The sequence below is a fragment of the Oncorhynchus tshawytscha genome, linkage group LG09, assembly GCF_018296145.1.
Source record: "Oncorhynchus tshawytscha isolate Ot180627B linkage group LG09, Otsh_v2.0, whole genome shotgun sequence".
In the NCBI taxonomy this organism is placed as follows: Eukaryota; Metazoa; Chordata; class Actinopteri; order Salmoniformes; family Salmonidae; genus Oncorhynchus; species Oncorhynchus tshawytscha.
Window position 1 is genome coordinate 45,377,138 of NC_056437.1, and position 52,570 is coordinate 45,429,707.

Consider the following 52,570-nt stretch of genomic DNA (forward strand, 5'->3'; position numbering starts at 1 on the left):
ATTGATACACTTGTCAATAGGCAGGCAGTGTATCACATTGTAGAAGTTATTCAAGCTACAAAATGGCAGCTGCGTCCGAGCCACTGTATGGCAGACTTACCATGTATTTCTTTGGGGCTAAATTGCCTAACTATGGAAGAATGTGAAACTGTTAACACCTTCATCAGTGACTAAATTATCACTGAAGGATCATTCCCCGCGCATACTCTTTACATTAGTAATTTTACTTTTTACCGCAAAGACCTCTGGGCTGCTATTTTCTTTTTCGCGGTGAATTGTGGGCAATCATTGGTCCTCCGAGCTTTTCGAGTCTGCTGCTCCACCATTGGAAAAGATGGCTGCCTCGGCTCCATCGGCGGGATTCTCCGATTTGTGCCCAAGCTACGCCGTGATATGCTCTTTTCTAGAGCGTTATGGAGCTTTGCTGGATCTACCGGAGCTCACATTTCCGCAGTTGGAGAGATATCTCCAAGACACATCTTCAGGTACAGTTTGAAAAGCGCGAGCTACTGTGGGGGACGTGCGACTCCACACCATTGCATAGTGTTCTGTGTCGTTTGTCCCAGCTAGCTAGTTGTTATTGTGTGTTTTCCAAACGTTTTCTATGCATTTTTGCTGTCCCAAATTCATACGAAAGATCCCTGGTGAGTCAGATACTTTGTTTTTGCACTGTTTAACTCCGAACTTTTCAAAGACTGAAAGACTTCGGTGTAATTTTTGGATTTTAAAAGGATTGAATTTATTTTCCAGCCTTTATCTGCCATGGACCGAATTGCACGATATCACATCCTACAGAAACTGCTTTGAGCTTTTGCGCAAAGATTAATTGCTGTTAACATTTGAAAGTATGGGGCACACCTGTTCTTCGGGTTATGACGTATGTTGTGATAAGGGCAATTGTCCATTTGTATTTACCGTTAAGTAATATTTTTTGCTGTGGTTCGCTCGCGCTGTATTGCGCACGCGCACACCTGGTCTTCCTGCTCAATGGACTCCTTCAGTAATTAAGCTCCAATTAGCTTGTATAGTAGCCACAAAGTCCAAATTGTCAACAAATCTTAATGGTTTAGGTATAAAATAAATTATGATTTCGATGCATCAAATAAATAAAAACATTTGGGTCCGATGTAGAGATTTGGAGGTCCCAGGCAGAGCACCCCCCCCCCCAATTGTTTTCATTTATAAGGAAGAGTAATTTAACTGTAAAAATGTATTACCTTTTAATGTGCCATGAACATGAACCAGTCACTTTTTGAAGTTATTTGCTGAGAGAAAAAATGTTACTATAGTACATTAATCCCAAAATAATTCTAGCATCTGAACAGTGCACTGTTCAACTGCCAACTTTCCTTCAATTCACAATTGACTGAAACTATCTCATTGGAGAAAGCATCAAATCAAATTTATTTATATAGCCCTTCATACATCAACTGATATCTCAAAGTGCTGTACAGAAACCCAGCCTAAAACCCCAAACAGCAAGCAATGCAGGTGTAGGAGCACGGTGGCTAGGAAAAGCTCCCTAGAAAGGCCAAAACCTAGGAAGAAACCTAGAGAGGAACCAGGCTATGTGGGGTGGCCAGTCCTCTTCTGGCTGTGCCGGGTGGAGATTATAACAGAACATGGCCAAGATGTTCAAATGTTCATAAATGACCAGACAGGATGACCACATCAGTGAATCAACCCACTCAGGTGACGCACCCCTTCCAGGGACGGCATGAGAGAGCCCCAGTAAGCCAGTGACTCAGCCCCTGTAATAGGGTTAGAGGCAGAGAATCCCAGTGGGAAGAGGGGAACCGGCCAGGCAGAGACAGCAAGGGCGGTTCGTTGCTCCAGAGCCTCTCCGTTCACCTTCCCACTCCTGGGCCAGACTACACTCAATCATATGACCCACTGAAGAGATAAGTCTTCAGTAAGGACTTAAAGGTTGAGACCGAGTTTGCGTCTCTGACATGGGTAGGCAGACCGTTCCATAAAAATTGAGCTCTATAGGAGAAAGCCCTGCCTCCAGCTGTTTGCTTAGAAATTCTAGGGACAATTAGGAGGCCTGCGTCTTCTGACCGTAGCGTACGTGTAGGTATGTACGGCAGGACCAAATCAGAGAGATAGGTAGGAGCAAGCCCATGTAATGCTTTGTAGGTTAGCAGTAAAACCTTGAAATCAGCCCTTGCTTTGACAGGAAGCCAGTGTAGAGAGGCTAGCACTGGTATGATCAAATTTTTTGGTTCTAGTCAGGATTCTAGCAGCCGTATTTAGCCCCAACTGAAGTTTATTTAGTGCTTTATCCGGGTAGCCGGAAAGTAGAGCATTGCAGTAGTCTAACCTAGAAGTGACAAAAGCATGGATTAATTTTTCTGCATCATTTTTGGACAGAAAGTTTCTGATTTTTGCAATGTTACGTAGATGGAAAAAAGCTGTCCTTGAAATGGTCTTGATATGCTCTTCAAAAGAGAGATCAGGGTCCAGAGTAACGCCGAGGTCCTTCACAGTTTTATTTGAGACGACTGTACAACCATTAAGATTAATTGTCAGATTCAACAGAAGATCTCTTTGTTTCTTGGGACCTAGAACAAGCATCTCTGTTTTGTCCGAGTTTAAAAGTAGAAAGTTTGCAGCCATCCACTTCCTAATCTAATTACACTTTTATTTGCCAATATTTACTGATACTGGCCATATTCAACGGGTGTTGAGCGTTTGTAAATTTTTCAGTTATTCTGCGCTCTGGCACACTGACTGAAATCGGAGTAGACAGCCGGAACGAATTTACCAGCTACGTCTATCGACAGTTTTGCAGTGAAATTAATATTCTATTGAAATAGATACTTGCATAGGAGTTTTTTTTTTTTTTTTGACATGTAGCTAGCTAAACATTAATTAGCCAGCCAGCTAACAGTTAGCTAGCTAACAGTTTCACTTTAACTTGAAATGAAAATGAATTTGACTAAATTAGAAATGTGTGAAATCTGACAATGTAGCTAAATAGATTCTCTTAGCCATATACATGGATGGACACTTCTCCCTCTGTCACCGATACCATGTTTGCCCTTAGTTTGAAGATGTTGTCCGGGGCCTTCTGTGTGTTCTCTTTTCGACTCCGTCTGCATGTTTGCAATCAAACGCCAGAATATTCTCCAGCTTCCTAGCTATCATAATCTTATTCCACTGATTTCAAAACTCGGCCCTCCAGATGGCGGAGAACAACACTTATGCAGTTTTACTACTTGATATCTTTCAAAAAAGCCACGTTAGAAAGGATTACCTACACATACTTGGCCAGCTCATATTATAGAGAGAAACATGCTACATGGCAGATCAATCCGAACTCATCTCTCAGCATTGTTAGCCCACTCGTTAGCTCAACATATCATGGCTAGCGGGAAGGTTGATGTTTTTTTCCATGGCTAAATCAACTTGGCTCATAATTTTAACTATTTTATTCATATTTACAGATTGCATACAAGTTTGTTAATTAAGGCACATGTAATTTCACATTCGAGAATATATTTCTGCCCCAAATTGTTTGTTGATTTAAATTGTTTACGTTCAAATGGAGCTCCTGTGAAGTAGTGACGCGCCACATATGCCTAGTTTCCTGAAACGGTTCACTATTGTGCAATATTTGCACATAATTTTTTTTTTTTTTAAATGTTCATGCTCTGTCAAGGTGTTGGGGATTATGGCTAGACAGCAATTTTCAAATCTTGCCATAGATTTTCAAGCAGATTTAAGTCAAAACGTTAATTTAGCCACTCAGGAACATTCAATGTCTTCTTGGTAAGTAACTCCAGTGTAGACTTGGCTTCGTGTTGTAGGTTTATTGTCCTGCTGAAAGGTGAATTCATCTCCCAGTGTCTGGTGGAAAGCACACTGAAGCAGGTTTTCCTCCATAATTTTGCCTGTGCTTAGCTCCATCCCGTTTTTTTTTCCTGAAAAACTTTCCAGTCTTTGCCAATGTCAAGTATACCTATGCCATGCTGCAGCCACTACCATGCTTGAAAATCAGTGTTGTTGGAATTCACCCAAACATAATGCTTTGGATTTATGCCAAGAAGTGTGTTCTTTTGCTGTTTTTTTCCCCAGTATTACTTTACACATGCATGTTTTGGAATATTTTTATTATGTGTATTTTCTCTGTAATTTAGGTAATTATTGTGGAGTTACTACAATGTTGTTGATCCATCCTCAGTTGTCTCCCATCACAGCCATTGAATTCTGTAGTTGGCCTCAGAGTGACATCCCTAAGCAGTTTCCTTCCTGTCCTGCAGCTCAAGGACAACTACATCTTTGAAGTGTCTGGGTGTTTCAATACATCATCCATAGCATAATTATGAACTTGTCCATGCTTAAAGGTCTGATTTATTAACTATCTACCAATCACTGCCCGGCTTTGAGGCTTTTAAAAAGCACCTCGTCTTTTGTAGTTGAATCTGTGCTTAAAAAAATCAGTACTTGATGGACCTTACGTATGTATGTATGTATGTATGTATGTATGTATATGGGACAGAGGAAGGTGTAGTCATACAAAAATCATGTCAACCACCAATTATTTCAAACAGTGAATCTGTATAACCTATGTGATTTGTTACGCCAAATTCGACTTCTGAACTAACTTATGCTTGCCTAAACAAAAGGGGTGAATACTTATGCAACTACTTTTTATTAATCACATTTTATTAATGGAATTTTCTTTTCACTTTGACATTATGGAATATTTTGTGTAGATCGATGACTGTAAAATGAATATCCATTTAAATCCTATTTTGTAACGCAACAAAATGTGAAAAAAATTCAAGAGGGTGTAGACTTTCTATAGGCACCGGACATGGGCTACACATGTCCGTTGCCTCGGTGTCGGTGGCACTATTATCAGCAGCACCTGAAATGTGTTATTTTACAGTATAATTACCCGTATATATTTTACATGGAAGTGAACAGGGCATATCCATTTATTTTTCGTATGTTATCAGGTTACCTTCAGACGAGTCCCGTGACTCTTGTGGTGGTAGAGCAAAATGGAGAACATCGTGTTCGTGAGGTTCTCATCTTTCCATAGAGGGGTCATAATAGTGTGCTCTGACGCTACAGATGTTTTCGTGAGAAGACCCGTATTCTGGATGTCTCCTGGTCTGACAAACACTGCTCTAGCTCGGTCGCCTTCCACCTCAGATGTGGAAGGTCAACATTGCCAGATGTGATGGATTGAGACGGAGCCCATGCAAAAAAACTTCTCAAGCTTAAACCGATGGATTTAGATTTTTTTTTTAATTATGCTTCGAGTGGTACATGTGGGGGCCTCAAAAATATGTGGGGGCCTTAAAAATATACAGTGGGGCAAAAAAGTATTTAGTCAGCCACCAATTGTGCAAGTTCTCCCACTTAAAGATGAGAGGCCTGTAACTTACATCATAGGTACACTTCAACTATGACAGACAAAATTAGAAACAAAATCCAGAAAATCACATTGTAGGATTTTTAATGAATTTGCAAATTATGGTGGAAAATAAGAATCACCTACAAACAAGCAAGATTTCTGGCTCTCACAGACCTGTAACTTCTTTGAGGCTCCTCTGTCCTCCACTCATTACCTGTATTAATGGCACCTGTTTGAACTTGTTATCAGTATAAAAGACACCTGTCCACAACCTCAAACAGTCACACTCCAAACTCCACTATGGCCAAGACCAAAGAGCTGTCAAAGGACACCAGAAACAAAATTGTAGACCTGCACCAGGCTGGGAAGACTGAATCTGCAATAGGTAAGCAGCTTGGTTTGAAGAAATCAACTGTGGGAGCAATTATTAGGAAATGGAAGACATACAAGACCACTGATAATCTCCCTCAATCTGGGGCTCCACACAAGATCTCACCCCGTGGGGTCAAAATGATCACAAGAACGGTGAGCAAAAATCCCAGAACCACACGGGGGGACCTAGTGAATGACCTGCAGAGAGCTGGGACCAAAGTAATAAAGCCTACCATCAGTAACACACTACGCCGCCAGGGACTCAAATCCTGCAGTGCCAGATGTCCCCCTGCTTAAGCCAGTACATGTCCAGGCCCGTCTGAAGTTTGCTAGAGAGCATTTGGATGATCCAGAAGAAGATTGGGAGAATGTCAAATGAAACCAAAATATAACTTTTTGGTAAAAACTAAACTCGTCGTGTTTGGAGGACAAAGAACACCATAGCTACTGTGAAGCATGTGGGTGGAAACATCATGCTTTTGGGCTGTTTTTCTGCAAAGGGACCAGGACGACTGATCCGTGTAAAAGGAAAGAATGGGGCCATGTATCGTGCGATTTTGAGTGAAAACCTCCTTCCATCAGCAAGGGCATTGAAGATGAAACGTGGCTGGGTCTTTCAGCGTGACAATGATCCCAAACGCACCGCCCAGGCAATGAAGGAGTGGCTTCGTAAGAAGCATTCCAAAGTCCTGGAGTGGCCTAGCCAGTCTCCAGATCTCAACCCCATAGAAAATCTTTGGAGGGAGTTGAAAGTCCGTGTTGCCCAGCAACAGCCCCAAAACATCACTGCTCTAGAGGAGATCTGCATGGAGGACTGGACCAAAATACCAGCAACAGTGTGTGAGAACCTTGTGAAGACTTACAGAAAACGTTTGACCTCTGTCATTGCCAACAAAGGGTATATAATTATATAACAAAGTATTGAGAAACTTTTGTTATTGACCAAATACTTATTTTCCACCGTAATTTGCAAATAAAATCATTAAAAATCCTACAATGTGATTTTCTGGATTTATTTTCCTCATTTTGTCTGTCATAGTTGAAGTGTACCTATGATGAAAATTGCAGGCCTCATCTTTTTAAGTGGGGGAACTTGCACAATTGGTGGCTGACTAAATACTTTTTTTGCCCGACTGTATGTTGTTGTGACCACACCACGTCTCGTTTAGCCATAAGGCATACGCCCCCGCCCCTCTTCTTACCAGAAAGATGTTTGTTTCTGTTGGCGCTATGCGTGAAGAAACCAGCTGGCTGCACTGATTCCGTTAGCGTCTCTCGAGTGAACCATGTTTCCGTGAAGCAAAGAACATTAGTCTCTGATGTCCCTCTGGAATGCTACCCTTGCTCAGATTTCATCAACCTTGTTGTCAAGAGACTGGACATTGGTGAGAAGTATGCTAGGGAGTGGTGCGCGATGTGCCCGTCTCCGGAGCCTTACCAGAAGACAGCTTCGTTTCCCTCTTTTACGACGTCTTTGTTTTGGGTCGCAGGCTGGGATCCATTCCGTTGTTCTGGGGGAAAGTCAAATTCCTGGTCGTACTGATGGTGAATTGACGTTGCTCTTATATTCAGTAGTTCTTCCCGACTGTATGTAATGAAACCTAAGATTACCTGGGTACCAATGTAAGAAATAACACGTTTAAAAAAACTTTAAAAACGGCATAGTTTCCTAGGAACGTGAAGCGAGGCGGCCATCTCTGTCGGTACTTACAAAGCATGTAGAGGTCTAATTTTTATCATAGGTACACTTCAACTGTGAGAGACGGAATCTAAAACGAAAATCACATTGTATGAGGTAATTAATTTGCATTTTATTGCATGACATAAGTATTTGATCACCTACCAACCAGTAAGAATTCTGGCTCTCACAGACCTGTTAGTTTTTCTTTAATTAAGAAGCCCTCCTGTTCTCCACTCATTACTTGTATTAACTGCACCTGTTTGAACTTGTTACCTGTATAAAAGACACCTGTCCACACACTTAATCAAACAGACTCCAACCTCTCCACAATGGCCAAGACCAGAGAGCTGTGTAAGGACACTAGGTTTAAAATTGTAGACCTGCACAAGGCTGGGATGGGCTACAATAGGCAAGCAGCTTGGTGAGAAGGCAACAACTGTTGGCGCAATTATTCGAAAATGGAAGAAGTTCAAGATGACGGTCAATCACCCTCGGTCTGGGGCTCCATGCAAGATCTCACCTCGTGGGGCATCAATGATCATGAGGAAGGTGAGGGATCAGCCCAGAACTACACGGCAGGACCTGGTCAATAACCTGAAGAGAGCTGGGACCACAGTCTCAAAGAAAACCATTAGTAACACACTACGCCGTCATGGATTAAAATCCTGCAGTGCACGCAAGGTCCCCCTGCTCAAGCCGGCGCATGTCCAGGCCAGTTTGAAGTTTGCCAATGACCATCTGGATGATCCAGAGGAGGAATGGGAGAAGGTCATGTGGTCTGATCAGACCAAAAAGCTCGATTTTTGTCTCAACTCCACTCGCTGTGTTTGGAGGAAGAAGAAGGATAAGTACAACCCCAAGAACACCATCCCAACCGTGAAGCATGGAGGTGGAAACATCATTCTTTGGGAATGCTTTTCTGCAAAGGGGACAGGACGACTGCACCGTATTGAGGGGAGGATGGATGGGGCATGTATCGCGAGATCTTGGCCAACAACCTCCTTCCCTCAGTAAGAGCATTGAAGATGGGTCATGGCTGGGTCTTCCAGCATGACAATGACCCGAAACACACAGCCACGGAAACTAAGGAGTGGCTCCGTAAGAAGCATCTCAAGGTCCTGGAGTGGTCTAGCCAGTCTCCAGGCCTGAACCCAATAGAAAATATTTGGAGGGAGCTGAAAGTCCGTATTGGCCATCGACAGAAAGGTTTCTGTACCAAATATTAAGTTCTGCTTTTCTGATGTATCAAATACTTATGTCATGCAGTAAAATGCAAATTAATTACTTAAAAATCATGCAATGTGATTTTCTGGATTTTTGTTGTAGATTCTGTCTCTCACAGTTGAAGTGTACAGACCTCTACATGCTTTGTATCAAATACTTGTTCTCCCCACTGTAGACTTGGCATTGATAGGGGCTCCCCTTTAGCACCTCGGACTCAGTGCCCGCCTGCAGGGAGAAGCTTTGTAGCGGGGCAGGGGAAAAAGAGGGAGGAGTGTTTGGGCTAGTCACATTAGAAGGGGTGGGAGATAAGGAAATGTTGGACGGGCAAGGAGGCATGGCTGAAAACCTGCAACATCGGCAGTGCATCAAATACTTGTTCTCCCCACTGTGTGTATATATATCCCAATCTGATCTTCCTTCCTGTTTTTTCGTGTATTTTTTTCTCTCTACTTATTGGTTTGGTGTAGGTTTTAATTTTGTTAATCTTTTTTTGGGCAAGTATAGTGGGTGCTCTTGGGTGTCTTTTAGGTCCCAGTTGTTGTTGCTAGTCAATTTAGTGGACAACCCCATAAGTGTTTTTCAGAACCCTTCTTAGAACCCCACAAGTGTTTTTCAGAACCCCTCTTAGAACCCCACCTGTAATTTTTTTTACAAATTAATAAAAAATGAAAAGTGGAAATATCTTGACTCAAATGTTCAACCCCTTTGTGATGGCAAGCCTTAAGTTCAATAGTAAAAATGTGCTTTTGTCAAGTTGCATGGACTCACTCTGTGTGCAATAATAATGTTTAACATACAATTATCTGTAAGGTCCCTCAGTCGAGCAGTGAATTTCAAGCACAGATTCAACTATGAACACCAGGGAGGGTTTTTTCATCCTTCCTAACTCATTGGCCAGAGACTAAGGAAATCGCTCAGTGATTTCACCATGAGGCCAATGGTGACACAAAACAGAGATTAATGACAGTGATGGAGAGTGGGACAAGAGAGACATGAGGATGGATCAACATTGTAGTTACTCCAAATACTAACCTAGACTAAACAAAAAATAATTGCCATGTGAAGTGTTGGTCCCATGTTTCATGAGCTGAAATAAAATATCCCAGAAATGCTCAAATCTTTTCAGCATTTCTGCACAAATTGGTTTACATTTGTTAGTGAGCATTTCTCCTTTGCCAAGACAATCCATTCAACTGACAGTTGTAGCATATCAGGAAGCTGATTAAACCGCATGATCATTACAGGTGCACCTTGTGCTGGTGACAAAAGGCCATACTAAATGTACATTTTTGTCACAATGCCACAGATGTCTCAAGTTTTGAGGTAGCACGCAATTGGCGTGCTGACTGCAGGAATATCCACCAGAGCGGTTGCCAGAGAATTGAATGTTCATTTATCAACCAACGTCGTTTTAGAGAATTTGGCAGTACATCCAACCGGCCTCACAACCGCAGACCATGTGTAATGGCTCCAGCCCAGGACATCCACATCTGGCTTCTTCACCTGCGGGATCGTCTGAGACCAGCCACCCGGACAGTTGGTGAAACTGGGTTTGCACAACTGAAGAATTCTCAGGGAAGCTCATCTCTATGCTCGTCATCCCCACCAGGGTCTTGACCAGTGCAGTTCGGCTACATGACCAACTTCAGTGGGCAAATATTAATCTTCGATGGCCACTGGCTTGCTGGAGAAGTGTGCTCTTCACTGATTAATTCTGGTTTCAACTGTACCAGGCAGATGGCAGACAGTGGCGTCGTGTGGGTGAGCGGTTTGCTGATGTCAATATTGTAAACCCCACCATGCGGCACTCTGTTATGGTATGGGCAGGCATAAGCTATGGACAACTAATATTAATTGCGTTTTATTGATGGAAATTTGAATGCGCAAAGAAACAGTGCTGAGATCCTGAGGCCCATTGTCGTGCCATTCATTCACCTCAATCACCTAATGTTTCAGCATGATAATGCACAGCCCAATTTCGCACGGATCTGAACACAATTCCTGCAAGCTGAAAATGTCCCAGTTCTTCCATGGCCTGCATACTCACCAGACGTCTCACCAATTGAGCTTGTTTGGGATGCTCTGGATCAACATGTACGACAGCATGTTCCAGTTCCCGCCAATATCCAGCAACTTCGCACAGCCATTGAAGAGGAGTGGGACAACATTTCACAGGCCACAATCAACAGCCTGATCAACTCTGAGATGTCGCGCTGCATGTGGCAAATGGTGGTCACAGCAGATACTGACTGGTTTTCTGATCCACACCCCTACCTTTTTTTGGTATCTTTGACCAACCGATGCATATCTGTATTCCCAGTCGTGAAATTCATAATTCAGTCAATTGAAATGAATTAATTCAGACCTAATGTACTTATATGAACTGTAACTAAGTAAAATCTTAAATTGTTGCAGATTTATATTTTTGTTTTGTTTAAATGACAGAGTGAAAAGAAGGAAGCCTGTAGAGAATAAAAATGGTTATCCTTTTTTAGATAAAACAATACTAAATACACTGCTCAAAAAAATAAAGGGAACACTTAAACAACACAATGTATCTCCAAGTCAATCACACTTCTGTGAAATCAAACTGTCCACTTAGGAAACAACACTGATTGACAAATTGCACAAGCTGTTGTGCAAATGGAATAGACAATAGGTGGAAATTATAGGCAATTAGCAAGACACCCCCAATAAAGGACTGGTTCTGCAGGTGATAACAGTTCCTATGCTTCTCAGTTCCTATGCTTCCTGGCTGATGTTTTGGTCACTTTTGAATGCTGGCGGTGCTTTCACTCTAATGGTAGCATGAGACAGAGTCTACAACACACATAAGTGGCTCAGGTAGTGCAGCTCATCCAGGATGGCACATCAATGCGAGCTGTGGCAAGGTTTGCTGTGTCTGTCAGCATAGTGTCCAGAGCATGGGGGCGCTACCAGGAGACAGGCCAGTACATCAGGAGACGTGGAGGAGGCCGTAGGAGGGCAACAACCCAGCAGCAGGACCGCTACCAGCAGCAGGACCGCTACCGCCTTTGTGCAAGGAGGAGGAGGAGCACTGCCAGAGCCCTGCAAAATTACCTCCAGCAGGCCACAAATGTGCATGTGTCTGCTCAAACGGTCAGAAACAGACTCCATGAGGGTGGTATGAGGGCCCGACGTCCACAGGTGGGGGTTGTGCTTACAGCCCAACACCATGCAGTATGTTTGGCATTTGCCAGAGAACACCAAGATTGGCAAATTCGCCATTAGGTACCGAGATGTGATCCTCAGACCCCTTGTGAGACCATATGCTGGTGCGGTTGGCCCTGGGTTCCTCCTAATGCAAGACAATGCTAGACCTCATGTGGCTGGAGTGTGCCAGCAGTTCCTGCAAGAGGAAGGCATTGATTCTATGGACTGGCCCGCCCGTTCCCCAGACCTGAATCCAATTGAGCACATTTGGGACATCATGTCTCGCTCCATCCACCAACGCCACGTTGCACCACAGACTGTCCAGGAGTTGGCGGATGCTTTAGTCCAGGTCTGGGAGGAGATCCCTCAGGAGACCATCCGCCACCTCATCAGGAGCATGCCCAGGCGTTGTAGGGAGGTCATACAGGCACGTGGAGGCCACACACACTACTGAGCCTCATTTTGACTTGTTTTAAGGACATTACATCAAAGTTGGAACAGCCTGTAGTGTGGTTTTCCACTTTAATTTTGAGTGTGACTCCAAATCCAGACCTCCATGAGTTGATACATTTGATTCCCTTTTATTTTTTTGAGCAGTGTATGTTCAGGGCAGCAAATAATTTATTAAAACATACTGTTTTACTATGAAGGTCTACATTACAGGGATGCAAACTAGTCACCTTTTGGCAAAATTTCTCAGTTTTGAATCTAAAATAGGTGGCCTATGTGATTCGTGTAGATCCGATGAGAAAAGTTTGGTGGGGCGCTTGGATCACTACTGGCTGTATCCAAGGCTCAGACGATCGTTCATATAACAGAATGCAGCACGCGACTGAAGAGACAACCAATTTGCCGATTTCCGCATCACCGTGCGCTTTGGAAAGACAGCGTGTAAAGTCAGTTTTCCGGTTACAGCAGCTCGTCCCCTGAACAATAACAAAGAGTTAGGTGAGAAGCCTGCCCACGGAGACCGGGGCGAGAAGGTGATGGCGCATACTTCATGAGCTGTAACTGAAAAACAACTGGCATTTGGAAAGTTTGAGATGAGGGAGAAAGTGTGGTGGAACAAGCATTGTTAAGTATCTTGCTAGCTGGATCGAATTCTCCGTTTGTTAGCCAGAGAAATGTTGAACAACATTAGCCAACTTCACAGATCAAGTAATTGAGTTTATGGTGTGAAAATTAGCTGGCTAATGAAGGCAGACAGCTAACGTTACAACATCAGGTGAGGTAACATTAGTAACCTAACCAATTCGCTATAGTATTAACTGGTATATGACTCCTTGCCGTTCCTCAAGTTATAACGCCTTAGGTGCTTACTGGACCCTGGCAATCTGTGAAATGTTAACTAGCTAACAAATATATTCCAAATAATATCCATAATGTCCACAGAAACATATCAAAAGTTTTTTATAATCAATCCTCAGGTTTTTAAAATATATATTCAATAATCTATCAAACGGGTGTGTAGGTTTTTCAATAACACCGGGAGAAACAATGGCCGCTTTACTCTGTAGCGCAAAAAAAAAGCCCCCACCTATCCACTTACGCAATGTGATCTTTCACGCTCATTTTTCAAAATACAAGCCTGAAACTATGTCTGAAGACTGACACCTTAGGGAAGCCATAGAAAAAGGAATATGGTTGATATCCCTTTAAATGGAGGATAGGCATGCATAGGAACAGAGAGGTTTCGAAATAAGAGGCACTTCCTGATTGGATTTTCCTCAGGTTTTCGCCTGCAATATCAGTTCTGTTATACTCACAGACAATATTTTTACAGTTTTGGAAACTTGAGTGTTTTCTATCCTAATATGACAATTGTATGCATATTCTAGTTTCTGGGGCTGAGAAATAGGCAGTTTCAAATGGGTACGTTTTTTAGCCAAAAACAAAAATACTGCCCCCTACACGCAAAAGGTTAACCTGTTGCGTCGAGCCATCCCGGATCCGGGATCATGAATACAGCCTCAAGCTCATTACCATAACGCAACGTTAACTATTCATGAAAATCGCAAATGAAATGAAATTAATATGCTAGCTCTCAAGCTTAGCTTTTTGTTAACAACACTGTCATCTCAGATTTTCAAAATATGCTTCTCAACCATTGCAAAATAAGCATTTGTGTAACAGCTAGCGCTGTTAGCGTAGCATGCTAGCGTTTAGCGTTTAGCATTTAGCGTTAGCATTAGCAGGCAACATTTTTACAAAAACCAGAACATCATTAAAATAAAATCATTACCTTTGAAGAACTTCAGATGTTTTCAATGAGGAGACTCTCAGTTAGATAGCAAATGCTCCGTTTTTCCTGAAAGATGATTTGTTTAGGAGAAATTGCTCCGTTTGGTGCGTCACGTTTGGCTACCAAAAAAAAACGGAAATTCAGTCTTCAAAACGTCAAACTTTTTTCCAAATTAACTCCATAATATCGACTGAAACATGGCAAAAGTTGTTTAGGACCAATCCTCAAGGTGTTTTTCACATATCTCTTCATGATATATTGTTCGTTGAAAGCCTCCTCTCTCCTCTCAATCAGTGGATGACTGCGTGCAGCTTGTAGATTACGCACCAATTTACACAAAGGACACTGGGCGGACCCGTGGTAAATGTAGTCTCTTATGGCCAATCTTCCAATGATATGCCTACAAATACGTCACAATGCTGCAGACACCTTGGAGAAACGATAGGAAGGGCAGGCTCATTCCTGGCGCATTCACAGCCATATAAGGAGACAATAGAAAACAGAGCTTCGAAAATTCTGCCCATTTCCTGTTTAAACTATCATCTTGGTTTCGCCTGTAGCATGAGTTCTGTGGCACTCACAGATAATATCTTTGCAGTTTTGGAAACCTTAGTTTTCTTTCCAAAGCTGGCAATTATATGCATAGTCGAGCATCTTTTCGTGACAAAATATTGCGCTTAAAACGGGCACGTTTTTTTATCCATAAATTAAAAGAGCGCCCCCTATATCCAAGAAGTTAATAAGCAAGTGGATTCGGGGATAACGTGTAGCTGGACCTGGCTTAAGCTGGAATCAACTATAGAGTTGAAAGGAACACTACAAACCTTCCCTCTTTCTCACTTTTTCAATACAGTGGATAAAAATGGGTATGCCAGGTGTACTCTGCCTGAAAGAGATCAATTATGCCAACAAAGGGTATCATGCTCTGCTGGCATGTTGTAGAACAGATGTCCACAGGCAGAATGTGTAATGTAATAATGTGTAGCCCAAAGATATTGCTTTTTTTGTGTTGAACATGACAGTAACACTTTTGTGTGTGAGTGAGGTAATACTCTTTTTTTTTATACTCAGTTATTTCTGCACACATGTAGCCTTGTGCACTTGATCGACGTCTACTGTAGTGGCCACTATAATAGAGCAAATATAGAATGCCTGTTTTGTTTCATTCTATTTCTACTTTTTTCCCCAAGTGCAATATTTCTATAAAAAAGGCTGTCATGGTAACTGCAATATTAGTTTATTGTTTATTTTCTCAAGACTGGAGTGTCATTCGCAGTAAAGTCTAGGCAACAAATAACATTGGATTGCTTTCTTAACATTTTTTAGCAGTTTGTTAGGTTCACTTTAACCTCCCTTATTTATTTTTACACAGAATGATCATGTAGATCATAATATTTTGTTGTTTAATTAGGTAACCTGCATTTCTCCCTAGCAGAGATTTGTTTTGTAGGTTTCAGTGTAAAAAAATAAGTGTCACCAGTTTGCATCCCTGACATTAACCTTAACAACACTCTGTAGGTTAGCACCATGGTGTAGCTGGAGGACAGCTAGTTTCCGTCTGTCCTCTGGGTACATTTTAATCCAAAACCGAGTAGGCTCATGGTTCCTTCCCCCTTCAATAGACTTACACAGTAATTATGACAACTTCCAGAGGATGTCCTCCAACCTATCAGAGCTCTTGCAGCCTGAACTGTTGTCCACCCCATCAAAGGATCAGAGAATGCGCATAAGCTACAGCTAGATAGCACCGTAGTTCATCAAAACTGGTGAGTAGTTGACTCTGAGCGAGACAATAGTTTAACAGTTTTGAACAAATGAATTTATTGAAAAATGAAGAAGTGCGAGGGAGAGAGATCTAGCTAAATGTATCTTATTTAGCTAGCGAATGCAGCTAGCTAGTTTAGCCTACTCAAACACCTGGCTCAGAGAGGGATGCCATGTTAGCTAGCTGTCTATAGATGTCTAACACTGGAACTCTTTCAAGTTAAGATAACCTTTTTGTTTTATTCATTTATTGCCACCGGGCCTGCCGGTGTAACTGCTAAATGGCTTGCTTGTAGCGGGTTTACTAACATGTCAGGTCAAGTAGCTATGTTGACTATGATGTTCTCTAATATGGTGACGACAATGTAGGCTGTGTGCAGCAATTATGATATGAAGGTTTGGCTTGGAAAGTCTTGTTTTTATTTTGCCTGGTCACAGACAACTGATGTGTTGTGCACTGAAGTCCCCAAGCATAGGGAAAAGGTGAGAGCACATAGATGCAAGAAGGAATACAACGAGCATAGTGATCATGCTGTTTATATGTGGCTGCTATGTAAGTAAACAGTGTTTGCATGTGATCAGGGGTGTATTCATTCGTCCAATTCTTCTGTTGAAAGATATTTCTTCAACTGGTATAAACACACCTGAATTTGTCCAATAGAAACTATTGGACTAATCAGCTAGATGTATGCAAGGCAATTTTAAATGGGTGTTATATTGAGCTGGGTGAATGGAATATGAATGACAGTCATCCAATATGCTGTAATAGAAATAAGGCCATGCTCATAACTAAATTGTCCTCCCTCATCTTAAACAATACCGACTGCCACTGATTCCAAAACCTGCATTTTGTTTGCAAGAAGGCACAAAAGTTCAACTGCAAAAAATGTGGCAAAGAAGTGAACTTCATGTCCTGAATAGAATGTGTTAGGTTTGGGGCAAACACATCACTGGTACCACTCAATATTTTAAAGGATGGTGGTTGCTGCATCATGTTATGAATATTCTTGTCATCGGCAAGGACGACAGAGGTTTTTTTTATTTATTTTTTATTAAAAAAAATGAATAGAGCTAAGAATAGGCTAAATCCTTGATGGGAAAACCTGTTTCCGTTTGCTTTCCAACAGACGCTGGGAGACCTTTCAGCAGGACAATAACCTAAAACACAAGGCCAAATCTGCGCTGGAGTTGCTTACCAAGAAGACGGTGAATGTTCCTGAGTGGCCTAGTTACAGTTTTGACTTAAATCGTCTTGAAAATCTATGGCACAACTTGAAAATGGCTGTCTAGCAATGATCAACAACCAACTTGACAGAGCTTGAATAATTTAAAAAGAATAGTGCAAATATTGTACAATCCAGGTGTGAAAAGCTCTTAGACTTACCAGAAAGACTCACAGCTGTAATCACTGCCAAAGGTGATTCTAACACCTGGAGGTGTGCATACCTATGTAAATGAGATTTCTGTATTTCATTTTCAATACATTTTCTTAATCTAAAAACATGTTCTCTTTGCCGTTATGGGGTATTGTGTGTGTGGGGGGGATAATATACCACTGAAAAATGATCTGTTTCTCTGGTTACTATTTATAGGTATGTGTTTGGGTACAACAATGTTTTTCTTGTTTATTTTATATAAACTACTGAAAACATTTCTCCCAAATTCCAAATAAAAGTATTGTCATTTAGAGCATTTATTTGCAGAAAATGACAACTGGTCAAAATTAAAAAAATATGCATTATTGTCAGACCTTGAATAATGCGAAGAAAATAAGTTGATATTCATTTTTAAACAATACTAATGATTTAATGTAGGAAGAGTTCAGAAATAAATATTTGGTAGAATAACCCTGATTTTCAATGACTACTTTCATTGGGAGAAATGTTTTCAGTAGTTTATAGAAATAAACAAAAATGTTCATTTTACCCAAACGCATACAGTGGGGCAAAAAATAATTGTCAGCCACCAATTGTGCAAGTTCTCCCACTTAAAAAGATGAGAGGCCTATAATTTTCTTCATAGGTGTACACTTCAACTATGACAGACAAAATGAGAATAAAAATCCATAAAATCACATTGTAGGATTTTTAATGAATTTATTTACAAATTATGGTGGAAAATAAGTATTTGGTCACCTACAAACAAGCAAGATTTCTGGCTCTCACAGACCTGTAACATCTTCTTTAAGAGGCTCCTCTGTCCTCCACCCGTTACCTGTATTAATGGCACCTGTTTGAACTTGTTATCAGTATAAAAGACACCTGTCCACAACCTCAAACAGTCACACTCCAAACTCCACTATGGCCAAGACCAAAGAGCTGTCAAAGGACACCAGAAACAAAATTGTAGACCTGCACCAGGCTGGGAAGACTGAATCTGCAATAGGTAAGCAGCTTGGTTTGAGGAAATCCACTGTGGGAGCAATTATTAGGAAATGGAAGACATACAAGACCACTGATAATCTCCCTCGATCTGGGACACCACACAGGATCTCACCCCATGGGGTCAAAATGATCACAAGAACGGTGAGCAAAAATCCCAGAACACACCTAGTGAAAGACCTGCAGAGAGCTGGGACCAAAGTATCAAAGCCTACCATCAGTAACACACTACACCGCCAGGGACTCAAATCCTGCAGTGCCAGACGTTCATTGCACAAAGCCTATTATTTGGCAGGGAATACTATTTGTAGATTCTACAGAAATTGGTCAATTAAGGGCAGTTCAAGGGGAGAGTCTGACCATGGAATTATGTTGTAGCGAACTCTGGGTAGCCCCGACAGGTCTCACTATGTGTTGGTTTAAGATTGCTTCTTCACGTTTCTCTATATCAAGTCCCTCGTGTTTACCCACCTCTTCATTGGCCTTACTGGCGGCATCCCACTTCTGACGCAACTGTCAAGCCAACACCTTAACCATTATGCCAAGTAATCCAAACCTCTTGGCGTAACGGTCAGTGTGTTGGCTTAACAATCGCGTCAGATCCCGTTTGCCCCAGAAGGCTACATTAGTGCTCACCAGTATAATGTCAAACATCGATAAAATGAATGCACAAGTAAGCTAGTTACCACTGGTAAAGTTGTATGTTCCGTTTAGGGACCGGGGAGAGAACCTCATAACTTCCAACAGTGGGAAGTTTGGTCCTGTGCAAAATGTTCGTCTTGGAGGCATATTTTATGTGGTTGAAATACTGTCTGCTTGCGTACAGTGCATTCGGAAAGTATTCAGCCCCCTTCACTTTTTCCACAGTTACGTTACAAACTTATTCTAAAATTGATAAAATAGTTCCCCCCCATCAATCTACACACACATAATGAGAAAGAATAAACTGTTTTTAGACATTTTTGCAAATTTATTCAAAGTAAAAAACTGATCACATATAAGTATTGACTCTTTACTCAGTACTTTGTTGAAGCCCCTTTGGCAGCGATTACAGCCTCTGGTCTCTTTGGGTATGACGCTGCAAGCTTGGCACACCTGTATTTGGGGAGTTTCTCTTATTCTTCTCTGCAAATCCTCTCAAGCTCTGTCAGGTTGGATGGGGAGCGTCACTGCATAGCTATTTTCAGGTCTCTCCAGAGATGTACGATCTGGTTCAAGTCCGTGCTCTGGCTGGGCCACTCAAGGACATTCAGAGACTTATCCCAAAGCCACTCCTATATTGTCTTGGCTGTGTGCTTAGGGTCGTAGTCCTGTTGGAAGGTTAACCTTCGCCCCAGTCTGAGGTCCTGTGCACTCTGGAGCAGGTTTTCATCAAGCATCTCTCTGTACTTTGCTCCGTTCGTCTTTCCATCGATCCTGACTAGTCACTAAGTCTCTGCCGCTGAAGAAATCTTCACCGCATGTTGCTGCCAGCACCATGCTTCACCGTAGGAATGGTGCCAGGTTTCCTCCAGATGTGATGCTTTGCATTCAGGCCAAAGAGTTCAATCTTGGTTTCATCAGACCAGAGGATCTATTTTCTTATGGTATTTCGGTCCTTTAGGTGCCTTTTTAGCAAACTCTAAGCGGACTGTCATGTGCCTTTTACTAAGGAGTGGCTTCCGTCTGGCTACTCCAACATAAAGACCTGATTGGTGGAGTGCTGTAGAGATGGTTTTCCTTCTGGAACGTTCTCCCATCTCCACAGAAGAACTCTAGAGCTCTGTCAGAGTGACCATCGGGTTATTGGTCACCTCCCCCGATTGCTCAGTTTGGCCAGGTGGCCAGCTCTAAGAGGAGTCTTGGTGGTTCCAAACTTCTTCCATTTTAAGAATGGAGGCCACTGTGTTCTTGGGGACCTTCGATGCTGCAGACATTTTTGGTACCCTTCCCCAGATCTGTGCCTCAACACAATCCTGTCTCAATTCCTTCAACCTCATGGCTTCATTTTTTTTTCTCTGATATGCACTGTCAACTTTGACCTTTTTATATAGACGGGTGTGTGCCTTTCCAAGTCATGTCCAATCATTTGAATTTACCACAGGTGGACTCCATGTAGTTGAAACATCTCAAGGATGATCAATGGAAACAGGTTGCACCTCTGCTCAGTTTCGAGTCTCATAGCAAAGGGTCTGAATACTTATACCTTATTTACATATCTGTTGTCTTATTTGTAAACCTGTTTTTGCTTTGTCATTATGGGTATTGTGTGTAGATTGAGGGAAATAATTTTATAATATGCCTGTAAAGTAACGAAAAGGGGAAGAGATCTGAATACTTTCTGAATGCACCATACGTGTCAAAGATAATACATTACGCGTTCACATTTTCTCAAGAAATGCTTAAAGAAATGTAATATTTCTTAACTCCTGTTCCCGTGACAAAATTTACATTTTGTGTAATTTCACTGCAAGAATTGCATCATTCTGCAGGAGTTAATATTATATTAGCTACATGTGAAAGGTTACAGACCTACAGTCAGTGTCCGTATTTCAGTTCCTATTACATTTAACCCATATGAACTTAAATATTCTGTTTATTCGTGGATACAGGGATACTCATGAGCAGGATATCAAAGGTGTATGTAAACAGCTTATCCCAAATAAGACCTTAAGAGGGATATGAGCTACTACCCACAATACTGTGCCCATGTAAACTGCCCCTAATTTACCCATTTACCCAAGTCTGCTTGAGCAAAGTGAGGTTTATAATCACTGATATTCAAATGGTATTCTGTCAAATAATTAGTAGGGCTCCGCCTTCTACTATGACAACATTTATTAAGTTTGTTTTGGTGTTCAGCGGGTTTTTTTTCTTTTTTTTCGTCTGTTCGAGCTAAACAAAAATCTTGAGGGCTTGTTGAAGTTTGGTAGCCGAAGCCTACACCCCTTCGTCGGTGATTGATCAACATTAGGGATTCTTGAAATGTGGGTTGTCATTCTATGACAGACGACTAGTTTTTATTACTTTTTTTTCACTCGAGAAATACTGCACCAAACATCTAACTTCTTGCGTCGAGCAATCCCGTATCCGGGAGCGTAATCATGGCCTCAAGCTCATTACCATAACGCAACTTTAACTATTCATGAAAATCGCAAATGAAATGAAAGAAATATATTCACTCACAAGCTTAGCCTTTTGTTAACAACACGGTCATCTCAGATTTTCAAAATATGCTTTTCAACCATAGCTACACAAGCATTTGTGTAAGAGTATTGATAGCTAGCATAGCATTAAGCCTAGCATTCAGCAGGCAACATTTTCACAAAAACAAGAAAAGCATTCAAATAAAATCATTTACCTTTGAAGAACTTCGGATGTTTTCAATGAGGAGACTCTCAGTTAGATAGCAAATGTTCAGTTTTTCCAAAAATATTATTTGTGTAGGAGAAATCGCTCCGTTTTGTTCATCACGTTTGGCTAAGAAAAAAACCCGAAAATTCAGTCATTCCAACGCGAACTTTTTTCCAAATTAACTCCATAATATCGACAAACATGCCAAACGTTGTTTAGAATCAATCCTCAAGGTGTTTTTCACATATCTATTCGATGATAAATCATTCATGGCAGTTGGGTTTCTCCTCGGAAGCAAATGGAAAAATACATGCAGCTGGAGATTACGCAATAATTTTGACGGAGGACACCAAGCGAGCACCTGGTAAATGTAGTCTCTTATGGTCAATCTTCCAATGATATGCCTACAAATACGTCACAATGCTGCAGACACCTTGGGGAAACGACAAAGTGTAAGCTCATTCCTGGCGCATTCACAGCCTTATAAGGAGACATTGGAACACAGCGCCTTCAAAATCTGGGGCATTTCCTGTTTGAAATTTCATCTTGGTTTCGCCTGTAGCATCAGTTCTGTGGCACTCACAGATAATATCTTTGCAGTTTTGGAAACGTTAGTGTTTTCTTTCCAAAGCTGTCAATTATATGCATAGTCGAGCATCTTTTCGTGACAAAATATCTTGGTTAAAACAGGAACGTTTTTTTATCCAAAAATTAAAAGAGCGCCCCCTATATCGAAGTTAAGTAAAAATAGCCTTTGATCAAAACATCACCCATAGTATTTTTACATTATTAAAATGCATACTGCACCAAACATCTTCAAGTAAAAATAGCCTTTGAATGATCAAAACGTCACCCATAGTATTTTTACGTTATTAAAATGCTCTGAATTTTTTATTGTACCCTTCCTCTCTAACTATCAGAAAGCCTGAAAGAACAGGCTGAGCTTATGTTAATGAGCTCGCCTTGACTGAAAGCTCTTTGAAATGCCCTTGTGGTCGTTGCCAGGTAACAATGTAAACAATGGGCCACATGTCATTGATGACAAGGTAAACAATGGACCACATGTCATTCTTACCCTAAATAGTATGCCTCAACCCATTTTTTTTTTTTTTTTGCAAAATGCTCTCATGTTCAGCAGGGTGGATCATAGACTGTTGGATATCAGACAAACCGCAGCAATACACAATTGCATTATTGTTGTTTTGTAACTAATTACAGAATACAGTTAGTTCACTGATACACTTCACAATAATTAGTCTGTCACCTTAGACGCTTTGATATGAATGTACACAAAAACAGCATACAATAAGTGTACTGGACAATTTATTGGTGCTGCTGCATTAGCATTTTACAAATGGCCATATGTTCAGAATTGTGTGTATTGATCAGACCTTTATTTGATCATTTACAATTGACCAGCATAGCCAAAATATTGATCAACATGAACACTCATGAGAAATTTGACTTTTTTCTCTTACAGCCATAAGCCTAATATAGGCACCTGGCTGCCATGCAGTGTGCAGGACCTGTTGATTCTTACCATTTTTAACACTCATCTCCCATCTGAATGCTTGAAAAAAAAAAACGACACAGCAACAAAATGTGATTATCATATTACGTAAAAGTGAATTACTTAGTCTTTAGGAAATGCAACCAATTACAGAAATTGATCAAGCGAGGAAGGGGAACCATGTACCTTGCTTTAATTAAGTATGCTTCAGTCAGCCACTTGGCTTCAGTCACCCCCAAGGTTGAAGCGGGATACAAATCCAGCTGTGGCGTCCTTGTCAGGGTTCTCACACTGGGCAGACGAGTCCTGAGATGGACAGCCCGCACAGCTTCCCCACATACGACGATGGATCAAGGGTGACCTCATTGAAGAGGAGATCCAGGAGCCTGTCCACGTAGCCTGTAATGTTTTTGAAAAGGGAAATGTTTGTTAAATGGGTAGTATATTTAATTTCCTTTTATTTAATGTTCTGAGTTACTGTTGTAGTGGTCTACTCATTCGATAATGTATTTTTGAAGTACTCAATTTGAAATATGCAATATTTGGTTGTGCACTTTTTTTTTTTTTTTTTTTTTACTTCTCAATGTTTGTATTTGGAAATGTTGGTATGCTCAATTGATGCAGATTTGAAATGAATAACTATGTTGGGTCTTTCTGCACAGGCTTCACAGCATATCCCCCCTTTGCCTTTGGGAAAGCTGATTTTTGTACCACGGCATTCCTGTTGCGGTGGTTGCCTGAGAAGCTGTGCAGACAGATGTTGAATTCTCTAAAATGCCTATCATTACTGCTTGATGATAGTGGAAAGACAAAAGGTGATAGAAAGTGAAATGACTGTTGGCTTGCTAGCTAAGTCACACCACAGATGAAAGGTTACCGGGGCGGCAGGGTAGCCTAGTGGTTAGAGCGTTGGACTAGTAACCGGAAGGTTGCAAGTCAGTTAACCCCCCAAGCTGACAAGGTACAAATCTGTCGTTCTGCCCCTGAACAGGCCATCATTGAAAATAAGAATTTGTTCTCAACTGACTTGCCTAGTCAAATAAAGGTAAAAAATAAATGTTAAAAAATACCAGTATCTTTGGTCTTACACTAGTAGCTATCTTACGGTCTGTAAACAAAACCAAAGCAAGGTATATATGTGATGACGGTTTTTAGGCGGTACATATTTAAATTAGTAAAGATAAGATGCTACCAAAGCCGGAAGTAAATCCTTGATAATGCCTGCCTCCTATATCTAAGTTTTGGACACTGGGGGAGGGGACCGGTAACTTTATGATCAAACTTGATCTTTTATTTTTAAGAGCTGCAGTCACTTTTCATACTTGGGCACCTTACTTTGAACTGGATTCATCCAAATATTGTCAACCTTGAAGAAAATAACATGATTTTGATTGTTTGGGACCAAAACACTCATGCGCAACCAGACAATTGATTGATTGGAGACCGCTTGAGTCAATTAAATAACATTTTCTAGGATTTTCTACCTGCAGCAAACCTAGTGGATAATGCTGGATATACCGGTCACACAAAACATAAACACTAAAAACAACTGGCCTTACCTATACAATATCTGAATGTGATGTGTTGTTGAGAAATTGTGCCATTATCCCACCTCTCCCCTCAGTTCCAAAGCTCTTGGTGGACCTTCATGTGAAGTTGCTGAGGAAGATTGGCAAGTCTGTGTCCGCAGACAGATGGGAGAAGTACATTGTGAAGGTAAATAGAGCTCAACAAGGCTGGTCATTTTTCTGCACACTCCGATACAGTTAGGCTTAACTTTATAGATGATTAAGCTGTACCCCTGCACACTGACTCAGTACCAGTACCCCCCTGTATATAGCCTCGTATTATTATTTTATTGTTACTTTTTATTCTTTTTTACTTTAGTTTATTTGGTAAATATTTTCTTAACTCTTCTTGAACTGCACTGTTGGTTAAGGCTTGTAAGCTCTGCACTTGTTGTATTCGGTGCATGTGACAAAGTTTGATTTGATTCAACTATCAATCTATTTAATTTGAATAAAAATACAGGCAGCAGCATAACTCTGGGCATTCTGAAAGATGGTTCTGTATATTTTAGAGGTTAACCAATGGCTGATGAAATGTGTTTCCTTACAGGTGTGCCATGAGTTCAACAGTACCTGGGCATGGGAACTTGAAAATAAAGGATACAAAGACATGTCTGTGGAGTGTAAGACTGGAATCCTCAAAGTAAGTGGCCAGTCTTTGTGATTAGTAGGCCTAACCTCTAGGGATGCACTGTTTATTTTCTATCAAATCTCAATATTGACATGTCCGTTATATTGCAAGAGTTTGCCATATACAGTGCATTCGGAAAGTATTCAGACCCCTTGACCTTTTCCACATTTTGTTACATTACAGCCTTATTCTAAAATTGTTTTAATTTTTAGCTACACAAAATACCCCATAATGTCAAAGCGAAAACAGGTTTCTAGAATGTTTTTTTAAATGTATTAAATTTTTATTAAAAACATACATTTTCATAAGTATTCAGACCCTTTTCTACGAGACTTGAAATTGAGCTCAGGTGCATCCTTTTTACTTGATCATCCTTGACATGTTTCTACAACTTGATTGGAGTCCACCTGTGGTAAATTCAATTGAGTGGACATGATTTGGAAAGGCACACACCTGTCTGTATAAGGTCCCACAGTTTACAGTGCATGTCAGAGAAAAAAACAAGCTATGAGGTCGAAGGAATTGTCTGTAGAGCTCCGAGACAGGATTGTGTCAAGGCAAAGATCTGGGAAGGGTACCAAAAATGTCTGCAGCATTGAAGGTCCCCAAGAACACAGTAGCCTCCATCATTCTTAAATGGAAGAATTTTGGGAACACCAATACTCTTCCTATAGCTGGCCAAACTGGGTAACCGGGAGAGAAGGGCCTTGAAACTAGATTCTCTGGTCTGATGAAACCAAGATTGAGCTCTTTGGCCTGATTACCAAGCATCTGGAGGAAACCTGGCACCATCCCTACGGTTGAAGCGTGGTGGCAGCATCATGCTGTGGGGATGTTTTTCAGTGGCAGGGACTGGGAGACTAGTCAGGATTGTAGAAAGATGAATGGAGCAAAGTACAGAGATCCTTGATGAAAACCTGCTCTGCTCAGGACCTCGGACTGGGGTGAAGGTTCACCTTCCAACAAGACAACGACCCTAAGCACACAGCCAAGACATAGCAGAAGTGGCTTCTTGACAAGTCTGAATGTCTTTGAGTGACCCAGCCAGAGCCCGGACTTCAACCCGATTAAACATCTCTGGAGAGACCTGAAAATAGCTATGCTGCAACACTCTCCATCCAACCTGACAGAGCTTGAGAGGATCTGCAGAGAAGAATGTGAGAAACTCCCCAAATACAGGTATGTCAAGCTTGTAGTGTCATGCCCAAAACGACTCAAGGCTGTATTCGCTACCAAAAGTTCTTCAGACCTTTTACTCAGTACTTTGTTGAATACTTATGTAAATGTGGTATTTCTGTTTTTGTATTTATTTTTGCCAAATAAAAATAAATGTTTTTGCTTTGTCATTGTGGGGTATTGTGTGTAGATTGAGGTGAAAAAAACAATTAACGTAACGTAACAAAATGTGGAAAAGATCAAAGGCTTGAATACATTCCGAATGCACTGTAGCTACAATTAGGCTAGTTCTGCATGCAAACATTTCAACATATATTTCCAAACAAGATGCAGGTGGTAAAAAGGACCCCGCTTTTCACCTAAATAAATCTACATATTTTGTGTGATACAAAAGTTCTCTCTGAAAATAGTGGTTACCAGTGGTGTTGGTGGCAGCACAGATCTTGTTCAGTTCACTCAAGTGTGTTGTGTTGCTAGTCATATCACAATATTCCATTTTTAAAAATTGTCCATATCTTGCAGCCCTACTAACATCGGATTTTTCTTTTTGCCAAAGGAAACCTTTCTCATACTTTTTATTTCTCTGTCCAGCACTTATGTGAGTGCCAGTTTGATGACAATGTCAAGTTCAAGACTGCAATTAATGAGGAGGATCCTGATAAGATGCGGCTCCATCCCATTGGCAAGGACAAGGATGGCCTAATGTACTGGTTCCAACTTGACCAGGATAACAATGTGAGGGTCTATGTGGAGGAGCAGGACGACCTGGACGGGTCCTCCTGGAAGTGCATTGTCAGGTACTATGGAACTTTTTTGGGGGGGGGCTTTAGGGGATGAAAGAGGCATACTGTTGTACTGCAGAGCCTAAATGTCAAGTCTTTTATTCCATGTGGATTATAGATTACTTGGTTCATATGTAATTTTACCACAAGACTTCTGAGAATGTCTGTCTGCTAAACTGGAAAGATTGAATTGAATTATCCATCTCTATGTAGAGACAGAAACAGCTTGGCTGAGATCCTGGCACAGCTGAAGACTCAAATCGACCCAGCACTGTTGACAAAGAAAGAAGGAGAGGAGGAAGATGAGAACAAGAAAACTGGCGGAGAAGGTAAAGTTATGGACAGGGCTTGTTATGTCAATAATGTCATATGCCATCTGTTTTTTGCTGTTTACTCAGACATATTTATGATATTGCATGAGTGCAGTCATTTGCCTTGAATCTATTTTATCCTATTTTATCCATGTATTTCCCTGACAGATGCAGTTATAAATGCTGTACATGTATTTTCTATTTATAATACCTTCGTCCATTAGGGGAAATTAAAAAGACAGAGGATACCTCCGGGGATGAAGAGGACAAACTCTCCAAGGATACAGCTTCTTTAGTGTCCCCAAAAACAGAGAATACAGAAAGAAAATCCCCAAAAGAGGAATCAAAGCTGGACGATTCAGATGCCAAATCCCCATCGAATGGCCTCAAAGACAACCAAGTCGAGTCAGAGTCAACAAGACGATCCGAGAAGCCAATGGTGGATGACAAGGCCACCATTAACACCCAGGCCATCAAAGAAGAGCTGATGGAGGTGTCAGAATCCAAGGAGAGCACAGCCACAAGTGCTACAGAGCCTCTTGCGGAGAAACATTGTGTGACGCCACAGACAGAACAGACTGAGGAAGCCAAGAGGAAGAATGCAGAGGAACTCCAAAGGGTGATGAAGAATGACCAGCAGGCCAAAATCCCCTTGAAAAAGAGAGAGATGAAACTTAGTGAAGATTTTGATAATAGTAGTGGCGGTGGCAGTAGAATCATTGTGCGTAACCCATCTGTTGCTCCTGTCAAAGAAGCTCCTAAAGTTGAGGAGACAAGTAAAGAGGTCTCTGTTGCCCTGGTGGGGACGATGGAGACTAAAAGTGATCAAGTGAATGGTGATGCTCAGCCTGTCACAGAAAAAAGTGTCAATAAGGGAATGAGAGAATCTCCTAAAGAGATGGGAATACAGAGAGAATCTGCTGATAGCAAAGAACAGCAAACAAAAGCTGTTGCTAGGGAAGAATGTGAAGCAGCAGAAGCTATTGAAAAAGAGAAGACAAATCTGTCCCTGGACATGGACAAAAAGGAAGGGGAGATGGCAAGCAATGCTGAGGAGCCCATGGCCGATGAAACGAACCTACAGAAAACTGTTCCAGCCCCAAAGGCAGAGAAGGAAAGCACTGAAGCACTGAAAAAATCATCCCTAAAAGAGGCTAAATCTTCATCCCCTCTGACAAAGCCATTGACTTCATCTAAGGATGCAACAAGCACACTGGAAAAGTCCTCTGATCTTAAAGAGGAACAAAAAGTCAAGGTATCCAAGTGGGATGTGAAAGTGCGTCGTACAGAACACAAGACATCCACATCAATAGAAACAGATAACAACCCTTTATCTAGTAAGTCACAGAAACCAGATGAAACTAAAGGAACAGATTCATCCATTGCATTTCAAGAGGTAAATTTGGCTGCCTTTAAGGAAACAGTTGTCCCTAAAGACAGTTGTCCCCTTTCTGTAGTGAAAGAGATGGAAAAAACATCCATCATAAAAGCCACAGAAAAGTTGTTGAACCCTAAAAACCCAGAAACATCAGTCATCACTAAACAAACCGAGAGACCTGATCCCATTACAGATAAACTAGAAAGCTCAAAACGCCCTGAGTCGCCAGCAGTCATAAAAAATACAGAGAATCCATCTAACAAAGAGAGCGCAGAGAAATGTGATGGTTCTAACGATATCAAAACATCTTCTGTCATTAAAAAGACAGAGATTTCAGAAAAGAGTAAAGATGCCAAGAACCTGGCCAGCTCTAAAGAGACCAATACGTCCTCATTACTTAAAAAGGCAGACAAACCAGTTCCCAATAAAGAAGCAGAGAAACTGGAGAGCACTAAAGAGACTAATAAATCGTTGGTCATTAAAATGACAGTGAAACCAGAGGCATCTAAACATACAGAGAAATGTGATACCCCTAAACACATTATGTCAGCTCTCACCAAGGAGAAACCTGCTGTCAGTGCTGTAAGCACAAATACAAATGTTGCCCCTGAGGTGAAGAAAAAAAACGTCCTGGAGAAAACAGCCATCTGTAAAGATGAGACGAGAGCTGTTGCAGCAGTGACTGAGAGACAATCTGGCCCTAAAGACGTGGAGATGGCAGACATCTTTGAGAAATCAAACCAATCCCAACTGGAAGGACCCAAAAAGGTAGAGAAATTGGGTATCCCTAAAGACACGTTGAAATCGACAATGCCTAAATATGCAGAGAAATCTGCTAAACTGGCTACGCCTAAAGACGCGGAGAAATTGGCTACGCCTAAAGGCGCGGAGAAATTGGCTGCGCCTAAAGACGCGGAGAAATTGGCTGCGCCTAAAGACGCGGAGAAATTGGCTGCGCCTAAAGACGCAGAGAAATTGGCTGCGCCTAAAGACGCGGAGAAATTGGCTGCGCCTAAAGACGCGGAGAAATTGGCTGCGCCTAAAGACGCGGAGAAATTGGCTACGCCTAAAGACGCGGAGAAATTGCCTAAATCGGCTATGTCTGAAAATGCTGGGAAATCTGCTACCCCTACAGACGCTGAGAATTCAGCTAAATCAGCTACACCTATCCCTGAAGACACGGAGATATTGGCTACTCCTGAAGAAGCGGAGAAATCGGTTAACACTAAAGACACTGAGAAATCGGCTACCCTTAAAAACACAGAGACTGCTTCTAAAAAGATTGAAGATTTCACAATCTGTGAAGGACAGAAACCAGATGCCTCTAAAGAAACTGAGAAACTGGCAGACATAATGCCAGCTGCAGCAAAAGGAGAGAAACATGTCACCTTTGAGGATTCTAAGCAATTACCTTCTCTCAAAGAGTCTGTCCCAGTGGGGAGGAAACAGGAAGAGCCTATGGAAATAAGTTCGGAAAAGTCAACAGATGACAATGTAATTATTAGGGGACATGCCGATAAAGGCTGGACAAAGAACTCTGTTAAAAGTGGAGAGAATTCTGAGAGCGAGCCTATCAAAGACTCAAACCGCATGGACTGTAATGCACCATCAGAAAAACAGGCTACCAGCAAGAAGGCATCATCTCTCACTGATGCTGAAGGTGAGACAGACAAAAGCCAGGTCAAAGTAATCAAGGAAGATGCCACAACACAGGGATGCCCTAAAGAGGATGAGAAGGAAGATGATCAGGCTAAGAAAAACGACCAAAAGGAGGATGATGGTGCTGAGAAAGATAACTCAACTGCAGCAGAGAAACTGGGTGAGGCAAAAGCAAGTAAAGGTTCTGAGAATAAAGAGGATGAAAAAAAGGATGCAGGAACAACATCAGAGATTCAAGAGGAGGGGATTCGCCTGAAAATACGGGGAATTACTCATCGAAGGAGAGCTGAGCTCCAGAGAACGGAGAGGGACTCGGGGTCCGATACTGGTGAGACTGGGAGATCCCTGAGGAGGTCACCCAGGATTTGCAGGCCAACCGCTAAGGGGGTGGAGTTCCAGGACAGGAGGCTGGAGAAAAAAGAGACCACGCCCCCTGAGGAGGAAGAGGACGAGGAGGAGGAAACTGTTCAGAGGAAACCGAGAGAAAAGGTTGATCTAGATGGACAGTCCACATCTAAGGTAAGTTCTTTCAGTAACTGCAGATATTTCTACATTAATATTACAGGTGGATTGTGAATGCATGTTTTTGGATCAACAGTATCTTTTAAATCAGGGATCCACAGTGTCAGCCTTCAGTAACTTATGCATATGCTGTGCTACATTAGCCTCATGAAATCCAAAAATGAGGTGAGCTTTTCTTTTGTTTTCAGGGGCGACGGAGGAGAAAGACCCGGTGGTCCAACACTCGAACACGACGGCGCAAAAAGAATGGTTCTGGTGATGACAATGAAAGTGAATCAAGTGAAGAGGAGAGTGAGGAGGATGACAGTGATGAGAGCTTTAAGGTGGAGAAGGGCAAGAGGAGGTGGAGGAACCGGAACAGAGAAAGGCACAGCGACGACTCTGACACATCCTCGGATGATGACCTCCCTCCTAACGAAGACCCCTGCAAACACTGCGGCCTCCCCAACCATCCCGAGCTGGTGGGTCCTCATTGAAAAGCATTTAATTGAAATGGAATTGACCCCAACCCTGGTGGGCTGTAATCATGGTTATACTAGGCTGTATCACGGTCTCATAGGGCGGCGCACAATTGGCCCAAGCGCCGCCGGAGTTTGGCCGGTGTAGGCCATCATTGTAAATAATAATTTGTTCTGAACTGATATGTCTAGTTAAATAAAGGTTGAATATTTTTTTAATTTTTTTAAAATATACTATATTCATAATATTTATCTCCACTGACAGATAAGACTACCATATAATGTGTTCCAGCTAATCCCCCTCCGTGTTTCCTCCACAGATCTTGCTATGTGACTCGTGTGACAGTGGCTACCACACGGCCTGCCTCAGACCCCCTCTCATGATCATCCCAGATGGGGAGTGGTTCTGTTCACCCTGCCAACATGTAAGTAACATCCAGATGCTAAACAATCTGTACTCACACTACAGTTTGGATGCTAGCCACATCACTATGTTTTGAACTAATGGCTTAATTATGCACTCCCCTACATATTTATTTGGACAGTGAAGCTAATACTTTTAATTTGCCTCTACTCCAGCCTTTTGGATTTGAGATCAAATTTTTATGAGGTGACAGTACAGAATGTCACCTTTTATTTGAGGGTATTTTCATACATGCAGTCAGGTCCATAATTACTGGCACCCTTGATAAATATGAGCAAGAAAATACTGTATAAAATAAATAATACAAATACTGCGCTACAGTATATTGTATGCTCCCAAAAATTGGGAGAGATTATAAATGTATTTTTTACCAAGTAATAAATAAATAAAATCTCAAAGATGGCACCCCTGTTTTCAATACTCAAGCACTCCCCTTGCGAAGAAAACGACACAGCCTTTTTCTGAGATTGTCATGTCATTTTTATTGTAAATAAGAATAAAATATATTTCTGAACATTTCTACATTAATGTGGATGCTACCATGATTACGGATAATCATGAATGAATCGTGAATAATGATGAATGAGAAAGTTACAGATGCACAAAGATCATGGCCCCAAAACATGCTAACCTCTCACCAACTTTCTCACTCATCATTATTCACGATTCATTCGTGATTATCCGTAATCATGGTAGCATCCACATTAATGTAGATGTGTTCAGAAACATATTCTATTCTTATTTACAATAAAAGTGACTTGTAAATGACAAATCAAACCAAAACAAGCTGAAATTGCATCCATCAAGAGTCACTTGATGTCAACATTGCGTGTTAGGAATATGGGACCAAATACTCAAATTGAATAAATGTTATACACTATCAGTGAATTTGTCCAAATACTTAGGACATCTTCAAATTGGGGGATTAGATCAATAAAGTGCTTTAATTTCTAAATGGTAAAACAGATAGTGCCTAAAATTATTCACACCCCTTGACCTTTTCCAAATGTTCTTCTGTTATGCTTTAGTCAAATAATAAGTTACATGGACTCACTCTGTGTGCAATAATAGTGTTTAAAATGATTTGTTTATGACTAGCTCATATCTGTACCCCACACATACAATTATCTGTACGGTACCTCAGTTAAGCAGTGACTTTCAAACACAGATTCAGCAACAAACACCAGGGACGGTTTACAATGCCTTGCAAAGAAGGGCACCTATTGGTAGATGGTCAAAATAAAATAGAAAGCACACATTGAATATCCCTTTGAGCATGGTGAAGTTATGAATTACACTTTGGATGGCGTATCAATACACCAGGTCACTACAAAGATACAGGTGTCCTTCCTAACTCAGTTGCCAGAGAGGAAGGAAACCGCTCAGGGATTACTCCACAATTTTATCATGAGGCCAATGGTGACTTTTTAAAACAGTTGCAGAGTTTAATGGCTGTGATAGGATAACTGAGGATGGATCAACAACATTGCAGTTACTCCACAATACTTACATAATTGAGAGTGAAAAGAAGGACGCCTGAACAGAATAAAAAATATTTCAAAGAAAGTGTTTTGTTAGTAACAAGACAGACACTAAAGTAATACTGCTAAAAATGTGACCAAGCAATTATCTTTTTGTCCTGGATACAAAATGTTATGTTTGGGGCAAATCCAATACAACACACTGCTGAGTACCATATTTTCAAGCATAGTGGTGGCTGCATCATGGGTACGGGAGGACAGGGGACTTTTTCAGGATAAAAATGAAATGGAGATAAGCACAGGCAAAATCCTAGGGGAAACTCTGGTTCAGGCTGCTTTCCACCAGACACTGGAAGACATTCACCTTTCAGCAGGACAATAATCTAAAACACAAGGCCAAATCTACACTAGAGTTGTTTACCAAGAAGAATATTTAGGTTCCGGACTGGCTGAGTTACAGTTTTGACTTAAATCTACTTGAAAATATATACCAGACCTGAAAATGGTTGTCTAGCAATGATCAACAACCTGGAAGAATTTTGAAAAGAATTATGGGCAAATGTTGCACAATCCAGGAGTGAAAACGTCTTTGACTTAACCAGAAAGACTCACTGCTGTAATCGCTGTCAAAAGGTGCTTCTACAAACAGTTGACTCAGGGATGTGAATACTTATGTAAAATAGATTTCTGTATTTGATTTTCAATAAATGTGCAAAAAAAAATCTCAACATGTTTTCGCTCTGTCATTATTGGGGTATTGTGTGTGTAGATGGGTGAGGGGAAAAATAATAATTTAATCCCTTTTGAATTCAGGCTACAACACAACAAAATGTGGAATAAGTCGAGGGGTATGAATACTTTCTGAAGGCACTGTATGTATGAAAATAAACTCAAAATTAAAGGTGGCTTTCTGTACTGTCGCTTCTAAAACCCAAAATGCTGGAGTATAGAGCCAAATTAAAAGGTTTAGATTCACTGTCCAAATAAATATGTAGGGGAGTGTATGTGTGGTGTTCTGTCATTCTTACCCATGTCCTGGTGACCCCCTGCAGAAGCTACTCTGTGACAAGCTTGAGGAGCAGCTTGCTAATCTCGATGCTGCCCTGAAAAAGAGAGATCGCGCTGAGCGAAGGTGAGAACCTCTCAACCATGACCCTTGGTGTAAAACAGCAAATGACAACAGGAAGATAAATACATTTAGTTGGGTGGTTCTTATTAAAGAATATGAGGCTCAGTCCACAACGCATGCAATTCTACACTGAATTGCATTGGTTCGACAATAGAATAGGTACAATCACCCTGATCTGTGTATCGATCTCAAACATTTAATGGAGCTTACATTGCTTGACATTTCTTGTTGTACAATGGCAGTGGGCCCCTGATAATGGGAAAACTGTTTTTTGTTTGTTTATTCTATCATAAGTTGTTTTAAATAAAATTATTGTATTTTTTCCCTCCAGAAAAGAACGTTTGGTCTATGTTGGAATAAGTGTCGAAAACATCATCACTCCCTCTGTAAGTAGCATTTGGTTGTTATGGTTATATACCATCATGAAAGTCCATTGCAAAACATCCAGAATTCAGTGTGTGTTGGACGTCCTTGTAAAATGGTCTGTCACACTGTTCACTGCCCAGCCTAGACTGATTGCTTCCTATAGTGTACTGACACGTTGCCTATTCTCATTTCAGTTGGAGGTAGAGGAAGAAAAAGAGGAAGAAAAGGAGGAAGAAGTGAAGAAGGAGAAGAAAGAGAAGAAAGAGAAAAGCAAGAGCTGGGGTCGAAGGTCGACAAGGGCAAAGAAAAGCATAAGTTACAGGTATGATGTCTGTACTAAACTCAGGGTTATTAGAAGTCTGTGGTGTGTGTGTGTGTGTGTGTGGTTGGTCTTTATTGTTTCAGTATGGTGGCTGTTAAATCCCTGAATAATTTCGACATCTTGTTTGCAGGTTTGATGAATTTGATGAGGCTATCGAGGAGGCAATTGAAGAAGACATCAGAGAAGCTGATGGTGGAGGTACAGTTGGACATTATGGAATCTGGCAACAAAGTCACAGAATTATGAATTTAATTCAATGTCTATTAGTTTTGTTCTGAAATGACTTCTGGCTGCAGCATTTCACCTGTGCCCCCCCTGGTAATTGTGCATTGTTCAAGCTTTAAGAAGGGTTATGAAGAGTCAAGTCTGAGGCTGCATTTCATTTTAGATCTGTCAAGGAGTGTGAACGAGGGCAAAGGAGGGAACATCTACCCTGAATGAAACACAGCCTGACAGCCTTTAACTCATGTCGCCTGCAAACAATCTTTCATTCTTTAGTCTAAGACATTTTTAGGACCCCTTTAGGTATAGAAAAATACACTACTGTTCAAAAGTGTGGGGTCACTTGTTTTTGAAAAAAAAGCTATTTTTTTTGTCTTTAAAAATAAAAAAATTGATCTGAGTTACAGTCTAGACATTTAATGTTGTAAATAACTATTGTAGCTGAAAACTGCTGATTTGTAATGGAATATCTACATAGGCGTACAGAGGCCCATTATCAGCAACCATTACTCTGGATGGAATAGCTTTTTATTTTAACACATTTAACCCCTTTTATGGGGGGGTGGGGTAGGCACAAAACTACTTTCACACTTCCATTCTTTAAAAAAAACTGTACCGGATACGTTGACGTGCTGCGTGACACGTGTGGGAGTCGTAGAGCAAAACAAAGAACACCATCGTGTTCATGAGTCTCTCCTTTCCATAGAATAGTTTTGGGATGTCTCATGGTCTGACAAACACCTCTCTAGCTCTGCTACCTTTCACCCAGATGTGGAAGTACGATCTCTAGCTTAAACTGACAGATTTTGATGGGAATTCTTTTGTTATGTAACTTTGATTGATGCACCGGTTTGTCAATTGACTCTAGGAGGTTAATGTGTGCCTGTTGAATTGTCTAAATGTTGACGTATGCTGCCCTCTACAGGAGCTGGTCGGGGCAAGGACATGGCCAACATCACAGGCCATAGCAGAGGGAAGGACATGTCCACCATCCTGGCAGCAGGAGAGGTTGGTCAGGGCAAGGAGAATGGACGCCCGCCACGGCCCAACGCCGGCCAGCGCAGGAAGAAGCGCCGGCGTCTCAACGACCTGGACAGCGACAGCACTGTGGAGGAGGAGGAGAGCGAGGACGAGTTCCGTCTCAGTGACAGGTAGGGTCATCAGGTGGGTGGGAGGTAGGGGTGCATAAGTCAGGACAAGGACGACAGGGTTGTGTTCATAAGGCACCAAATGGAAGACGACAGACTGAAACACGGAGTGACTACGTTGACTTTTTAAAAATGTTTTCTGTTGGGTGCCATAATGAACACAACCCAAGGTACCACTTTATTGACAGCTATTACAGCCAGAAAGGTGTGACACAAAGGGGTGTTGAAATAATTGATCATTTTCTTCTCTCCCCCTGCACACTTTTATGCGTAGTACGGAGGAAGAGGAGTTTGTGGCGTCAGACAAGAGCGACGCAGAGAGTGAAGCGGCAGTCGACTCTAACGACGACAGTGACTTCGGCAGCACGCGACGCAGAACTGCCAGGACAAGGAGGCCGGCCAAATGTCAAAGGAGCACTCGGCCGCGAAGGCGCCGCAGAGCGAGAGGGTACTCAGATGATGAAGAGGAGGAGACGAGTGATGAAGATGAGGACGAAATGAGTACGTTGTTGTCGTCAATTCCTCTGTTGTTTGAAGGGACATCGCTCTCCAGAATTAGACTTTGTTAGATGTTTTCAGATCTCAAGTGGTCTTTTCCCGAGACAAGTTCCAGGCCATCTGTTTTGTGGATTCTGCTTTATGCCACAACCCAAAATAATTTGAAAAATGTCCTTTGAAAAGGTCCTTTGTGGCACTTATGTTTTACACTAATTTGTGGTTTAGGCCTTCGTTACAGTGGTTAGACAGCTGCTTGGGTGGGACATGGATCCATCTTGATATTATAAAAATCTTATGGTCTGAAAACATATGACATTAAGTGTTGATTTTGTAATTGTCCTTTTAAAGACCAATAGGTATGTGTTGGCGGCCCTGTGACGTGGCTCTCTGTGTTGACTGGATCTCTCTCTTTGCTGACCTTTTTAACAAGTCTCAGAGGGTTCCAGCGAGTTCAGCGACAGCGACCTGGATTGTAGCCAACGCCGATCCCGCCGTAGTCATACAAAGAGGCAGGTCAACTACTGCGAGTCGTCCGGCGACTCCGATGGCTCAAAGGCCGGCACCAACCGGGACAAAGTCAAACCGCGGAGGCGCCTCGCCAGCTCCGACAGCGAAGGTCAGCCAGACTTTTTTTTCTAGACACGCACTCTTTGCCTCACTGCCACTGCTATTAGCGTATGTTTTCTGTAGTGTGTCTGTAAGTCATATGAATTAGATTCTTAAGCAAGTCCTCACTGGCCATTACTTTAACTGATAAACAATATGGTTTTACCTAACGTCCACTGTTTCATGCCTTGCTCTTTCAGCAAGCTCCTCCAGAGGCTCGGACGACGGCAAGAGGGAGAGGACTAGGTTGAAGAGGAGGGCTGACTCGTCTGAGGAAGAGTCCCAGCAGCGCCGCAGACGCCTCTCGCTGAAACGGAGGCGAGCCTCCGAGGAGGACGATGACGATTCCGATGAATCATCGGAGGGAGAGCGTCCGGTCCGCAAGCGTGTGAACCGCATCGACTCGGACGACTCTGACAAGGAGGAGGAGAAGGAAGAAACAAAGGAAGAGGAGGAAGGGGGGGTGCTGGGGAAGGGAGCCAGCCCATTGGACTACAACCTGGTGGAACTGCACCCCCCTACCAACGGACAGAGTCCCATCAAGGCCCTGGAGGGCCTGGCTCACATTGGGCCCCAAAAACCTGGAGCCACAGCCGTCACCATAGCGCCCAACGGACTGGAGTTGGCGCCACAGGACGATGATGAAGATGACCTGCTGGGGGTCACAGACCTAGTGGACTTTGTCTGCAATAGTGATGTGTTGTAAAACAAAGTTGTATGTTTGTTCATTTCTGTAGTATTGTATTTTTTTTTATATTATGTTTTTTTTCTCCACTGAAGTCGTCCACCGTTTATTCCTGTCCTCTCCTCTTGTGTTTTTTTTGTTTGTTGTTTTTTTCAATTCATCCTCCTTGTCCCCTCCTCAGTGTGGCCCCATCCATCCATATGAACTGGATGCCTTACGGGGAGAAGTTAATTCTCTTCACTCTTCGCACCTCTCGCAGTTGGATTGTACAGTCATTGAGAGCACTAACTCTAAAGGTTGTTTTGTGGTACGTGAATTAGCTTTGTCTTATCCTCTGTACTCCGTCACCGATGGACATGCGGGTCAGATACTTGACTACAAATGAACCTACCTGTTTCTCCAGCCAACTTCCAGGGTTTCCTACTCAGGGGTATGACCCCACCATACAAAGAATCCATCTCTCAACTTCATAGTTTTGTTCATTAGGCCCCAAACAGAAGAAAGCAGACAGAAACTGGGAGGGACTAACTAGACTTGTCCAATAAACACTCATTTTTGTTTTCTGTTGTGTGACTTAATGAACACGACCCATGAAAACCTGTTCTCTTGAGAAGCTCCTCAGTGTTCCTGCCTGGGAAAGAGGATGTCTTATTGTAGGATATAATTAATTGTTTGTAGGAAGTAGATGTGTTTTAGCTCAGGTGGGCCTAAGCTTCAGCAAACAAAGGAATGGAGGGGTGCTCAACAGCGACAAAAGTCACGAGAATGGCTGACCAAATTATTTTTTTTATTGGTAAGCCATTCTCGTAGATTTGTATTGTTTAGTCTGTATACCTCTTGTAAGATTTCTAAATTTGTATATAAGAATAGAAGATGGCAGAGGTAAGGGGTCAAACTGCTTCCATTTACAACTTAAATTTACGTTTGTTTTGTGGATCAGCTGCTGGAAACCAATCATTGTTTTTATCCCCCACTCTTTTCCCCAAACATTTAATATCAATGTCTTTCACTTTTTTTGATATTTGAATTCTACATTTTAATCCTCAAACAATTTATTTGTTTTAGTGTGTTAAATTCTATTAGTCAGTTGTTTGACTAAACCCTTAAACAGGTTTCCCACCCACCTTAAGACCATATACAACTTGCATTGGATGAAAAGCATGAGTGCAACAGAGTTTCCCTTGAGAAAACCGGACACAGAACCATCATGCTAGAAACAGCTTTTTTTAATAGACAGATTGGGTGACCAGAACCCACAACCATTCCCATACTTTCTTGTAATTACAATCTCCAAAAGAGTATTTGTCACAGATTTGTTCAATTGTTTTTACCCAAAGTATTGTAACGTTCTACTGTCACGTAGAGTTGAAGTTGGAAGTTTACATACACTAACAGGCTAATTACACCGCTCGTGTCACGTGCGCTGCAAAATATATTTAGAAACCTGTTTTTCAATTATTGCACCCACACTGCTCGCTCGTGCCAACAGATCGCACTGCAAGTCCTGCCTCTCCCATCTCATTGGTTTATATAAGCAGGTACCCACGTGGGATCTCCTAATTGGTTATACCCACGTAGGTAACTGACTGACAAATGAGGTCAGTGTCGTTAATGCATCTGATTTATGAAAGTTGCCAATCGCAATATAACATAAAGAGAAGGAAAGGCCTGGAAGGAGGAGAGATGACTAGAAATGATTCGGTTGACTGTTTTACGTGTGGATTAATTGGAGGAGTAGAGGACCTTGTGCATTTCAGGTAAAATAACTATGTTTATATCCCAGGACAAATTAGCTAGCAACAGCAAGCTAGCTAAATAGGACAAATTAGCTAGCAAATGCAAGCTAGCTAGCTAAATTGACATAAATGTTTTATGCTTTTCGACCCGTCTCCAAATTAATATAATTGGTTCAGAGTTTGTTTTGATATTTTAACCTGCGTGTCGTGATAGCATTTGGTGTGGGTGTACAAAATACATTTACGCACGATGGCTCACGCGTACAGCCGGTTTGGGTTCCGTGAGTCATTAAAACTCATTTTTCAACCACTCCACAAATGTTTTGTTAACAAACTATAGTTTTGGCAAGTCGGTTAGGACATCTACTTTGTGCATGACGCAAGTCATTTTTCCCACAATTGTTTAGACAGATTATTTCACTTATTCACTGTATCAAAATTCCAGTGGGTCAGAAGTTTACATACACTAAGTTGACTGTGCCTTTAAACAGCTTGGAAAATTCCAGAAAACGATGACATGGCTTTAGAAGCTTCTGATAGGCTAATTGACGACATTTGAGTCAATTGGAGGCGTACCTGTGGATGTATTTCAAGGCCTACCTTCAAACTCAGTGCCTCTTTGCTTGATATCATGGGAAAATCAAAAAAAATCAGCCAAGACCTCAGAAAAAAATGTGTAGACCTCCACAAGTCTGGTTCATACTTGAGAGCAATTTCCAAACGCCTGATGGTACCACGTTCAACTGTACAAACAATAGTACACAAGTATGAACACCATGGGACCACGCAGCCGTCATACCGCTCAGGAAGGACACACGTTCTGTCTCCTTGAGATGAACGTACTTTAGTGCGAAAAGTGCAAATCAATCCCAGAACAACAGCAAAGGACCCTGTGAAGATGCTGGAGGAAACCGGTACAAAAGTATCTATATCCACAGTAAAACGAGTCCTATATCGACATAACCTGAAAGGCCGCTCAGCAAGGAAGAAGCCACAGGTTCAAAACCGCCATAAAAAAGACAGACTACGGTTTGCTACTGCACATGGGGACAAATATCATACTTTTTGGAGAAATGCCCTCTGGTCTGATGAAACAAAAATAGAACTGTTTGGCCATAATGACCATCGTTATGTTTGGAGGAAAAAGGGGGATGCTTGTAAGCCGAAGAACACCATCCCAACCGTGAAGCACAGGGGTGGCAGCATCATGTTGTGGGTGTTCTTTGCTGCAGGAGGGACTGGTGAACTTCACAAAATAGATGGCATCATGAGGGAGGAAATTTATGTGGATATATTGAAGCAACATCTCAAGACATCAGTCAAAGTTAAAGCTTGGTTGCAAATGGGTCTTCCAAATGGACAGTGACCCCAAGCATACTTCCAAAATTGAGGCAAAATGGCTTAAGGACAACATTGTCAAGGTATTGGAGTGGCCATCACAAAGCCCTGACATCAAGCCTATAAAAAAAATTGTGGGCAGAACTGAAAAGGTGTGTGTGAGCAAGGAGGCCTACCAACCTGACTCAGTTACACCAGCTCCGTCAGGTGAATGTTGGCCCACTCCTCCTAACTTATTGTGGAAGGCCACCTGAAACATTTGACTCAAGTTAAACCATTTAAAGGCAATGCTACCAAATACTAATTGAGTGTATGTAAACTTCTGACCCACTGGGAATGTGATGAAAGAAATAAAAGCTGAAACAAATCTCTATTATTCTGACATTTCACATTCTTAAAATAAAGTGGTGATCCTAATTGACCTAAGACAAGGAATTTTTACTAGGATTAAATGTCAGGAATTGTGAAACTGAGTTTAAATGTATTTGGCGAAGGGTATGTAAAACTTCCAACTTCAACTGTATATCCTGTTTGTTTTTAATCAAATGTTTTCATGAAGTGGTATTGACTGTTTAATTAATTCATTATTGATACGAAACAATATTAAGGCAGCTCCTCAGTGCATCATGCCAAATTACAGGTGTCATTTAGTCAACATTCAAATCTGTTCACCACCACATTTACAAGACTTTCCTTTTTAAATAAAAGTTTGATTGTATATAATGTGACCAACTAGAGTTGACCAATCCTGGTCTTCTCTCATCTAATGTGTGCGCATGCACCTGTTTCTAAAAACCCTAGTTTTTAGTTTTTGTATACTGTATACATATATAAATATTATTTTAAAGTGTGTGCTGCCAACACTAAATGGATTAAATGCCCATGTTTTAGACAAATGTTTTAATATGCTAATATTTAAAGGGATTTGTTATGTGTGAAATCACTGAGTATTTACAGAAAACTCTGCCTATTTTCTTTGTCCATCAAATCATGAGACTTTAGTTTAATATAACCATGTCAGCATTTTAACCATTATCTTGTGTTGCATTTTTATAATGTTTGTCTTTCTATATCAAACCCTCCTTCACGTGTATTGTTTTCCTCCCTAGCAAACCAAGTGGCATAATGTTTCCTATGTACCTTCTAGTCAATACTGTGTGTAGGTTCAAAACCTGGAAACTAGATGTACTTACTGATTACTACCTGTCGTTGTTCATCAGACTATTTTGAAGTAATTATTTTTTGTCTTTCTTCTCTGGTCTTTTCGTAACCCTCTGCCACCACCAGTGTGCAGTGTTGATTGTAGAGAACACTACGCTTGTTCTAGTCTCCCCTCTACATCTTACTGAATCAACTAAATAAACCTCTCTCTGATCTCAGAAAGCCTACCCTTTTGTCTGTTCTGAAATATGAGCTCATTTTGGTTTTAAGGTTACATTTTGAGGTCAGTTTTTAAATCACTGACTTTCTGGGCCCGTATAGGAGTGCTGTCCATATCTTATTCATTATTATCTACAAGGTAAAACTGATCCTATATTAGCACTACTATTCTGAGACTGTGAATACAGGCCCTCACCTCAAATCAAGAGGATTATGAATTAAAGGCATGCTGGATTGATCTTTGTTTGGAAAATGGTCTAGAAAAACCTCAGTAGGAACTAAATTGACGTGTCTGTGTGTAGTTTTTACTGTAATAGGCCTAGATATTTAGAGGCTTTTTTTTTTTTATCATTGAAAAAACAATTTGGCAATTTTTTACAATTCTGTCTCTTTATAATTGTTTTCCTTGTAGAGGAGTTGTGATATTGGCACAACTGTTTCGTAATGAATTAATCGGAGACCTGGCATGTTTTGTTGGATATAATTTTGTTATGTGCAGACCTATGCGCCGACCGCCCTGCGGATTTGCGAGGTTCAATAACCACAGACCTCTAAATTCCTTTGCTCAGCAGTTTTCATTGAGTCCTGCTACTGGACAGGAGAGCATAAACCAACCATTGGAGGCATGGGCAATACCTGGGAGGACTGCTGGGTTGTGTTCAGTAGGCACAAAATGGAAGAAAATGTGGTGAATTGGGGAGATACGAACTGAACTTGTCCAATAAGAAACGCTTGTTTTTGTTTTCTGTTGTGCCCCAATAAAGAAGACCCTCGTCAGAATCCTAGGAACAGTTCAAGATAAATGCGCTCCAATTAAGAAATTAGGCCTATTTTGTACATTTGTGTTTTGTAAAATAGTTTTGGCATGTGTTCTTCACTGATGGTAAACTCATCTTATTATTTTTGGTTGATCACAATGTTTGAAGTAAAGGATGATTTCCAAGGCAAAATGCTATTTCTGTGCTGCCTGCAATGCACTCAACTAACATGGTAATATTGACTACAGTTACCACAAGATTAGTTGGACTGCTTCTACTGGCAGTTAAATTGTGGGAATTTGACAAACAAATTACTAGGGTTGGTTTACCATTGTTTTGGGATGAAGAAATGTACGATTTCTGATATGATGTTCCCAAGATATGAAATTTCTTAGGTGTATGCATGAGTTTGACATAGTTAGTGGGCATTTTTTAAATCAATGGTAGAAAGACAGTAGTTGGGAGGGGCAGTGTCAGTCAGCCACTACAGGCTGTCCTCTGCCTGGGGGTTGGTGCCAATGATTCAAAAGTGTTTGTTCATTATTGTCTATTACGGGTAGATATGGAGGACTGCGGATGCCACTACAGGTCCGGTGTATAAATATAAGCCCCTCGAGTGGTCGCCTATGTTTTCTGTTCCTCTTCAAGACCTTTTTATTAACTGTCCTGTATTTTCTTTCATGAATACGATCTTGTACATTTGTCATAATAAAAAGGGTTTTACCTGGTATGGTAGGCGTACTTGTTTTCTGTCGGCGAAAGGGAGAGGACATCATTGTGGTGTGAAATATTGTTCAAATAAATGTGAAATTATTAGCTTTATGACTAATGCAGGCGTATCCACATAAACCTCTGGAAAAAGTGGTGAGGCATGTCCTTAAAGATGCATTCATGGAAGTTTGTTTTTTCAGAAATGTTGACTCGTTGACTGTATGGTTTATTTACATATTATATAGTGATATCTTAAATCCTATTCAGTCTCTTTTTTTCAAATGGGTGTGGAGATGTGTGCCCCTTTCTATCAAATGTCTGTCAAGTACTTTTTATGTCTATTTGGGGGATCCTTTTCGGCTCAAGAGCACCCCTAGTTGTAAATGTTGAGTATAGTTTTTTTTATAACCCACCAATTGCGGTGCTCAGAGGATAAATCGGATGCCCGTCCAGGTAACCTCAATTTGGCTACACTCTGTCAACTGCAGAAACTGGTTTGGAAGGTAAGGCGAGGTAGGATTAGAAGGCTGTGTTAAAGCCGTGTTCACATTGGCAGTTTGAAGTAACTCGAATCCTATTTATTTGCATATTTGAATCTGTTCTTTTTCCTGCCGCCTGAACAGCCAAAAAGCGCATCGAATCTGATATTTCGCGTCACATTTCAAACCACCTACAAATCTGATTCCTGGCCATGTGACTTGTCTGTATGGTCAAATATGATACATTTGCCACCAGTTTTAGACTGTATTTGGCGTATCTTGTTGCTTGCTAGCTACTCTGTTGACAGTTTGACAAGAACATGTGGTAGTTAACTAGCCTGTTAATTGTTTACAAACAAATTAGTGAATGTGCTCAGTGTTGCCATGTTCGCTGTTTTCCTGAAAAATAGGCTACTTTGAAAGTTACACCGCGGCAGCCATGGCATTTGTCTTAAATATTTATTTCACTGTGACCTGCTGACTGTGAGGCAGGCTGTTGCTGAGTGAGTGGTGGGAAGGGCGGGAGGGCTGTGTATGGGGGGTGATACATGCCAGAATTAAGCCTAGGCAACCGTACCACCGCGTGGCTGTCGTCTACCATTGAACACCTGACTGACATGACACCAAAGCCTTACTAACGTGTAACTAACGTGTAACTGCGTGTAACTAACATGTCATACTAACGTTTCCGTGTTAGTTTATATTAATTAAATCGCAACCATAAATGTTAGAAACTTACCGTTTTTCTCCGTGCAAGACAACATTCCGAAGTAGCCACCTTGAGCTATAGTGTAGCCTTAGGCTTGTGTATTTCCTGTTATCGCTAATTGCTGTGAAAATATGTCCAGTCTAATAGGTAATCTGTCTTTCCCTTAACACCTCATGGAACGGTATGGTATCTTATCTCGCTGTATACAGATCTAAATGTTGTTAGCCAATCACAGACTGTGTTTCCAGTTCCCAGTAGCCTACACCAGAGAACCAATGAGAGTTGTGTCCATGGCTTTCAGTGTCTGTGCTATTCGGAATCCTTGATGTCCCTACCTCAATTAAGTATAAATATAAAATGGTTAAGTTTACTGTTAAGGGTTTTAGTGTAGGGTTCAGGGTAGTGACGTCCCAAGAAATCAGGATAGCAGTGACTGTTCATAGAGTGAGGGACGGGCACGGTATTTGAGAGCTTGGCGGCGACACAGACATTTGTTTATTTTTATTTTTTTACAAGCGGCAGACACAATTTTCGAGAGTGTCTGCCCCAGATAGTTTCCTTAGAAACTATGAAAATAATTACCAAGATGTCCTTGATCCGATTGAGGAGTAAGTAGGCTATATTTAAGTTGTGATATCGTTAGGAAGTATTTAGGCCTACTGTGTGATAAGGCAAATTTGGTTTATTTGAAAATAATTACTTTTTGTTGAATGTTTTTATTTTATTTAACTAGGCAAGTCAGTTAAGAAAAATGTCTTAAACTTAATTCTACACCAGCCAAACCCAGACGACACTGGGACAATTGTGCGCCGCCCTATGGGACTCCCAATCACGGCCAGTTGTGATACAGCCTTGATTCGAACCAGGGTGTCTATAGTGATGCCTCTAGCACTGAGATGCAGTGCCTTAGACCACTGCGCCACTCGGGAGCCCACTCATAAAGCATGTAGGCAATATTATTTAATGTGTCGATAGGGGAGTAGGCTAGTTTACAATAATGTAATTTGATGTGCTTGTATTTCTTTCATGGATGAATTATATTGTAAATGAAAATATACACGTGGTGCTATAGGATATATAGATATTTTACATTGTAATAGACTACCCCTACATGCCATTGTGTGCTGGAGTTATGGGTATATTTTTCCACTGTCACTAGTCCTACACATTCACACTGAATTGAATCAGGGATGCATAACTACTTTTCACTGAAGAAGGGAACGAGGTACGACGTACAACTTCGATCGAAGAGCTTAACAACGTACAACTTCGATCGAAGAGCTTAAAATCATGCCTGACAAGACCAATGAAATCATAACGGTATCCTAATATAGTGTGGATACAGGAGTAGCCTATTCTACAATAATGTAACAATGTGCTAGTATTATTTATCTAATTGATAAATTAAATTGTAAATGTGGATGGGTACACTACTTCATTCAATGAATACTGAATGTCTTGCTACCTCCGGGAGTATGTTAACACTTATTACGGCTGCGATCGCGTTAACGGAATCGATATGACAACAGCCAGTGAAAGTGCAGGGCGCCAAATTCAAACAACAGAAATCTCAATGAAAATTCCTCAAAACATACAAGTATTTTACACCATTTTAAAGATAAACTTGTTGTTAATCCCACCACAGTGTCCGATTTCAAAAAGGCTTTACGACGAAAGCACACCATCTGATTATGTTAGGTCAGTACCTAATCACAGAAAAGCACAACCATTTTTCCAGCCAAAGAGAGGAGTCACAAAAAGCAGAAATATAGATAAAATTAATCACTAACCATAGATGATCTTCATCAGATGACACTCATAGGGCTTCATGTTACACAATACATGTATGTTTTGTTCGATAAAGTTCATATTTATATCCAAAATCTCAGTTTACATTTGCGTGTTACGTTCAGTAATGTTTTGCTTCCAAAACATCCAGTGATTTTGCAGAGAGCCACATTTATTTACAGAAATACTCATAAAACATTGAGAAAAGATACAAGTGTAATGCATGGAACTTTAGATAAATGTCTCCTTAATGCAACCGCTGTGTCAGATTTCAAAAAAGCTTTACCGAAAAAGCACACCATGCTATAATCTGAGTACAGAGTTTAGAGACCAAAACAAGCCATACAGATATCCGCCATGTTGTAGAGTCAACAGAATTCTGAAATAGCATTATAAATATTCACTTACCTTTGATCTTCATCAGAATCCACTCCCAGGAATCCCAGTTCCACAATAAATGTTTGTTTTGTTCAATAGTCCATCATTTATGTCCAAATACCTCCTTTTTGTTCGCGCCTTTAGTTCACAAATCCAAATACACGACGTGCAGGCCAGACAAAAAGTACAATTCCATTACAGTTCGTAGAAACATGTCAAACGATGTATAGAATCAATCTTTAGGATGTTTTTAACATAAATCTTCAATAATGTTTCAACCGGAGAATTCCTTTGTCTTTAGAAATGCAATGGAACGCAGCTACCTCTCACAGGAGCGAGCCTGACTGAGCTTATGGCCTTCTACCAGACCTCTTACTCAATCAGCTCTCATTCTCTCCTCCTTCACAGTAGAAGACTCAAACAAGGTTCTAAATACTGTTGACATCTAGTGGAAGCCTTAGGAAGTGCAATCGGACCAAATTTACACTATCTTGGATAGGCAAAGGGTTGAAAAACTACAAACCTCAGATTTCCCACTTCCTGGTTGGATTTTTCTCAGGTTTTCGCCTGCCATATGAGTTCTGTTATACTCACAGACATCATTCAAACAGTTTTAGAAACTGCGGGGTGTTTTCTATGCATATTATTAGTAGATTTGGATATCTTAGCTTCTGGGACAGAGTAGCAGGCGGTTTACTCTGGGCATCTTATTCATCCAAGCTACTGAATACTGCCCCCAAGCCATAAGAAGTTTTAATGAAGGCTTTTCAGCAGTTGAACTATGGCAAGGTCGAACTCATTTCTAAATCAATTTCTTTTAGTCAAGAAGTGATGAGCCAGAGCAACCAATCAACGTCACTAGCTGTTCTACCCACCATCTGTGCCCATCTCATTGCCGTTCGAGGATACTACAGTCACCCCTGGTGGAGGTTCTTGGAACACTGCTATTTAAGTCTGAACAGACGAAAACCTTCAAAAGTGGTGGTACTATGTTGCATGTTATCTAAAATCCCAGGCAGATGTTTGAGTACAGAATGAAATGGTGTGAACTGAACAGGATAAACTTGTCGAGTACCCTCTTTGAGAAAGGGGTTCAAACAGGGTTATTTGGCTGTCACCAAAGGAGAACCATTTTTGGTTCCAGGGAGAAGTATTTTTGGTTCCATGTGGAGTGGAGCCCAAAAGGGTTCTACCTGGAACAAAAAAAAGGTTACCCTATGGGGGCAGCGGAATAATACTTTTAGGTTGTAGATGGCACCTTTTTATCTGAGTGTAGGCCTATTGCAGTGGTGCTTTTCTGTAACAAAAACAAATTGTTCTTTGGTGGTGGGGAGTTAACATAATCAGAAATACTATGAAACATCCTCACATTTTGCACACATTTGCAAGCAAGCAAAGTAACTTTGTATGTGTGCTGAGGCATGTGTTTTCACTCAACATTGACAGGACCGACAAAATATGTGCTCGCATGCAAACGAAAGATAACGTGTCTAACTTGCAGCATTTTGCAATTATCAGGAGACTAGATACAAATAGCTAATCGTGGCTACCAATGTTCTAGCATTCATTTATTGAGGCAAGCAGATCAGTGATATCAAGGTGGTACCCATGCATATGCCATGTGTATACGTGACACACAAATATTTATGGTCATATTTTTTATGTTTTATTTTGTTTGTTATTTCATGGAGCCATCCATTGTATCATTTTCTAGGCCTCCCAGGTATTTACATGTAATGTATGTAAATGATTACTGCCGCCAGGGGTAGCTGTGATGTCAATGGAGTGTGTTAGTGAGATCTTGGAGAATGACTACTACTGAAAACTTAACGTTGCTCCGCCTCATCATTTTACCCTATTAATTCAGGTATGTAAAACTGCAATATGACTCTCAAAATATTGAGGTAACATGGTTTATTACATAGTCTGAGTTTAGTGATGTTTGAAGGCAATTGAAGGGAGTTTTAATCAAGATATAAACAGGTTGGTATTTTCCCCATTGTAAGTAATGGAGTTTGGATAGGTTGCTAATGGTTTACATGTAAGAGAAGGGATTAAGATGGCATCCGAACATTCTGTACTTTTATTCAACAACGTTTTAGATCCAATTTGTTTTATTTTGTATAAACAATGGCTCAGTTTACTAAGGTAATATATGTAAATATGTGATGTCACGATAAAATTTGTTAGTGTGAATATTTGTACGAAAATAGCTTTTAACAGTTCTCTAGCTTGATGCTAACCAAATTTAGTTTGGCTAAGCACTAGCACTAGGCTAGTTGGTTTCAGGTCAATGTTAGCTTATATTAGTGGTTAATAATGTAATGGTTGTAGCATTATTTCACATAGGCCTCCAGTAATTGACACTGATACTACAGTGAGTTCATATATACTATGAATACATAGATGTTTGGATGAATGGACCAACGGGACTGCCACAGGCAAGTCCCTTGACGGGTATCAGGAATTGTGGGAGGACAATCTGAAGGTAATTATCTTTGCACACAAAAGCAGCATCCAGGCCTCCAGAGTACTCACCCTATCACCTGCTGTATATGACATGTGACGTGTCAGTGCCACATTACATGACGTGAACACTACGTCTACATGATGTGTACGTGTCACGTAAATGGCGTAAATGTGGCGTAAATGCGTCGTCAGTTTGACGCCTTAGAAAAAAACTTCTCTCCATTGACAGTCCATGTTAATTCATGGCAGTATTTTATGGCGCTAGAAAGACGTTAGGTGACTTGGTGAGAAGTATCAGTAGCTTCACGATGTGTAATTCTGGCACTTATCACCCCATTTATCACCCCATCTGTTCACCGTCTGCCCTGGCCCGTCTCCCCTATTCGGTACAGGTACCCCCACCACACTCCCCCCTCTCTCCCAAGCTTTCTCTTGCCTCCAGCACACATGCACTGTTGTGGCAAGTGACACATATTTTATTTTCTTGTGCATTTTGCTATTTGCCTCATAACTCCTGCATGCTTTGTTGACTGAACCTTCTTGTTTACCCAACTGTGGGACAGACTATGTTTGTTCCCACACTCGGAACTCTGACTCTCTATTGGTTACACAGACTTTTGGCCTCCCATCCTATTCTAGTCCACCTCTCGCTGGCTTTGTATTCATGTTACCTGATGAAATTGCTGTACAATATGATCTTGTTGCCATCTAACGCAAATTCCAATGTCATAAATCAACACTGCAGAGATCTCCCTGTCCTCTGGTTTGTATTGATTGTATTACAGCTAATGATATCTGGAAATGTGCATGTACACCCTGGCCCATCTACTGTTGCTAGCCCCAATACTGACTTGTGCTCTGATATCTGCTTCATTGATTTCTGCTCTTGTAAAAGCCAGGGTTTTCTGCACATTAACACTAGAAGCTTATTACCTAAAATTTATCAATTGAAAGCATAGGTTCACAGCTCCAATCCAGATGTGTTGGTCATTACTGAGACGTGGTTAAGGAAGTGTTTGGAATACTGATGTTACCTTTCTGGTTATAACCTTTTTCGGCAAGACAGATCTTCCAATGGTTGGGAAATGGCCATCTTTACCTATGATCTCCTTCAGTGCTTGGTTGTCTCCATCAAGTCTGTCCCATAACAATTTGATTTGCTAGATTTAAGCATTACACTTTCAATTAGCTCTTTGATGTTGCTGGGTGCTATTTTTCTCCATTAGCACCGGCCTGTACCCTACCTGCCCTAAGTTCTCTCCTGGCCCCTTAGACTAAGTCTGAATTTATCCTGCTAGGTGACCTAAACTGGGATATGCTTAAACACCCTGACCAACTCCTAAAGCAATGGGACTCCCTAAATCTTTCTCAGATTATTACCAATCCCACAAGGTATGACTCCAACCCAGAAAAGGCTACTCTCCTTGATGTTATCCTCACAAATAATCCTGATAGGTATCAGTCTGGTGGTTTCTGTAATGTCCTTTGTGATCACTGTTTTACAGCCTGTGTTTGTAATGGCTGCTCAGTGAAATGACCTGTCCTGATTTGTCATAGATGCTTGCTAAAAAAACTTTAATGAGCAAGCCTTCCTTCATGAAATGTAAAATGGTATAGAATCAGCTTGAACCCTTCTGTCGAAGACGCTTAGACCTTATTTCTTTGTAACTTTTTAGGGGTATTGTTACCAAACATGCCCCCATAAAGAAAATGAGAATTAAAACAGGTTCAGCCCCTGGTTCGACAAATGATCTTGCTGAGTTACTCCACCTCAAGAATTCCATCAGGCAAAAGGCTCGGCACACTTGGACTGACTGGCTCTCATTCAGGCAAATGAGAAATAAGTGCACGCAGGCTATCTAGAAGGCCAAAGTTAGTTACTTTAAGGATCAGTTCTCTCTCTTTGGGTCTAACGCAAAGAAGTTCAACAAAACATTTAAAGATCTGGAGAATAAACCCTCCTCACAGCTGCCCATGTCCCTTAATGTTGATGTGGTTGTTACTGACAAGAAGCACATGGCTTAGCTATTTAATCACCACTTAATCAAGTCAGGATTCCTATTTGACTCAGCCATGCCTCCTTGCCCGTCCAAAATGTCCTTATCTCCCACCCCTTCTAATGTGACTAGCCCCAATACCTCTTTTTCCCCTGCCCCGCTACAAAGTTTCTCCCTGCAGGCGGGCACTGAGTCCGAGGTGCTAAAGGGGAGCCCCTATCAATTCCAAGTCTATCTCTGACCTTTTAAACCTGTCTCTCCTCTCTGGAGAGGTCCCCATTGCTTGGAAGGCAGCCATGGTTTGACCTTTTATTTAAAGGGGAGATCAAGCTGATCCTAACTGTTAATCAAATCAAATCAAAGTTTATTTGTCACGTGCGCTGTATACAACTTGTGTAGAAATGCTTAC

At 41.2% G+C, this 52,570-nt stretch overlaps 1 protein-coding gene across 2 annotated transcripts; it reads left to right on the forward strand.

The window, feature by feature from the left end:
• Positions 1 to 266: 266 nt before the first annotated feature.
• Positions 267 to 38,978, forward strand: rsf1b.1 (remodeling and spacing factor 1b, tandem duplicate 1). 2 transcript variants are annotated; one of them, XM_024432075.2, is made up of 16 exons: positions 267 to 485; positions 24,677 to 24,768; positions 25,171 to 25,263; positions 27,019 to 27,224; positions 27,423 to 27,538; positions 27,745 to 31,076; positions 31,268 to 31,540; positions 31,858 to 31,962; positions 34,495 to 34,574; positions 34,903 to 34,957; positions 35,132 to 35,259; positions 35,390 to 35,457; positions 36,407 to 36,632; positions 36,904 to 37,130; positions 37,564 to 37,743; positions 37,934 to 38,978. In XM_024432075.2, the coding sequence occupies exons 1-16, from the start codon at positions 335 to 337 to the stop codon at positions 38,437 to 38,439; spliced, it is 5,838 nt and encodes a 1,945-aa protein (XP_024287843.2). In that variant the 5' UTR covers positions 267 to 334; the 3' UTR covers positions 38,440 to 38,978. The 2 variants fall into 2 exon arrangements, with proteins under 2 accessions (XP_024287843.2, XP_024287842.2); XM_024432074.2 differs by having other exon boundaries at positions 269 to 485; positions 37,558 to 37,743.
• Positions 38,979 to 52,570: the final 13,592 nt, after the last annotated feature.

Coding starts and splice junctions, on each gene's coding strand:
- rsf1b.1 (XM_024432074.2), top strand. CDS start 335: ATGGCTGCCTCGGCTCCATCGGCGGGATTCTCCGATTTGTGCCCAAGC. Junction 486..24,676: donor TCTCCAAGACACATCTTCAG/GTACAGTTTGAA, acceptor CTCTCCCCTCAG/TTCCAAAGCTCTTGGTGGAC. Junction 37,131..37,557: donor TGAAGATGAGGACGAAATGA/GTACGTTGTTGT, acceptor CTTTTTAACAAG/TCTCAGAGGGTTCCAGCGAG.